The sequence below is a fragment of the Schistocerca gregaria genome, unplaced genomic scaffold (genome assembly GCF_023897955.1).
Source record: "Schistocerca gregaria isolate iqSchGreg1 unplaced genomic scaffold, iqSchGreg1.2 ptg000198l, whole genome shotgun sequence".
Taxonomy (NCBI): Eukaryota; Metazoa; Arthropoda; class Insecta; order Orthoptera; family Acrididae; genus Schistocerca; species Schistocerca gregaria.
The window spans coordinates 1,912,263-1,984,351 of NW_026061736.1; positions in this window are offsets into that span (position 1 = coordinate 1,912,263).

Sequence of the window (72,089 nt, forward strand, 5' to 3'; positions counted from 1 at the left end):
ATTGTACTACTTCTTACTGGCTATTACATCAACTTAGAAGCTTCATCTGTGTCCTACTAAGGTGATTTTAGTGTCTCCACATACCGCAGCACGCGACATAGCTTTGCAGACGATAAGTACAACCGTTTCAGAGAGAAGAGCGGCCAATGTGACGATCCGGCTTTAAGTCGATTCGGTAATATATGGCGATAACGAACGGATTTCTCAGGTTTTTACTACATATGGACACTTTTCACATTCTCCCATGCATCTCGGCTGCTATTCCTCCTTTCATGCAGAATCTTAAGGTCCTAGCTCATGTCCAAGGCACCAAAGCTAGCTAAAAATTTAATAATCGATACCTTAAACTTGAATTGTACTACCTCTTACTGGCTATTACATCAACTTATAAGCTTCATCTGTGTTCTACTATGGTGCTTTTAGTGTCTCCACATACCGCAGCACTCGACATAGCTTTGCAGACGATAAGTACAACCGTTTCAGAGAGAAGAGCGTCCAATGTGACGATCAGGCTTTAAGTCGATTCGATAACAAATGACGAAAACGGTCGGATTTCACAGGTTTTTACTACATATGAACACTTTTCACATTCTCACGTGCAAGGCGGCTGTTAGTCCTCCTTTCATGCAGAATCTTAAGGTCCTAGCTCATGTCCAAGGCACCAAAGCCAGCTAAAAAGTCTATAATCGATACCTAAAACTTGACTTGTACTACTTCTTACTGGCTATTACATCAACTTAGAATCTTCATCTGTGTTCTACTATGGTGCTTTTAGTGTCTCCACATACCGCAGCACGCGACATAGCTTTGCAGACGATAAGTAAAACCGTTTCAGAGAGGAGAGCGGCCAATGTGACGATCTGGCTTTAAGTCGATTCGTTAACAAATGACGATGGCGAACGGATCTCTCAGGTTTTTACTACATATGAACACTTTTCACATTCTCCCGTGCAACTCGGCTGCTAGTCCTCCTTTCATGCAGAATCTTAAGGTCCTAGCTCATGTCCAAGGCACCAAAGCCAGCTAAAAAGTCAATAATCGATATCTAAAATTCCAATTGTACTACTTCTTACTAGCTATTACATCAACTTAGAAGCTTCATCTGTGTTCTATTATGGTGCTTTTCGTGTCTCCGCATACCGCAGCACGCGACATAGCTTTGCAGACGATAAGTACAACCGTTTCAGAGAGAAGAGCGGCCAATGTCACGATCCGGTTTTAAGTCGATTCGATTACATATTACGAAAATGGACGGATTTCTCAGGTTTTTACTACATATGAAATCTTTTCACATTGTCCCGTGCAACTCGGCTGCTAGTCCTCGTTTCATGCAGAATCTTATGGTCCTAGCTCATGTCCAAGGCACCAAAGCCAGCTAAAAAGTCAATAATCGATTCCTAAATCTTGAATTGTACTACCTCTTACTAGCTATTACATCAACTTAGAAGCTTCATCTGTGTTCTACTATGGTGCTTTTAGTGTCTCCACATGCCGCAGCACGCGACATAGCTTTGCAGATAAGTACAACCGTTTCAGAGAGAAGAGCAGCCAATGTGACGATCTGGCTTTAAGACGAATCGATAACCAATGACGAAAACGTATGGATTTCTCAGGTTTTTACTACATATGAACACTTTTCACATTCTCCCGTACAACTCGGCTGCTAGTCCTTCTTTCATGCAGAATCTTAAGGTCCTAGCTCATGTCCAAGGCACCAAAGCCAGCTAAAAAGTCAATAGTCGATATCTAAAATTTCAATTGTACTACTTCTTACTAGCTATTACATCAACTTAGATGCTTCATCTGTGTTCTACTATGCTGCTTTTAGTGTCTCAGCGTACTGCAGCACGCGACATAGCTTTGCAGACGATAAGTGCAACCGTTTCAGAGAGAAGAGCGCCCAATGTGACGATCAGGCTTTAAGTCGATTCGATAACAAACGACGAAAACGGACGGATATCTCAGGTTTTTACTACATATGAACACTTTTCACATTCTCCCGTGCAACTCGGCTGCTAGTCCTGCTTTCATGCAGAATCTTAAGGTCCTAGCTCATGTCAAAGGCAACTAAGCCAGCTAAAAAGTCAATAATCGATACCTAAAACTGGAATTGTACTACTTCTTACTGGCTATTACATCAACTTAGAAGCTTCATCTGTGTCCTACTAAGGTGATTTTAGTGTCTCCACATACCGCAGCACGCGACATAGCTTTGCAGACGATAAGTACAACCGTTTCAGAGAGAAGAGCGGCCAATGTGACGATCTGGCATTAAGTCACTTCGATAACAAATGACGAAAACGGTCGGATTTCTCAGGTTTTTACTACATATGAACACTTTTCACATTCTCCCATGCATCTCGGCTGCTAGTCCTCCTTTCATGCAGAATCTTAAGGTCCTAGCTCATGTCCAAGGCACCACAGCCTGCCAAAAATTTAATAATCGACACCTTAAACTTGAATTGTACTACCTCTTACTGGCTATTACATCAACTTATAAGCTTCATCTGTGTTCTACTATGGTGCTTTAAGTGTCTCCACATACCGCAGCACTCGACATAGCTTTGCAGACGATAAGTACAACCGTTTCAGAGAGAAGAGCGGCCAATGTGACGATCTGGCTTTAAGTCGATTCGATAACAAATGACGAAAACGGTCGGATTTCTCAGGTTTTTACTACATATGAACACTTTTCACATTCTCACGAGCAAGGCGGCCGTTAGTCGTGATTTCATGCAGAATCTTAAGGTCCTAGCTCATGTCCAAGGCACCAAAGCCAGCTAAAAAGTCAATAATCGATACCTAAAACTTGAATTGTACTACTTCTTACTGGCTATTACATCAACGTAGAAGCTTCATCTGTGTCCTACTAAGGTGATTTTAGTGTCTCCACATACCGCAGCACGCGACATAGCTTTGCAGACGATAAGTGCAACCGTTTCAGTGAGAAGAGCGCCCAATGTGACGATCAGGCTTTAAGTCGATTCGATAACAAACGACGAAAACGGACGGATTTCTCAGGTTTTTACTACATATGAACACTTTTCACATTCTCCCATGCAACTCGGCTGCTAGTCCTGCTTTCATGCAGAATCTTAAGGTCCTAGCTCATGTCCAAGGCACCAAAGCCAGCTAAAAAGTCAATAATCGATACTTAAAACTTGAATTGTACTACTTCTTACTGGCTATTACATCAACTTAGAAGCTTCATCTGTGTTCTACTATGGTGCTTTTAGTGTCTCCGCATACCGCAGCACGCGACATAGCTTTCAGACGATAAGTACAGCCGTTTCAGAGAGAAGGGCGGACAATGTTACGATCTGGCCTTTAGTCGACTCGATAACAAAAGACGAAAACGGACGGATTTCTCAGGTTAATACTACATATGAGCACATTTCACATTCTCCCGTGCAACTTTTCTGCTAGTCTCCCTCTCATGCAGATTCTTAGGGTCCTAGCTCATGTCCAAGGCACCAAAGCCAGCTAAAAAGTCAATAATCGATACCTAAAACTTGAATTGTACTACTTCTTACTGGCTATTACATCAACTTAGAAGCTTCATCTGTGTCCTACTAAGGTGATTTTAGTGTCTCCACATACCGCAGCACGCGACATAGCTTTGCAGACGATAAGTACAACCGTTTCAGAGAGAAGAGCGGCCAATGTGACGATCCGGCTTTAAGTCGATTCGGTAATATATGGCGATAACGAACGGATTTCTCAGGTTTTTACTACATATGGACACTTTTCACATTCTCCCATGCATCTCGGCTGCTAGTCCTCCTTTCATGCAGAATCTTAAGGTCCTAGCTCATGTCCAAGGCACCAAAGCCAGCTAAAAATTTAATAATCGATACCTTAAACTTGAATTGTACTACCTCTTACTGGCTATTACATCAACTTATAAGCTTCATCTGTGTTCTACTATGGTGCTTTTAGTGTCTCCACATACCGCAGCACTCGACATAGCTTTGCAGACGATAAGTACAACCGTTTCAGAGAGAAGAGCGTCCAATGTGACGATCAGGCTTTAAGTCGATTCGATAACAAATGACGAAAACGGTCGGATTTCACAGGTTTTTACTACATATGAACACTTTTCACATTCTCACGTGCAAGGCGGCTGTTAGTCCTCCTTTCATGCAGAATCTTAAGGTCCTAGCTCATGTCCAAGGCACCAAAGCCAGCTAAAAAGTCTATAATCGATACCTAAAACTTGACTTGTACTACTTCTTACTGGCTATTACATCAACTTAGAATCTTCATCTGTGTTCTACTATGGTGCTTTTAGTGTCTCCACATACCGCAGCACGCGACATAGCTTTGCAGACGATAAGTAAAACCGTTTCAGAGAGGAGAGCGGCCAATGTGACGATCTGGCTTTAAGTCGATTCGTTAACAAATGACGATGGCGAACGGATCTCTCAGGTTTTTACTACATATGAACACTTTTCACATTCTCCCGTGCAACTCGGCTGCTAGTCCTCCTTTCATGCAGAATCTTAAGGTCCTAGCTCATGTCCAAGGCACCAAAGCCAGCTAAAAAGTCAATAATCGATATCTAAAATTCCAATTGTACTACTTCTTACTAGCTATTACATCAACTTAGAAGCTTCATCTGTGTTCTATTATGGTGCTTTTCGTGTCTCCGCATACCGCAGCACGCGACATAGCTTTGCAGACGATAAGTACAACCGTTTCAGAGAGAAGAGCGGCCAATGTCACGATCCGGTTTTAAGTCGATTCGATTACATATTACGAAAATGGACGGATTTCTCAGGTTTTTACTACATATGAAATCTTTTCACATTGTCCCGTGCAACTCGGCTGCTAGTCCTCGTTTCATGCAGAATCTTATGGTCCTAGCTCATGTCCAAGGCACCAAAGCCAGCTAAAAAGTCAATAATCGATTCCTAAATCTTGAATTGTACTACCTCTTACTAGCTATTACATCAACTTAGAAGCTTCATCTGTGTTCTACTATGGTGCTTTTAGTGTCTCCACATGCCGCAGCACGCGACATAGCTTTGCAGATAAGTACAACCGTTTCAGAGAGAAGAGCAGCCAATGTGACGATCTGGCTTTAAGACGAATCGATAACCAATGACGAAAACGTATGGATTTCTCAGGTTTTTACTACATATGAACACTTTTCACATTCTCCCGTACAACTCGGCTGCTAGTCCTTCTTTCATGCAGAATCTTAAGGTCCTAGCTCATGTCCAAGGCACCAAAGCCAGCTAAAAAGTCAATAGTCGATATCTAAAATTTCAATTGTACTACTTCTTACTAGCTATTACATCAACTTAGATGCTTCATCTGTGTTCTACTATGCTGCTTTTAGTGTCTCAGCGTACTGCAGCACGCGACATAGCTTTGCAGACGATAAGTGCAACCGTTTCAGAGAGAAGAGCGCCCAATGTGACGATCAGGCTTTAAGTCGATTCGATAACAAACGACGAAAACGGACGGATATCTCAGGTTTTTACTACATATGAACACTTTTCACATTCTCCCGTGCAACTCGGCTGCTAGTCCTGCTTTCATGCAGAATCTTAAGGTCCTAGCTCATGTCAAAGGCAACTAAGCCAGCTAAAAAGTCAATAATCGATACCTAAAACTGGAATTGTACTACTTCTTACTGGCTATTACATCAACTTAGAAGCTTCATCTGTGTCCTACTAAGGTGATTTTAGTGTCTCCACATACCGCAGCACGCGACATAGCTTTGCAGACGATAAGTACAACCGTTTCAGAGAGAAGAGCGGCCAATGTGACGATCTGGCATTAAGTCACTTCGATAACAAATGACGAAAACGGTCGGATTTCTCAGGTTTTTACTACATATGAACACTTTTCACATTCTCCCATGCATCTCGGCTGCTAGTCCTCCTTTCATGCAGAATCTTAAGGTCCTAGCTCATGTCCAAGGCACCACAGCCTGCCAAAAATTTAATAATCGACACCTTAAACTTGAATTGTACTACCTCTTACTGGCTATTACATCAACTTATAAGCTTCATCTGTGTTCTACTATGGTGCTTTAAGTGTCTCCACATACCGCAGCACTCGACATAGCTTTGCAGACGATAAGTACAACCGTTTCAGAGAGAAGAGCGGCCAATGTGACGATCTGGCTTTAAGTCGATTCGTTAACAAATGACGATGGCGAACGGATCTCTCAGGTTTTTACTACATATGAACACTTTTCACAATCTCCCGTGCAACTCGGCTGCTAGTCCTCCTTTCATGCAGAATCTTAAGGTCCTAGCTCATGTCCAAGGCACCAAAGCCAGCTACAAAGTCAATAATCGATACCTAAAACTTGAATTGTACTACTTCTTACTGGCTATTACATCAACTTAGAAGCTTCATCTGTGTTCTACTATGGTGCTTTAAGTGTCTGCGCATACCGCAGCACGCGACATAGCATTGCAGACGATAAGTACAACAGCGTCAGAGGGAAGAGCGGCCAATGTGGCGATCTGGCTTTAAGTCGATTCCATAACAAATGACGAAAACGGACAGATTTCTCAGGTTTTTACTACATATGAACACTTTTCACATTCTCCCGTGCAACTCGGCTGCTAACCCTCCTTTCATGCAGAATCTTAAGGTCCTAGCTCATGTCCAAGTCACCAAAGCCAGCTAAAAGTCAATAATCGATACCCAAAACTGGTATTGTACTAATTCTTACTGGCTATTACATCATCTTAAAAGCTTCATCTGTGTTCTACTATGGTGCTTTTAGTGTCTCCGCATACCGCAGCACGCGACATAGCTTTCAGACGATAAGTACAACCGTTTCGCAGAGAAGAGCGGCCAATGTGACGATCTGGCTTTAAGTCGATTCGATAACAAATGACAAAACGGACGGACTTCTCAGGTTTTTACTACATATGAACACTTTTCACATTCTCCCGTGCGACTCGGCTGCTAGTCCTCCTTTCATGCAGAATCTTAAGGTCCTAGTTCATGTCCAAGGCACCAAAGCCAGCTAAAAAGTCAATAATCGATATCTAAAATTCCAAATCTACTACTTCTTACTAGCTATTACATCAACTTAGAAGCTTCATCTGTGTTCTACTATGGTGATTTTAGTGTCTCCGCATACCGCAGCACGCGACATAGCTTTGCAGACGATAAGTACAACCGTTTCAGAGAGAAGAGCGGCCAATGTCACGATCCGGTTTTAAGTCGATTCGATTACATATTACGAAAATGGACGGATTTCTCAGGTTTTTACTACATATGAAAACTTTTCACATCCTCCCGTGCAACTCGGCTGCTAGTCCTCCTTTCATGCAGAATCTTAAGGTCCTAGCTCATGTCCAAGGCACCAAAGCCAGCTACAAAGTCAACAATCGATACCTAAAACTTGAATTGTACTACCTCTTACTAGCTATTACATCAACTTAGAAGCTTCATCTGTGTTCTACTATGGTGCTTTTAGAGTCTCCACATGCCGCAGCACGCGACATAGCTTTGCAGACGATAAGTACAACCGTTTCAGAGAGAAGAGCAGCCAATGTGACGATCTGGCTTTAAGACGAATCGATAACCAATGACGAAAACGTATGGATTTCTCAGGTTTTTACTACATATGAACACTTTTCACATTCTCCCGTACAACTCGGCTGCTAGTCCTTCTTTCATGCAGAATCTTAAGGTCCTAGCTCATGTCCAAGGCACCAAAGCCAGCTGAAAGTCAATAATCGATAAGTAAAACTTGAATTGTACTACTTCTTACTGGCTATTGCATCAACTTAGAAGCTTCATCTGTGTTCTACTATGGTGCATTTAGTGTCTCTACATACCGCAGCACGCGACATAGCTTTGCAGATGATAAGTACAACCGTTTCAGAGAGGAGAGCGGCCAATGTGACGATCTGGCTTTAATTCGATTCGTTAACAAATGACGATGGCGAACGGATCTCTCAGGTTTTTACTACATATGAACACTTTTCACAATCTCCCGTGCAACTCGGCCGCTAGTCCTCCTTTCATGCAGAATCTTAAGGTCCTAGCTCATGTCCAAGGCACCAAAGCCAGCTGAAAGTCAATAATCGATAAATAAAACTTGAATTGTACTACTTCTTACTGGCTATTACATCAACTTAGAAGCTTCATCCGTGTTTTACTATGGTAGTTTTAGTGTCTCCACATACCGTAGCACACGACATAGCTTTGCAGACGATAAGTACAACCGTTTCAGAGAGAAGGGCGGACAATGTGACGATCTGGCTTTAAGTCGAATCGATAACAAAAGATGAAAACGGACGGATTTCTCAGGTTAAAACTACATATTAACACATTTCACATTCTCCCGTGCAACTTTTCTGCTAGTCCTCCTCTCATGCAGATTCGTAAGGTCATAGCTCATGTCCAAGGCACCAAAGCCAGCTAAAAAGTCAATAATCGATACCTAAAACTTGAATTGTACTACTTCTTACTCTCTATTACATCATATTAGAAGCTTCATCTGTGTTCTACTATGGTGCTTTTAGTGTCTCCGCATACCGCAGCACGCGACATAGCTTTGCAGACGATAAGTACATCCGTTTCAGAGAGAAGAGCGGCCAATGTGACGATCTGGCTCTAAGTCGATTCGATAACAAATGACGAAAATGGACGGATTTCTCAGGTTTTTACTACATATGAAAACTTTTCACATCCTAACGTGCAGCTCGGCTGCTAGTCCTCTTTTCATGCAGTATCTTAAGGTCCTAGCTCATGTCCAAGGCACCAAAGCCAGCTAAATGTCAATAATCGATATCTAAAATTTCAATTGTACTACTTCTTACTAGCTATTACATCAACTTAGAAGCTTCGTCTGTGTTCTACTATGCTGCTTTTAGTGTCTCCGCATACTGCAGCACGCGACATAGCTTTGCAGACGATAAGTGCAACCGTTTCAGTGAGAAGAGCGCCCAATGTGACGATCAGGCTTTAAGTCGATTCGATAACAAACGACGAAAACGGACGGATTTCTCAGGTTTTTACTACATATGAACACTTTTCACATTCTCCCGTGCAACTCGGCTGCTAGTCCTGCTTTCATGCAGAATCTTAAGGTCCTAGCTCATGTCCAAGGCACCAAAGCCAGCTAAAAAGTCAATAATCGATACTTAAAACTTGAGTTGTACTACTTCTTACTGGCTATTACATCAACTTAGAAGCTTCATCTGTGTTCTACTATGGTGCTTTTAGTGTCTCCGCATACCGCAGCACGCGACATAGCTTTCAGACGATAAGTACAGCCGTTTCAGAGAGAAGGGCGGACAATGTTACGATCTGGCCTTTAGTCGACTCGATAACAAAAGACGAAAACGGACGGATTTCTCAGGTTAATACTACATATGAGCACATTTCACATTCTCCCGTGCAACTTTTCTGCTAGTCTCCCTCTCATGCAGATTCTTAGGGTCCTAGCTCATGTCCAAGGCACCAAAGCCAGCTAAAAAGTCAATAATCGATACCTAAAACTTGAATTGTACTACTTCTTACTGGCTATTACATCAACTTAGAAGCTTCATCTGTGTCCTACTAAGGTGATTTTAGTGTCTCCACATACCGCAGCACGCGACATAGCTTTGCAGACGATAAGTACAACCGTTTCAGAGAGAAGAGCGGCCAATGTGACGATCCGGCTTTAAGTCGATTCGGTAATATATGGCGATAACGAACGGATTTCTCAGGTTTTTACTACATATGAACACTTTTCACATTCTCCCATGCATCTCGGCTGCTAGTCCTCCTTTCATGCAGAATCTTAAGGTCCTAGCTCATGTCCAAGGCACCAAAGCCAGCTAAAAAGTCTATAATCGATACCTAAAACTTGACTTGTACTACTTCTTACTGGCTATTACATCAACTTAGAATCTTCATCTGTGTTCTACTATGGTGCTTTTAGTGTCTCCACATACCGCAGCACGCGACATAGCTTTGCAGACGATAAGTAAAACCGTTTCAGAGAGGAGAGCGGCCAATGTGACGATCTGGCTTTAAGTCGATTCGTTAACAAATGACGATGGCGAACGGATCTCTCAGGTTTTTACTACATATGAACACTTTTCACATTCTCCCGTGCAACTCGGCTGCTAGTCCTCCTTTCATGCAGAATCTTAAGGTCCTAGCTCATGTCCAAGGCACCAAAGCCAGCTAAAAGTCAATAATCGATACCGAAAACTGGTATTGTACTAATTCTTACTGGCTATTACATCATCTTAGAAGCTTCATCTGTGTTCTACTATGGTGCTTTTAGTGTCTCCGCATACCGCATCACGCGACATAGCTTTCAGACGATAAGTACAACCGTTTCGGAGAGAAGAGCGGCCAATGTGACGATCTGCCTTTAAGTCGATTCGATAACAAAAGACAAAACGGACGGACATCTCAGGTTTTTACTACATATGAACACTTTTCACATTCTCCCGTGCAACTCGGCTGCTAGTCCTCCTTTCATGCAGAATCTTAAGGTCCTAGCTCATGTCCAAGGCACCAAAGCCAGCTAAAAAGTCAATAATCGATATCTAAAATTCCAATTGTACTACTTCTTACTAGCTATTACATCAACTTAGAAGCTTCATCTGTGTTCTATTATGGTGCTTTTCGTGTCTCCGCATACCGCAGCACGCGACATAGCTTTGCAGACGATAAGTGCAACCGTTTCAGAGAGAAGAGCGCCCAATGTGACGATCAGGCTTTAAGTCGATTCGATAACAAACGACGAAAACGGACGGATATCTCAGGTTTTTACTACATATGAACACTTTTCACATTCTCCCGTGCAACTCGGCTGCTAGTCCTGCTTTCATGCAGAATCTTAAGGTCCTAGCTCATGTCCAAGGCACCTAAGCCAGCTAAAAAGTCAATAATCGATACCTAAAACTGGAATTGTACTACTTCTTACTGGCTATTACATCAACTTAGAAGCTTCATCTGTGTTCTACTATGGTGCTTTTAGTGTCTCCGCATACCGCAGCACGCGACATAGCTTTCAGACGATAAGTACAGCCGTTTCAGAGAGAAGGGCGGACAATGTTACGATCTGGCCTTTAGTCGACTCGATAACAAAAGACGAAAACGGACGGATTTCTCAGGTTAATACTACATATGAGCACATTTCACATTCTCCCGTGCAACTTTTCTGCTAGTCTCCCTCTCATGCAGATTCTTAGGGTCCTAGCGCATGTCCAAGGCACCAAAGCCAGCTAAAAAGTCAATAATCGATACCTAAAACTTGAATTGTACTACTTCTTACTGGCTATTACATCAACTTAGAAGCTTCATCTGTGTCCTACTAAGGTGATTTTAGTGTCTCCACATACCGCAGCACGCGACATAGCTTTGCAGACGATAAGTACAACCGTTTCAGAGAGAAGAGCGGCCAATGTGACGATCTGGCTTTAAGTCGCTTCGATAACAAATGACGAAAACGGTCGGATTTCTCAGGTTTTTACTACATATGAACACTTTTCACATTCTCACGTGCAAGGCGGCTGTTAGTCGTGATTTCATGCAGAATCTTAAGGTCCTAGCTCATGTCCAAGGCACCAAAGCCAGCTAAAAAGTCTATAATCGATACCCAAAACTTGACTTGTACTACTTCTTACTGGCTATTAAATCAACTTAGAATCTTCATCTGTGTCCTACTATGGTGCTTTTAGTGTCTCCACATACCGCAGCACGCGACATAGCTTTGCAGACGATAAGTACAACCGTTTCAGAGAGGAGAGCGGCCAATGTGACGATCTGGCTTTAAGTCGATTCGTTAACAAATGACGATGGCGAACGGATCTCTCAGGTTTTTACTACATATGAACACTTTTCACAATCTCCCGTGCAACTCGGCTGCTAGTCCTCCTTTCATGCAGAATCTTAAGGTCCTAGCTCATGTCCAAGGCACCAAAGCCAGCTAAAAAGTCAATAATCGATACCTAAAACTTGAATTGTACTACTTCTTACTGGCTATTACATCAACTTAGAAGCTTCATCTGTGTTCTACTATGGTGCTTTAAGTGTCTGCGCATACCGCAGCACGCGACATAGCATTGCAGACGGTAAGTACAACAGCGTCAGAGGGAAGAGCGGCCAATGTGACGATCTGGCTTTAAGTCGATTCCATAACAAATGACGAAAACGGACGGATTTCTCAGGTTTTTACTACATATGAACACTTTTCACATTCTCCCGTGCAACTCGGCTGCTAGTCCTCCTTTCATGCAGAATCTTAAGGTCCTAGCTCATGTCCAAGGCACCAAAGCCAGCTAAGAAGTCAATAATCGATATCTAAAATTCCTATTGTACTACTTCTTACTAGCTATTACATCAACTTAGAAGCTTCATCTGTGTTCTACTATGGTGATTTTAGTGTCTCCGCATACCGCAGCACGCGACATAGCTTTGCAGACGATAAGTACAACCGTTTCAGAGAGAAGAGCGGCCAATGTCACGATCCGGTTTTAAGTCGATTCGGTTACTTATTACGAAAATGGACGGATTTCTCAGGTTTTTACTACATATGAAAACTTTTCACATCCTCCCGTGCAACTCGGCTGCTAGTCCTCCTTTCATGCCGAATCTTAAGGTTCTGGCTCATGTCCAAGGCACCAAAGCCAGCTAAAAAGTCAATAATCGATACCTAAAACTTGAATTGTACTACCTCTTACTAGCTATTACATCAACTTAGAAGCTTCATCTGTGTTCTACTATGGTGCTTTTAGTGTCTCCACATGCCGCAGCACGCGACATAGCTTTGCAGACGATAAGTACAACCGTTTCAGAGAGAAGAGCAGCCAATGTGACGACCTGGCTTTAAGACGAATCGATAACCAATGACGAAAACGTATGGATTTCTCAGGTTTTTACTACATATGAACACTTTTCACATTCTCCCGTACAACTCGGCTGCTAGTCCTTCTTTCATGCAGAATCTTAAGGTTCTAGCTCATGTCCAAGGCACCAAAGCCAGCTACAAAGTCAATAATCGATACCTAAAACTTGAATTGTACTACTTCTTACTGGCTATTACATCAACTTAGAAGCTTCATCTGTGTTCTACTATGGTGCATTTAGTGTCTCTACATACCGCAGCACGCGACATAGCTTTGCAGACGATAAGTACAACCGTTTCAGAGAGAAGGGCGGACAATGTGACGATCTGGCTTTAAGTCGATTGGATAACGAAAGACGAAAACGGACGGACTTCTCAGGTTAAAACTACATATTAACACATTTCACATTCTCCCGTGCAATTTTTCTGCTAGTCCTCCTCTCATGCAGATTCGTAAGGTCATAGCTCATGTCCAAGGCACCAAAGCCAGCTAAAAAGTCAATAATCGATATCTAATATTTCAATTGTACTACTTCTTACTAGCTATTACATCAACTTAGAAGCTTCATCTGTGTTCTACTATGCTGCTTTTAGTGTCTCCGCATACTGCAGCACGCGACATAGCTTTGCAGACGATAAGTGCAACCGTTTCAAAGAGAAGAGCGCCCAATGTGACGATCAGGCTTTAAGTCGATTCGATAACAAACGACGAAATCGGACGGATTTCTCAGTTTTTTACTACATATGAACACTTTTCACATTCTCCCGTGCAACTCGGCTGCTAGTCCTCCTTTCATGCAGATCTTAAGGTCCTAGCTCATGTCCAAGGCACCAAAGCCAGCTACAAAGTCAATAATCGATACCTAAAACTTGAATTGTACTACTTCTTACTGGCTATTACATCAACTTAGAACCTTCATCTGTGTTCTACTATGGTGCTTTAAGTGTCTCCGCATACCGCAGCACGCGACATAGCATTGCAGACGATAAGTACAACAGCGTCAGAGGGAAGAGTGGCCATTGTGACGATCTGGCTTTAAGTCGATTCCATAACAAATGACGAAAACGGACGGATTTCTCAGGTTTTTACTACATACGAACACTTTTCACATTCTCCCGTGCAACTCGGCTGCTAAACATCCTTTCATGCAGAATCTTAAGGTCCTAGCTCATGTCCAAGTCACCAAAGCCAGCTAAAAGTCAATAATCGATACCGAAAACTGGTATTGTACTAATTCTTACTGGCTATTACATCATCTTAGAAGCTTCATCTGTGTTCTACTATGGTGCTTTTAGTGTCTCCGCATATCGCAGCACGCGACATAGCTTTCAGACGATAAGTACAACCGTTTCGGAGAGAAGAGCGGCCAATGTGACGATCTGGCTTTAAGACGAATCGATAACCAATGACGAAAACGGACGGATTTCTCAGGTTAAAACTACATATTAACACATTTCACATTCTCCCGTGCAACTTTTCTGCTAGTCCTCCTCTCATGCAGATTCGTAAGGTCATAGCTCATGTCCAAGGCACCAAAGCCAGCTAAAAAGTCAATAATCGATACCTAAAACTTGAGTTGTACTACTTCTTACTCTCTAGTACATCATATTAGAAGCTTCATCTGTGTTCTATTATGGTGCTTTTAGTGTCTCCGCAAACCGCAGCACGCGACATAGCTTTCAGACGATAAGTAAAACCGTTTCAGAGAGAAGAGCGGCCAATGTGACGATGTGGCTTTAAGTCGACTCGATAACAAATGACGAAAACGGACGGATTTCTCAGGTTTTTACTACATATGAACACTTTTCACATTCTCCCGTGCAACTAGGCTGCTATTCCTCCTTTCATGCAGAATCTTAAGGTCCTAGCTCATGTCCAAGGCACCAAAGCCAGCTAAAAAGTCAATAATCGATATCTAAAATTCCAATTGTACTACTTCTTACTAGCTATTACATCAACTTAGAAGCTTCATCTGTGTTCTACTATGGTGCTTTTAGTGTCTCCGCATACCGCAGCACGCGACATAGCTTTCCAGACGATAAGTACAACCGTTTCAGAGAGAAGAGTGGCCAATGTCACGATCCGGTTTTGAGTCGATTCGATTACATATTACGAAAATGGACGGATTTCTCAGGTTTTTACTACATATGAAAACTTTTCACATCCTCCCGTGCAACTCGGCTGCTAGTCCTCCTTTCATGCCGAATCTTAAGGTCCTAGCACATGTCCAAGGCTCCAAAGGTAGCTAAAAATTTAATAATCGATACCTTAAATTTGAATTGTACTACCTCTTACTGGCTATTACATCAACTTAGAAGCTTCATCCGTGTTTTACTATGGTATTTTAGTGTCTCCGCATACCGCAGCACACGACATAGCTTTGCAGACGATAAGTACAACCGTTTCAGAGAGAAGGGCGGACAATGTGACGATCTGGCTTTAAGTCGATTCGATAACAAAAGACGAAAACGGACGGATTTCTCAGGTTAAAACTACATATTAACACATTTCACATTCTCCCGTGCAACTTTTCTGCTAGTCCTCCTCTCATGCAGATTCGTAAGGTCATAGCTCATGTCCAAGGCACCAAAGCCAGCTAAAAAGTCAATAATCGATACCTAAAACTTGAGTTGTACTACTTCTTACTCTCTAGTACATCATATTAGAAGCTTCATCTGTGTTCTATTATGGTGCTTTTAGTGTCTCCGCAAACCGCAGCACGCGACATAGCTTTCAGACGATAAGTAAAACCGTTTCAGAGAGAAGAGCGGCCAATGTGACGATGTGGCTTTAAGTCGACTCGATAACAAATGACGAAAACGGACGGATTTCTCAGGTTTTTACTACATATGAACACTTTTCACATTCTCCCGTGCAACTCGGCTGCTAGTCCTCCTTTCATGCAGAATCTTAAGGTCCTAGCTCACGTCCAATGCACCAAAGCCAGCTAAAAAGTCAATAATCGATACCTAAAACTTGAATTGTACTACTTCTTACTGGCTATTACATCATCTTAGAAGCTTCATCTGTGTTCTACTATGGTGCTTTTAGTGTCTCCGCATACCGCAGCACGCGACATAGCTTTGCAGACGATAAGTACAACCGTTTCAGAGAGAAGAGCGGCCAATGTGACGAACTGGCATTAAGTCGATTCGATAACAAATGACGAAAACGGACGGAGTTCTCAGGTTTTTACTACATATGAAAATTTTTCACATTCTCCCGTGCAATTCGGCTGCTAGTCCTCCTTACATGCAGGATCTTAAGGTCCTAGCTCATGTCCAAGGCGTCAAATCCAGCTAAAAAGTCAATAATCGATACCTAAAACTTGAGTTGTACTAATTCTTACTGGCTATTACATCATCTTAGAAGCTTCATCTGTGTTCTCCAATGGTGCTTTTAGTGTCTCCACATACCGCAGCACGCGACATAGCTTTCAGACGATAAGTACAACCGTTTCAGAGAGAAGAGCGCCCAATGTGACGATCTGGCTTTAAGTAGATTCCATAACAAATGACGAAAACGGACGGATTTCTCAGGTTTTTACTACATATGAACACTTTTCACAATCTCGCGTGCAATTCGGCTGCCAGTCCTCCTTTCATGCTGAATCTTATGGTCCTAGCTCATGTCCAAGGCACCAAAGCCAGCTAAAAAGTCAATAATCGATACCTAAAACTTGAATTGTACTACCTCTTACTGGCTATTACATCAACGTAGAAGCTTCATCTGTGTTCTACTATGGTGCCTTAAGTGTCTCCGCATACCGCAGCACGCGACATAGCATTGCAGACGATAATTACAACAGCGTCAGAGGGAAGAGCGGCCAATGTGACGATCTGGCTTTAAGTCGATTCCATAACAAATGACGAAAACGGACGGATTTCTCAGGTTTTTACTACATATGAACACTTTTCACATTCTCCCGTGCAACTCAGCTGCTAACCCTCCTTTCATGCAGAATCATTAAGGTCCTAGCTCATGTGCAAGGCACCAAAGCCAGCTGAAAGTCAATAATCGATACCTAAAACTGGTATTGTACTAATTCTTACTGGCTATTACATCATCTTAGAAGCTTCATCTGTGTTCTACTATGGTGCTTTTAGTGTCTCCGCATACCGCAGCACGCGACATAGCTTTCAGACGATAAGTACAACCGTTTCGGAGAGAATGGCGGCCAATGTGACGATCTGGCTTTAAGTCGATTCGATAACAAATGACAAAACGGACGGACTTCTCAGGTTTTTATTACATATGAACACTTTTCACATTCACCCGTGCAACTCGGCTGCTAGTCCTCCTTTCATGCAGAATCTTAAGGTCCTAGCTCATGTCCAAGACACCAAAGCCAGCTAAAAAGTCAATAATCGATATCTAAAATTCCAATTGTACAACTTCTTACTAGCTATTACATCAACTTAGAAGCTTCATCTGTGTTCTACTATGGTGCTTTTAGTGTCTCCGCATACCGCAGCACGCGACATAGTTTTGCAGACGATAAGTACAACCGTTTCAGAGAGAAGAGCGGCCAATGTCACGATCCGGTTTTAAGTCGATTCGATAACAAATGACGAAAATGGACCGATTTCTCAGGTTTTTACTACATATGAAAACTTTTCACATTCTCCCGTGCAACTCGGCTGCTAGTCCTCCTTTCATGCAGAATCTTAAGGTCCTAGCTCATGTCCAAGGCACCAAAGCCAGCTAAAAAGTCAATAATCGATACTTAAACCTTGAATTGTACTACCTCTTACTAGCTATTACGTCAACTTAGAAGCTTCATCTGTGTTCTACTATGGTGCTTTTAGTGTCTCCACATACCGCAGCACGCGACATAGCTTTGCAGACGATAAGTACAACCGTTTCAGAGGAAAGAGCAGCCAATGTGACGATCTTGCTTTAAGACGAATCGATAACCAATGACGAAAACGTATGGATTTCTCAGGTTTTTACTACATATGAACACTTTTCACATTCTCCCGTACAACTCGGCTGCTAGTCCTTCTTTCATGCAGAATCTTAAGGTCCTAGCTCATGTCCAAGGCACCAAAGCCAGCTACAAAGTCAAAAATCGATACCTAAAACTTGAATTGTACTACTTCTTACAGGCTATTACATCAACTTAGAAGCTTCATCTGTGTTCTACTATGGTGCATTTAGTGTCTCTGCATACCGCAGCACGCGACATAGCTTTGCAGACGATAAGTACAACCGTTTCAGAGAGGAGAGCGGCCAATGTGACGATCTGGCTTTAAGTCGATTCCATAACAAATGACGAAAACGGACGGATTTCTCAGGTTTTTACTACATATGAACACTTTTCACATTCTCCCGTGCAACTCAGCTGCTAGCCCTCCTTTCATGCAGAATCTTAAGGTCCTAGCTCATGTCCAAGGCACCAAAGCCAGCTAAAAGTCAATAATCTATACCTAAAACTGGTATTGTACTAATTCTTACTGGCTATTACATCATCTTAGAAGCTTCATCTGTGTTCTACTATGGTGCTTTTAGTGTCTCCGCATACCTCCGCACGCGACATAGCTTTCAGACGATAAATACAACCGTTTCGGAGAGAAGAGCGGGCAATGTGAAGATCTGGCTTTAAGTCGATTCGATAACAAATGACGAAAACCGACGGATTTCTCAGGTTTTTACCACATATGAACACTTTTCACATTCTCCCGTGCAACTCGGCTGCTAGTCCTCCTTTCATGCAGAATCTTAATGTCCTAGGTCATGTCCAAGGCACCAAAGCCAGCTAAAAAGTCAATAATCGATACCTAAGACTTGAGTTGTACTAATTCTTACTGGCTATTACATCATCTTAGAAGCTTCATCTGTGTTCTCCAATGGTGCTTTTAGTGTCTCCATATACCGCAGCACGCGACATAGCTTGCAGACGATAAGTACAACCGTTTCAGAGTGAAGAGCGGCCAATGTGACGATCTGGCTTTAAGTAGATTCCATAACAAATGACGAATACGGACGGATTTCTCAGGTTTTTACTACATATGAACACTTTTCACAATCTCGCGTGCAATTCGGCTGCTAGTCCTCCTTTCATGCTGAATCTTATGGTCCTAGCTCATGTCCAAGGCACCAAAGCCAGCTAAAAAGTCAATAATCGATACCTAAAACTTGAATTGTACTACCTCTTACTGGCTATTACATCAACGTAGAAGCTTCATCTGTGTTCTACTATGGTGCCTTAAGTGTCTCCGCATACCGCAGCACGCGACATAGCATTGCAGACGATAATTACAACAGCGTCAGAGGGAAGAGCGGCCTATGTTACGATCTGGCTTTAAGTCGATTCCATAACAAATGACGAAAAAGGACGGATTTCTCATGTTTTTACTACATATGAACACTTTTCACATTCTCCCGTGCAACTCAGCTGCTAACCCTCCTTTCATGCAGAATCATTAAGGTCCTAGCTCATGTGCAAGGCACCAAAGCCAGCTAAAAGTCAATAATCGATACCTAGTATTGTACTAATTCTTACTGGCTATTACATCATCTTAGAAGCTTCATTTGTGTTCTACTATGGTGCTTTTAGTGTCTCCGCATACCGCAGCACGCGACATAGTTTTCAGACGATAAGTACAACCGTTTCGGAGAGAATGGCGGCCAATGTGACGATCTGGATTTAAGTCGATTCGATAACAAATGACAAAACGGACGGACTTCTCAGGTTTTTACTACATATGAACACTTTTCACATTCTCCCGTGCAACTCGGCTGCTAGTCCTCCTTTCATGCAGAATCTTAACGTCCTAGCTCATGTCCAAGGCACCAAAGGTAGCTAAAAAGTCAATAATCGATATCTAAAATTCCAATTGTACTACTTCTTACTAGCTATTACATCAACTTAGAAGCTTCATCTGTGTTCTACTATGGTGCTTTTAGTGTCTCCGCATACCGCAGCACGCGACATAGCTTTGCAGACGATAAGTACAACCGTTTCAGAGAGAAGAGCGGCCAATGTCACGATCCGGTTTTAAGTCGATTCGATAACAAATGACGAAAATGGACCGATTTCTCAGGTTTTTACTACATATGAAAACTTTTCACATTCTCCCGTGCAACTCGGCTGCTAGTCCTCCTTTCATGCAGAATCTTAAGGTCCTAGCTCATGTCCAACGCAACAAAGCCAGCTAAAAGTCAATAATCGATACCTAAAACTGGTATTGTACTAATTCTTACTGGCTATTACATCATCTTAGAAGCTTCATCTGTGTTCTACTATGGTGCTTTTAGTATCTCCGCATACCGCAGCACGCGACATAGCTTTCAGACGATAAGTACAACCGTTTCGGAGAGGAGCGGCCAATGTGACGATCTGGCTTTAAGTCGATTCGATAACAAATGACAAAACGGACGGACTTCTCAGGTTTTTACTACATATGAACACTTTTCGCATTCTCCCGTGCAACTCGGCTGCTAGTCCTCCTTTCATGCAGAATCTTAAGGTCCTAGCTCATGTCCAAGGCACCAAAGCCAGCTAAAAAGTCAATAATCAATATCTAAAATTCCAATTGTACTACTTCTTACTAGCTATTACATCAACTCAGAAGCTTCATCTGTGTTCTACTATGGTGCTTTTAGTGTCTCCGCATACAACAGCACGCGACATAGTTTTGCAGACGATAAGTACAACCGTTTCAGAGAGAAGAGCGGCCAATGTCACGATCCGGTTTTAAGTCGATTCGATAACAAATGACGAAAATGGACCGATTTCTCAGGTTTTTACTACATATGAAAACTTTTCACATTCTCCCGTGCAACTCGGCTGCTAGTCCTCCTTTCATGCAGAATCTTAAGGTCCTAGCTCATGTCCAAGGCACCAAAGCCAGGTAAAAAGTCAATAATCGATACTTAAAACTTGAATTGTACTACCTCTTACTAGCTATTACGTCAACTTAGAAGCTTCATCTGTGTTCTACTATGGTGCTTTTAGTGTCTCCACATACCGCAGCACGCGACATAGCTTTGCAGACGATAAGTACAACCGTTTCAGAGAAAAGAGCAGCCAATGTGACGACCTGGCTTTAAGACGAATCGATAACCAATGACGAAAACGTATGGATTTCTCATGTTTTTACTACATATGAACACTTTTCACATTCTCCCGTACAACTCGGCTGCTAGTCCTTCTTTCATGCTGAATCTTAAGGTCCTAGCTCATGTTCAAGGCACCAAAGCCAGCTACAAAGTCAATAATCGATACCTAAAACTTGAATTGTACTACTTCTTACTGGCTATTACATCAACTTAGAAGCTTCATCTGTGTTCTACTATGGTGCATTTAGTGTCTCTGCATACCGCAGCACGCGACATAGCTTTGCAGACGATAAGTACAACCGTTTCAGAGAGGAGAGCGGCCAATGTGACGATCTGGCTTTAAGTCGATTCCATAACAAATGACGAAAACGGACGGATTTCTCAGGTTTTTACTACATATGAACACTTTTCACATTCTCCCGTGCAACTCAGCTGCTAGCCCTCCTTTCATGCAGAATCTTAAGGTCCTAGCTCATGTCCAAGGCACCAAAGCCAGCTAAAAGTCAATAATCGATACCTAAAACTGGTATTGTACTAATTCTTACTGGCTATTACATTATCTTAGAAGCTTCATCTGTGTTCTACTATGGTGCTTTTAGTGTCTCCGCATACCGCAGCACGCAACATAGCTTTCAGACGATAAATACAACCGTTTCGGAGAGACGAGCAGGTATTGTGACGATCTGGCTTTAAGTCGATTCGATAACAAATTACGAAAACCGACAGATTTCTCAGGTTTTTATCACATATGAACACTTTTCACATTCTCCCATGCAACTCGGCTGCTAGTCCTCCTTTCATGCAGATTCTTAAGGTCCTAGCTCATGTCCAAGGTACCAAAGCCAGCTAAAAAGTCAATAATCGATATCAAAAATTCCAATTGTACTACTTCTTACTAGCTATTACATAAACTTAGAAGCTTCATCTGTGTTCTACTATTGTGCTTTTAGTGTCTCCGCATACCGCAGCACGCGACATATCTTTGCAGACGATAAGTACAACCGTTTCGGAGAGAAGAGCGGCCAATGTGACGATCTGGCTTTAAGTCGATTCGATAACAAATGACAAAACGGACGGACTTCTCACGTTTTTACTACATATGAACACTTTTCACATTCTCCCGTGCAACTCGGCTGCTAGTCCTCCTTTCATGCAGAATCTTAAGGTCCTAGCTCATGTCCAAGGCACCAAAGCCAGCTAAAAAGTCAATAATCGATATCTAAAATTCCAATTGTACTACTTCTTACTAGCTATTACATCAACTTAGAAGCTTCATCTGTGTTCTACTATGGTGCTTTTAGTGTCTCCGCATACCGCAGCACGCGACATAGCTTTGCAGAAGATAAGTACAACCGTTTCAGAGAGAAGAGCGGCCAATGTCACGATCCGGTTTTAAGTCGATTCGATAACAAATGACGAAAATGGACCGATTTCTCAGGTTTTTACTACATATGAAAACTTTTCACATTCTCCCGTGCAACTCGGCTGCTAGTCCTCCTTTCATGCAGAATCTTAAGGTCCTAGCTCATGTCCAATTCACCAAAGCCAGCTAAAAAGTCAATAATCGATACTTAAAACTTGAATTGTACTACCTCTTACTAGCTATTACGTCAACTTAGAAGCTTTATCTGTGTTCTACTATGGTGCTTTTAGTGTCTCCACATACCGCAGCACGCGACATAGCTTTGCAGACGATAAGTACAACCGTTTCAGAGAAAAGAGCAGCCAATGTGACGATCTGGCTTTAAGACGAATCGATAACCAATGACGAAAACGTATGGATTTCTCAGGTTTTTACTACATATGAACACTTTTCACATTCTCCCGTACAACTCGGCTGCTAGTCCTTCTTTTATGCAGATTCTTAAGGTCCTAGCTCATGTCCAAGGCACCAAAGCCAGCTACAAAGTCAATAATCGATACCTAAAACTTGAATTGTACTACTTCTTACTGGCTATTACATCAACTTAGAAGCTTCATCTGTGTTCTACTATGGTGCATTTAGTGTCTCTGCATACCGCAGCACGCGACATAGCTTTGCAGACGATAAGTACAACCGTTTCAGAGAGGAGAGCGGCCAATGTGACGATCTGGCTTTAAGTCGATTCCATAACAAATGACGAAAACGGACGGATATTTCAGGTTTTTACTACATATGAACACTTTTCACATTGTCCCGTGCAACTCAGCTGCTAGCCCTCCTTTCATGCAGAATCTTAAGGTCCTAGCTCATGTCCAAGGCACCAAAGCCAGCTAAAAGTCAATAATCGATAAGTAAAACTTGAATTGTACTACTTCTTACTGGCTATTACATCAAATTAGAAGCTTCATCTGTGGTCTACTATGGTGCCTTTAGTGTCTCCGCATACCGCAACAACGCGACACAGCTTTGCAGACGATAAGTACAACCGTTTCAGAGAGTAGAGCGGAAAATGTGACGATCTGGCTTTAAGTCGATCCGATAACAAATGACGATGGCGAACGGATCTCTCAGGTTTTTACTACATATGAGCACTTTTCACATTCTCTCGTGCAACTTGGCTGCTAGTCCTTCTTTCATGCAGAATCTTAAGGTCCTAGCTCATGTCCAAGGCACCAAAGCCAGCTACAAAGTCAATAATCGATACCTAAAACTTGAATTGTACTACTTCTTACTGGCTATTAAATCAACATAGAAGCTTCATCTGTGTTCTACTATGGTGATTTTAGTGTCTCCGCATACCGCAGAACGCGACATAGCTTTGCAGACGATAAGTACAACCGTTTCAGTGAGCAGAGCGGCCAATGTGACGATCTGGCTTAAAGTCCATTCGATAACAAATGACGATAACGAACGGATTTCTCAGGTTTTTACTACGTATGAACACTTTTCACATTGTCCCGTGCAACTCGGCTGCTAGTCCTCCTTTCATGCAGAATCTTATGGTCCTAGCTCATGTCCAAGGCACCAAAGCCAGCTAAAAAGTCAATAATCGATACCTAAAACTTGAGTTCTACTACTTCTTGCTGGCTATTACATCAACTTAGAAGCTTCATCTGTGTTCTGCTATGGTGCTTTTAGAGTCTCCACATACCGCAGCACTGCGACATAGCTTTGCGGACGAAAAGTTCAACCGTTTCAGAGAGAAGAGCGGCCAATGTGACGATCTGGCTTTAAGTCGATTCGATAACAAATGACGAAAACGGACGGATTTCACAGGTTTTTACTACATATGAACACTTTTCACATTCTCCCATGCAATTCGGCTGCTAGTCCTCCTTTTATGTAGAATCTTAAGGTCCTAGCTCATGTCCAAGGCACCAAAGCCAGCTAAAAAGTCAATAATCGATACCTAAAACTTGAAGTGTACTACATCTTACTGGCTATTACATCAACTTAGAAGCTTCATCTGTGTTCTACTATGGTGCTTTTAGTGTCTCCGCATACCGCAGCATGCGACATAGCTTTGCAGACGATAAGTACAACCGTTTCAGAGAAAAGAGCAGCCAATGTGACGATCTTGCTTTAAGACGAATCGATAACCAATGACGAAAACGTATGGATTTCTCAGGTTTTTACTACATATGAACACTTTTCACATTCTCCCGTACAACTCGGCTGCTAGTCCTTCTTTCATGCAGAATCTTAAGGTCCTAGCTCATGTCCAAGGCACCAAAGCCAGCTACAAAGTCAAAAATCGATACCTAAAACTTAAATTGTACTACTTCTTACAGGCTATTACATCAACTTAGAAGCTTCATCTGTGTTCTACTATGGTGCATTTAGTGTCTCTGCATACCGCAGCACGCGACATAGCTTTGCAGACGATAAGTACAACCGTTTCAGAGAGGAGAGCTGCCAATGTGACGATCTGGCTTTAAGTCGATTCCATAACAAATGACGAAAACGGACGGATTTCTCAGTTTTTTACTACGTATGAACACTTTTCACATTGTCCCGTGCAACTCGGCTGCTAGTCCTCCTTTCATGCAGAATCTTATGGTCCTAGCTCATGTCCAAGGCACCAAAGCAAGCTAAAAAGTCAATAATCGATACCTAAAACTTGAGTTGTACTACTTCTTACTGGCTATTACATCAACTTAGAAGCTTCATCTGTGTTCTGCTATGGTGCTTTTAGAGTCTCCACATACCGCAGCACTGCGACATAGCTTTGCGGACGATAAGAACAACCGTTTCAGAGAGAAGAGCGGCCAATATGACGATCTGGCTTTAAGTCGATTCGATAACAAATGACGAAAACGGACGGATTTCACAGGTTTTTAATACATATGAACACTTTTCACAATCTCCCATGCAATTCGGCTGCTAGTCCTCCTTTCATGCAGAATCTTAACGTCCTAGCTCATGTCCAAGGCACCAAAGCCAGCTAAAGAGTCAATAATCGATACCTAAAACTGGTATTGTACTAATCCTTACTGGCTATTACATCAACTTAGAAGCATCTTCTGTGTTCTACTATGGTGATTTTAGTGTCTCCGCATACCGCAGCATGCGACATATCTTTGCAGACGATAAGTACAACCGTTTCAGAGAGAGAAGTGGCCAATGTGTCGATCTGGCTTTAAGTCGATTCGATAACAAATGACGAAAACGGACGGATTTCTCAGGTTTTTACTCCATATGAACACTTTGCACATTTTCCCGTGCAATTCGGCTGCTGGTCCTCCTTTCATGCAGAATCTTAAGGTCCTAGCTCATGTCCAAGGCACCAAAGCCAGCTAAAAAGTCAATAATCGATATCTAAAATTTCAATTGTACTACTTCTCTCTGGCTATTACATCAACTTAGTAGCTTCATCTGTGTTCTGCTATGGTGCTTTTAGAGTCTCCACATACCGCAGCACGCGACATAGCTTTGCAGACGATAAGTACAACCGTTTCAGAGAGAAGAGCGGCCAATGTGACGATCTGGCTTTAAGTCGATTCGATAACAAATGACGAAAACGGACGGATTTCACAGGTTTTTACTACATATGAACACTTTTCACATTCTCCCGTGCAACTCGGCTGCTAGTCCTCCTTTCATGCAGAATCTTAAGGTCCTAGCTCATGTCCAAGGCACCAAAGCCAGCTAAAAAGTCAATAATCGATACCTAAAACTTGAATTGTACTGCTTCTTACTGGCTATTACATCATCTTAGAAGCTTCATCTGTGTTGTACTATGGTGCTTTTAGTGTGTCCACAAACCGCAGCACGCGACATAGCTTTGCAGACGATAAGTACAACCGTTTCAGAGAGCAGAGCGGCCAATGTGACGATCTGGCTTTAAGTCGATTCCATAACAAATGACGAAAACGGACGGATTTCTCAGGTTTTTACTACATATGAACACTTTTCACATTGTCCCGTGCAACTCGGCTGCTAGTCCTCCTTTCATGCAGTATCTTATGGTCCTAGCTCATGTCCAAGGCACCAAAGCCAGCTAAAAAGTCAATAATCGATACCTAAAACTTGAATTGTACTACTTCTTACTGGCTATTACATCATCTTAGAAGCTTCATCTGTGTTGTACTATGGTGCTTTTTGTGTGTCCACAAACCGCAGCACGCGACATAGCTTTGCAGACGATAAGTACAACCGTTTCAGAGAGCAGAGCGGCCAATGTGACGATCTGGCTTTAAGTCGATTCCATAACAAATGACGAAAACGGACGGATTTCTCAGTTTTTTACTACGTATGAACACTTTTCACATTGTCCCGTGCAACTCGGCTGCTAGTCCTCCTTTCATGCAGTATCTTATGGTCCTAGCTCATGTCCAAGGCACCAAAGCCAGCTAAAAAGTCAATAATCGATACCTAAAACTTGAGTTGTACTACTTCTTACTGGCTATTACATCAACTTAGAAGCTTCATCTGTGTTCTGCTATGGTGCTTTTAGAGTCTCCACATACCGCAGCACTGCGACATAGCTTTGCGGACGATAAGTACAACCGTTTCAGAGAGAAGAGCGGCCAATGTGACGATCTGGCTTTAAGTCGATTCGACAACAAATGACGAAAACGGACGGATTTCACAGTTTTTTACTACATGTGAACACTTTTCACTTTCTCCCATGCAACTCGGCTGCTAGTCCTCCTTTCATGCAGAATCTTATGGTCCTAGCTCATGTCCAAGGCACCAAAGGCAGCTAAAAAGTCAATAATCGATACCTAAAACTTGAGTTGTACTACTTCTTACTAGCTATTACATCTACTTAGAAGTTTCGTCTGTGTCCTACAATGGTGCTTTTAGTGTCTCTACATACCGCAGCACGCGACATAGCTTTGCAGACGATAAGTACAACCGTTTCAGAGAGAAGAGCGGCTAATGTGACGATCTGGCTTTTAGTCGATTCGATAACAAATGACGAAAACGGACGGATTTCTCAGGTTTTTACTACATATGAACACTTTTCACATTCTCCCTTGCTACTCGGCTGCTAGTCTCCTTTCATGCAGAATCTTAAGGTCTTAGCTCACGTCCAATGCACCAAAGCCAGCTAAAAAGTCAATAATCGATACCTAAAACTTGGATTGTACTACTTCTTACTGGCTATTACATCAACTTAGAAGCTTCATCTGTGTTCTACTATGGTGCTATTAGTGTCTCCGCATAACGCAGCTCGCGACATAGCTTTGCAGGCGATAAGTTCAACCGTTTCAGAGCGAAGAGCGGCCAATGTGACGATCTGGCTTTAAGTCGATTCGATAACAAATGAGGAAAACGGATGGATGTCTCAGGTTTTTACTACATATGAACACTTTTCACATCCTCCCGTGCAACTCGGCTGCTAGTCCTCCTTTCATGCAGAATCTTAAGGTCCTAGCTCATGTCCAAGGCACCAAAGCCAGCTAAAAAGTCAATAATCGATACTTAAAACTTGAATTGTACTACTTCTGACTGGCTATTACATCATCTTAGAAGCTTCATCTGTGTTCTACTATGGTGCTTTTAGTGTCTCCGCATACCGCAGCACGCGACATAGCTTTGCAGACGATAAGTACAACCGTTTCAGAGAGAAGAGCGGCCAATGTGACGATCTGGCTTTAAGTCGATTCGATACCAAAGGTCGAAAACGGACGGATTTCTCAGGTTTTTACTACATATGAACACTTTTCACAATCTCGCGTGCAATTCGGCTGCTAGTCCTCCTTTCATGCAGAATCTTAAGGTCCTAGCTCATGTCCAAGGCACCAAAGCCAGCTAAAAAGTCAATAATCGATACCTAAATCTGGTATTGTACTAATTCTTACTGGCTATTACATCATCTTAGAAGTTTCATCTGTGTTCTACTATGGTGCTTTTAGTGTCTCCGCATACTGCAGCACGCGACATAGCTTTCAGACGATAAGTACAACCGTTTCAGAGAGAAGAGTGGCCAATATAACAATCTGGCTTTAAGTCGATTCGATAACAAATGACAAAAACGGACGGATTTCTCAGGTTTTTACTACATATGAACACTTTTCACATTCTCCCTTGCAACTCGGCTGCTAGTCCTCCTTTCATGCAGAATCTTATGGTCCTAGCTCATGTCCGAGGCACCAAAGCCAGCTAAAAAGTCAATAATCGATACCTAGAACTTGAGTTGTACTACTTCTTACTGGCTATTACATCATCTTAGAAGCTTCATCTGTGTTCTACTATGGTGATTTTAGTGTCCCCGCATACCGCAGCACGCGACATAGCTCTCAGACGATAAGTACAACCGATTCAGAGAGAAGAGCGGCCAATGTGACGAACTGGCTTTAAGTCGATTCGATAACAAATGACGAATACAGACGGATTTCTCAGGTTTTTACTACATATGAACCCTTTTCACACTCTCTCGTGCAACTCGGCATGCTAGTCCTCGTTTCATGCAGAACCTTATGGTCCTAGCTCATGTCCAAGGCACCAAAGCCAGCTAAAAAGTCAATAATCGATATCTAGAACTTGAGATGTACTACTTCTTACTGGCTATTACATCAACTTAGAAGCTTCATCTGTGTTCTACTATGGTGCTTTTAGAGTCTCCACACACTGCAACACGCGACATAGCTTTGCAGACGATATGTACAACCGTTTCGGACAGAAGAGCGGCCAATGTGACGACCTGGCTTTAAGTCGATTCGATAACAAATGACGGAAACGGACGGATTTCTCAGTTTTTTAGTACATATGAACACTTTTCACATTCTCCCGTGCAACTCGGCTGCTAGTCCTCCTTTCATGCAGAATCTTAAGGTCCTAGCTCATGTCCAAGGCACCAAAGCCAGCTAAAAAGTCAATAATCGACACTTAAAACTTGAATTGTACTACTTCTTACTGGTTATTACATCAACTTAGAAGCTTCATCTGTGTTCTACAATGGTGCTTTTAGTGTCTCCGCGTACCGCAGCACGCGACATAGCATTCAGACGATAAGTACAACCGTTTCACAGAGAAGAGCAGATAATGTGACGATCTGGCTTTAAGTCGATTCGATAACAAATGACGAAAACGGACGGATTTCTCAGGTTTTTACTACAAATGAACACTTTTCACATTGTCCCGTGCAACTCGGCTGCTAGTCCTCGTTTCATGCAGAATCTTATGGTCCTAGCTCATGTCCAAGGCACCAAAGCCAGCTAAAAAGTCAATAATCGACACCTAGTACTTATGATGTACTACTTCTTACTGGCTATTACATCAACTTAGAAGTTTCATCTGTGTTCTACTATGGTGCTCTTAGTGCCTCCACATACCGCAGCACGCGACATAGCTTTGCAGACGATAAGTACAACCGTTTCAGAGAGAAGAGCGGCCAATGTGACGATCTGGCTTTAAGTCGATTTGATAACAAATGACGAAAACGGACGGATTTCTCAGGTTTTTACTACATATGAACACTTTTCACCTTCTCCCGTGCAACTTGGCTGCTAGTCCTCCTTTCATGCAGAATCTTAAGTTCTTAGCTCACGTCCAATGCACCAAAGCCAGCTAAAAAGTCAAAAATCGATACCTAAAACTTGGATTGTACTACGTCTTACTGGCTATCACATCAACTTAGAAGCTTCATCTGTGTTCTACTATGGTGCTATTAGTGTCTCCGCATAACGTAGCACGCTACATGGCTTTGCTGGCGATAAGTACAACCGTTTCAGAGCGAAGAGCGGCCAATGTGACGATCTGGCTTTAAGTCGATTCGATAACAAATGACGAAAACGGACGGATGTCCAGGTTTTTACTACATATGAACACTTTTCACATCCTCCCGTGCAACTTCTTCTGCTAGTCCTCCTTTCATGCAGAATCTTAAGGTCCTAGCTCATGTCCAAGGCACCAAAGCCAGCTAAGAAGTCAATAATCGATACTTAAAACTTGAATTGTACTACTTCTTACTGGCTATTACATCATCTTAGAAGCTTCATCTGTGTTCTACTATGGTGCTTTTAGTGTCTCCGCATACCGCAGCACGCGACATAGCTTTGCAGACGATAAGTACAACCGTTTCAGAGAGAAGAGCGGCCAATGTGACGATCTGGCTTTAAGTAGATTCCATAACAAATGACGAATACGGACGAATTTCTCAGGTTTTTACTACATATGAACACTTTTCACACTCTCTCGTGCAACTCGGCATGCTAGTCCTCGTTTCATGCAGAATCTTATGGTCCTAGCTCATGTCCAAGGCACCAAAGCCAGCTAAAAAGTCAATAATCGATACCTAAATCTGGTATTGTACTAATTCTTACTGGCTATTACATCATCTTAAATGCTTCATCTGTGTTCTACTATTGGTCTTTTAGTGTCTCCGCATACTGCAGCAAGCGACATAGCTTTCAGACAATAAGTACAACCGTTTCAGAGAGAAGAGCAGCTAATGTAACGATCTGGCTTTAAGTCGATTCGATAACAAATCGCGAAAACGGACGGATTTCTCAGGTTTTTACTACATATGAACACTTTTCACATTGTCTCGTGCAACTCGGCTGCTAGTCCTCGTTTCATGCAGAATCTTATGGTCCTTGCTCATGTCCAAGGCACCAAAGCCAGCTAAAAAGTCAATAATCGATACCTAGAACTTGAGATGTACTACTTCTTACTGGCTATTACATCGACTTAGAAGCTTCATCTGTGTTCTACTATGGTGCTTTTAGTGTCTCCGCATACCGCAGCACGCGACATAGCTTTGCAGACGATAAGTACAACCGTTTCAGAGCGAAGAGAGGCCAATATGTCGATCTTTCTTTAAGGCGATTCGATAACAAATGACGAAAACGGACGGATGTCTCAGGTTTTTACTACATATGAACACTTTTCACATTCTCCTGTGCAACTCGGCAGCTAGTCCTCCTTTCATGCAGAGTCTTAAGGTCCTAGCTCACGTCCAATGCACCAAGGCCAGCTAAAAAGTCAATAATCGATACCTAAATCTGGTATTGTACTAATTCTTACTAGCTATTACATCAACTTAGAAGCTTCATCAATGTTCTACTATGGTGATTTTAGTGTCCCCGCATATCGCAGCACGCGACATAGCTTTGCAGACGATATGTACAACCGTTTCAGAGAGAAGAGCGGACAATGTGACGACCTGGCTTTAAATCGATTCCGTAACAAATGAATAAAACGGACGGATTTCTCAGGTTTTTACTACATATGAACACTTTTCACATTCTCCCGTGCAATTCGGCTGCTAGTCCTCCTTTCATGCAGAATCTTAAGGTCCTAGCTCATGTCCAAGGCACCAAAGCCAGCTAAAAATTCAATAACCAATACGTAAAACTGGTATTGTACTAATTCTTACTGGCTATTACATCATCGTAGAAGCTTCATCTGTGTTCTACTATGGTGCTTTTAGTGTCTCCGCATACCGCAGCACGCGACATAGCTTTCAGACGATAAGTACAACCGTTTCAGAGAGAAGAGCGGCCAATGCGACGATCTGGCTTTAAGTCGATTCGATAACAAATGACGAAAACGGACGGATTTCTCAGGTTTTTAATACACATGAACACTTTTCACATTCTCCCATGCAACTCGGCTGCTAGTCCTCCTTTCATGCAGAATCTTAAGGTCCTAGCTCACGTCCAATGCACCAAGGCCAGCTAAAAAGTCAATAATCGATACCTAAAACTTGAATTGTACTACTTCTTACTGGCTATTACATCAACTTAGAAGCTTCATCTGTGTTCTACTATGGTGCTTTTAGTGTCTCCACAAACCGCAGCACGCGACATAGCTTTGCAGACGATAAGTACAACCGTTTCAGAGAGAAGAGCGGCCAATGTGACGATCTGGCTTTAAGTCGATTCCATACCAAATGACGAATACAGACGGATTTCTCAGGTTTTTACTACATATGAACACTTTTCACAATCTCGCGTGCAATTCGGCTGCTAGTCCTCCTTTCATGCAGAATCTTAAGGTCATAGCTTATGTCGAAGGCACCAAAGCCTGCTAAAAAGTCAGTAATCGATACCTAAAACTGGTATTGTACTAATTCTTACTGGCTATTTCATCATCTTAGAAGCTTCATCTGTGTCCTACTATGGTGCTTTTAGTGTCTCCGCATATCGCAGCACGCGACATAGCTTTCAGACGATAAGTACAACCGTTTCAGAGAGGAGAGCGGCCAATGTGACGATCTGGCTTTAAGTCGATTCGATAACAAATGACGAAAACGGACGGATCTCTCAGGATTTTACTACATATGAACACTTTTCACATTCTCCCGTGCAACTCGGCTGCTAGTCCTCCTTTTATGCAGAATCTTATGGTCCTAGCTCATGTCCAAGGCACCAAAGCCAGCTAAAAAGTCAATAATCGATACCTAGAACTTGAGATGTACTACTTCTTATTGGCTATTACATCAGGTTAGAAGCTTCATCTGTGTTCTACTATGGTGCTTTTAGTGTCTCCGCATACTGCAGCACGCGACATAGCTTTCAGACGATAAGTACAACCCTTTCAGAGAGAAGAGTGGCCAATGTGACGATCTGGCTTTAAGTCGATTCGATAACAAATGACGAAAACGGACGGATTTCTCAGGTTTTTACTACATATGAACACTTTTCACATTCTCGCGTGCAACTCGGCTGCTAGTCCGCGTTTCATGCAGAATCTTATGGTCCTAGCCCATGTCCAAGGCACCAAAGCCAGCTAAAAAGTCAATAATCGATACCTAGAACTTCAGATGTACTACTTCTTACTGGCTATTACATCAACTTAGAAGCTTCAGCTGTGTTCTACTATGGTGCTTTTAGTGTCTCCGCATTCCGCAGCACGCGACATAGCTTTCAGACGATAAGTACAACCGTTTCAGAGAGAAGAGCGGCCAATGTGACGATCTGGCTTTAAGTCGATTCGATAACAAATGACGAAAACGGACGGATTTCTCAGGTTTTTACTACATATGAACACTTTTCACATTCTCGCGTGCAACTCGGCTGCTAGTCCGCGTTTCATGCAGAATCTTATGGTCCTAGCTCATGTCCAAGGCACCAAAGCCAGCTAAAAAGTCAATAATCGATACCTAGAACTTCAGATGTACTACTTCTTACTGGCTATTACATCAACTTAGAAGCTTCATCTGTGTTCTACTATGGTGCTTTTAGAGTCTCCACATACCGCAACACGCGACATAGCTTTGCAGACGATATGTACAACCGTTTCAGACAGAAGATCGGCCAATGTGACGACCTGGCTTTAAGTCGATTCGATAACAAATGACGAAAACGGACGAATTTCTCAGGTTTTTACTACATATGAACACTTTTCACATTCTCCCATGCAACTCGGCTGCTAGTCCTCCTTTCATGCAGAATCTTATGGTCCTAGCTCATGTCCAAGGCACCAAAGCAAGCTAAAAAGTCAATAATCGATACCTAGAACTTGAGTTGTACTACTTCTTACTGGCTATTACATCATCTTAGAAGCTTCATCTTTGTTCTACTATGGTGCTTTTAGTGTCTAAGCATTCCGCAGCACGCGACATAGCTTTCAGACGATAAGTACAACCGTTTCAGAGAGAAGAGCGGCCAATGTGACGATCTGGCTTTAAGTCGATTCGATAACAAATGACGAAAACGGACGGATTTCTCACGTTTTTACTACATATGAACACATTTCACATTCTCGCGTGCAACTCGGCTGCTAGTCCGCGTTTCATGCAGAATCTTATGGTCCTAGCTCATGTCAAAGGCACCAAAGCCAGCTAAAAAGTCAATAATCGATACCTAGACCTTCAGATGTACTACTTCTTACTGGCTATTACATCAACTTAGAAGCTTCAGCTGTGTTCTACTATGGTGCTTTTAGAGTCTCCACAAACCGCAACACGCGACATAGCTTTGCAGACGATAAGTACAACCGTTTCAGAGCGAAGAAAGGCCAATATGACGATCTGGCTTTAAGGCGATTCGATAACAAATGACGAAACCGGACGAATTTCTCAGGTTTTTACTACATATGTACACTTTTCACATCCTCCCATGCAACTCGGCTGCTAGTCCTCCTTTCATGCAGAGTCTTAAGGTCCTAGCTCATGTCCAAGGCACCAAAGCCAGCTAAAAAGTCAATAATCGATACTTAAAACTTGAATTCTACTACTTCTTACTGGCTATTACATCATCTTAGAAGCTTCATCTGTGTTCTACTATGGTGCTCTTAGTGTCTCCACAAACAGCAGCACGCAACATAGCTTTGCAGACGATAAGTACAACCGTTTCAGAGAGAAGAGCGGCCAATGTGATGATCTGGCTTTAAGTCGATTCCATAACAAATGACGTATACGGACGGATTTCTCAGGTTTTTACTACATACGAACACTTTTCACAATCTCGCGTGCAATTCGGCTGCTAGTCCTCCTTTCATGCAGAATCTTAAGGTCCTAGCTCATGTCCAAGGCAACAAATCCAGCTAAAAAGTCAATAATCGATACCTAAATCTGGTATTGTACTAATTCTTACTAGCTATTACATCAACTTAGAAGCTTCATCATTGTTCTACTATGGTGATTTTAGTGTCCCCGCATATCGCAGCACGCGAAATAGCTCTGCAGACGATATGTACAACCGTTTCAGAGAGATGAGCGGACAATGTGACGTCCTGGCTTTAAATCGATTCCATAACAAATGAAGAAAACGGACGGATTTCTCGGGTTTTTACTACATATGAACACTTTTCACATTCTCCCTTGCTACTCGGCTGCTAGGCCTCCTGTCATGCAGAATCTTAAGGTCCTAGCTCACGTCCAATGCACCAAGGCCAGCTAAAAAGTCAATAATCGATACCTAAAACTTGAATTGTACTACTTCTTACTGGCTATTACATCAACTTAGAAGCTTCATCTGTGGTCTACTATGGTGCTATTAGTGTCTCCGCTTACTGCAGCACGCGACATAGCTTTGCAGACGATAAGTACAACCGTTTCAGAGAGAAGAGCGGCCAATGTGACAATCTGGCTTTAAGTCGATTCCATACCAAATTACGAATACACACGGATTTCTCAGGTTTTTACTACATATGAACACTTTTCACAATCTCGCGTGCAATTCGGCTGCTAGTCCTCCTTTCATGCAGAATCTTAAGGTCCTAGCTCATGTCCAAGGCACCAAATCCAGCTGAAAATTCAATAATCGATACCTAAATCTGGTATTGTACTAATTCTTACTTTCTATTACATCATCTTAGAAGCTTCATCTGTGTTCCACTATGGTGCTTTTAGTGTCTCCGCATACCGCAGCACGCGACATAGCTTTCAGACTATAAGTACAACCGTTTCAGAGAGAAGAGCGACCAATGCGACGATCTGGCTTTAAGTCGATTCGATAACAAATGACGAAAACGGACGAATTTCTCAGGTTTTTACTACATATGAACATGTTTCACATTCTCCCATGCAACTCGGCTGCTAGTCCTCCTTTCATGCAGAATCTTATGGTCCTAGCTCATGTCCAATTCACCAAAACAAGCTAAAAAGTCAATAATCGATACCTAAAACACGAGTTGTACTACTTCTTACTGACTATTACATCAACTTAGAAGCTTCATCTGTGTTCGACAATGGTGCTTTTAGTGTCTCCACATACCGCAGCACGCGACATAGCTTTGCAGACGATAAGTACAACCGTTTCAGAGAGAAGAGCGGCCAATGTGACGATCTGGCTTTAAGTCGATTCGATAACAAATGACGAAAACGGACGGATTTCAAGGGTTTTTACTACATATGAACACTTTTCACATTCTCCCTTGCTACTCGGCTGCTAGTCCTCCTTTCATGCAGAGTCTTAAGGTCCTAGCTCACGTCCAATGCACCAAGGCCAGCTAAAAATTCAATATTCGATACCTGAAACTTGAATTGTACTACTTCTTACTGGCTATTACATCAACTTAGAAGCTTCATCTGTGTTCTACTATGGTGCTTTTAGTGTCTCCACAAACCGCAGCACGCGACATAGCTTTGCAGACGATAAGTACAACCGTTTCAGAGAGATGAGCGGCCAATGTGACGATCTGGCTTTAAGTCGATTCCATACCAAAGGACGAATACAGACGGATTTCTCAGGTTTTTACTACATATGAACACTTTTCACAATCTTGCGTGCAATTCGGCTGCTAGTCCTCCTTTCATGCAGAATCTTAAGGTCCTAGCTCATGTCCAAGGCACCAAATCCAGCTAAAAAGTCAATAATCGATACCTAAAACTGGTATTGTACTAATCCTTACTGGCTATTACATCATCTTGGAAGCTTCATCTATGTTCTACTATGGTGCTTTTAGTGTCTCCGCATACTGGAGCACGCGACATAGCTTTCAGACGATAAGTACAACCGTTTCAGCGAGAAGAGCGGCCAATGTGACGATCTGGCTTTAAGTCGATTCGATAACAAATGACGAAAACGGACGGATTTCTCAGGTTTTTACTACATATGAACACTTTTCACATTCTTCCGTGCAACTCGGCTGCTAGTCCTCCTTTCATGCAGAATCTTATGGTGCTAGCTCATGTCCAAGGCACCAAAGCCAGCTAAAAAGTCAATAATCGATAGCTAGAACTTGAGTTGTACTACTTCTTACTGGCTATTATATCAACGTACAAGCATCATCTGTGTTCTCCTATGGTGCTTTTAGAGTCTCCACATACCGCAACACGTGACATAGCTTTGCAGACGATATGTACAACCGTTTCAGAGAGAAGAGCGGCCAATGTGACGACCTGGCTTTAAGTCGATTCGATAACAAATGACGAAAACGGACGGATTTCTCAGGTTTTTACTACATATTAACACTTTTCACATCCTCCCGTGCAACTCATCTGCTAGTCCTCCTTTCATGCAGAATCTTAAGGTCCTAGCTCATGTCCAAGGCACCAAAGCCTGCTAAAAAGTCAATAATCGATACCTAAAACTGGTATTGTACTAATTCTTACTGGCTATTTCATCATCTTAGAAGCTTCATCTGTGTCCTACTATGGTGCTTTTAGTGTCTCCGCATACCGCAGCACGCGACATAGCTTTCAGACGATAAGTACAACCGTTTCAGAGAGAAGAGCGGACAATGTGACGACCTGGCTTTAAATCGATTCAGTAACAAATGAAGAAAACGGACGGATTTCTCAGGTTTTTACTACATATGAACACTTTTCACATTCTCCCGTGCAATTCGGCTGCTAGTCCTCCTTTCATGCAGAATCTTAAGGTCCTAGCTCATGTCCAAGGCACCAAATCCAGCTGAAAATTCAATAATCGATACCTAAATCTGGTATTGTACTAATTCTTACTGGCTATTACATCATCTTAGAATCTTCATCTGTGTTCTACTATGGTGCTTTTAGTGTCTCCGCATACCGCAGCACGCGACATAGCTTTCAGACGATAAGTACAACCGTTTCAGAGAGAAGAGCGGCCAATGTGACGATCTGGCTTTAAGTCGATTCGATAACAAATGAAGAAAACGGACGGATTTCTCTGGTTTTTACTAAATATGAACACTTTTCACATTCTCATGTGCAACTCGGCTGCTAGTCCTCCTTTCATGCAGAATCTTATGGTGCTAGCTCATGTCCAAGGCACCAAAGCCAGCTAAAAAGTCAATAATCGATACCTAGAACTTGAGTTGTACTACTTCTTACGGGCTATTACATCAACTTACAAGCATCATCTGTGTTCTACTATGGTGCTTTTAGAGTCTCCACATACCGCAGCACGCGACATAGCTTCCAGACGATAAGTACAACCGTTTCTTACTGGCTATTACATCAACTTAGAAGCTTCATCTGTGTTCGACAATGGTGCTTTTAGTGTCTCCACATACCGCAGCACGCGACATAGCTTCCAGACGATAAGTACAACCGTTTCAGAGAGAAGAGCGACCAATGTGACGACCTGGCTTTAAGTCGATTCCGTAACAAATGACGAAAACGGAGGGATTTCTCAGGTTTTTACTACATATGAACACTTTTCTCATTCTCCCGATCAACTCGGCTGCTAGTCCTCCTTTCATGCAGAATCTTATGGTCCTAGCTCCTGTCCATGGCACCAAAGCCAGCTAAAAAGTCAATAATCGATACCTAGAACTTGAGTTGTACTACTTCTTACTGATTATTACATCAACTTACAAGCATCATCTGTGTTCTACTATGGTGCTTTTAGAGTCTCCACATACCGCAAACACGCGACATAGCTTTGCAGACGATATGTACAACCGTTTCAGAGAGAAGAGCGGCCAATGTGACGACCTGGCTTTAAGTCGATTCGATAACAAATGACGAAAACGGACGGATTTCGCAGGTTTTTACTACATATGAACACTTTTCACATCCTCCCGTGTAACTCGGCTGCTAGTCCTCCTTTCATGCAGAATCTTAAGGTCCTACCTCATGTCCAAGGCACCAAAGCCTGCTAAATAGTCAATAATCGATACTTAAAACTGGTATTGTACTATTTCTTACTGGCTATTTCATCATCTTAGAAGCTTCATCTGTGTCCTACTATGGAGCTTTTAGTGTCTCCGCATACCGCAGCACGCGACATAGCTTCCAGACGATAAGTACAACCGTTTCAGAGAGAAGAGTGGCCAATGTGACGATCTGGCTTTAAGTCGATTCGATAACAAATGACGAATACAGACGGATTTCTCAGGTTTTTACTACATATGAACACTTTTCACATTCTCCCGTGCAACTCGGCAGCTAGTCCTCCTTTCATGCAGAATCTTATGGTCCTAGCTCATGTCCAAGGCACCAAATCCAGCTGAAAATTCAATAATCGATACCTAAATCTGGTATTGTACTAATTCTTACTGGCTATTACACCATCTTAGAAGCTTCATCTGTGTTCTACTATGGTGCTTTTAGTGTCTCCGATACCGCAGCACGCGACATAGCTTTCAGACTATAAGTACAACCGTTTCAGAGAGAAGAGCGGCCAATGCGACTCGGCTGCTAGTCCTCCTTTCATGCAGAATCTTATGGTCCTAGCTCATGTCCAAGTCACCAAAGCCAGCTAAAAAGTCAATAATCGATACCTAAAACATGAGTTTACTACTTCTTACTGACTATTACATCAACTTAGAAGCTTCATCTGTGTTCGACAATGGTGCTTTTAGTGTCTCCACATACCGCAGCACGCGACATAGCTTTGCAGACGATAAGTACAACCGTTTCAGAGAGAAGAGCGGCCAATGTGACGATCTGGCTTTAAGTCGATTCGATAACAAATGACGAAAACGGACGGATTTCTCAGGTTTTTACTACATATGAACACTTTTCACATTCTCCCTTGCTACTCGGCTGCTAGTACTCCTTTCATGCAGAATCTTAAGGTCCTAGCTCATGTCCAAGGCACCAAAGCCTGCTAAAAAGTCAATAATCGATACCTAAAACTGGTATTGTACTAATTCTTACTGGCTATTTCATCATCTTAGAAGCTTCATCTGTGTCCTACTATAGTGCTTTTAGTGTCTCCGCTTACCGCAGCACGCGACATAGCTTCTTAAGGTCCTAGCTCACGTCCAATGCACCAAGGCCAGCTAAAAATTCAATAATCGATACCTGAAACTTGAATTGTACTACTTCTTACTGGCTATTACATCAACTTAGAAGCTTCATCTGTGTTCTACTATGGTGCGTTTAGTGTCTCTTGCGTGCAATTCGGCTGCTAGTCCTCCTTTCATGCAGAATCTTAAGGTCCTAGCTCATGTCCAAGGCACCAAATCCAGCTAAAAAGTAAATAGTCGATACCTAAAACTGGTATTGTACTAATTCTTACTGGCTATTACATCATCTTGGAAGCCTCATCTATGTTCTACTATGGTGCTTTTAGTGTCTCCGCATACTGGAGCACGCGACATAGCTTTCAGACGATAAGTACAACCGTTTCAGCGAGAAGAGCGGCCAATGTGACGATCTGGCTTTAAGTCGATTCGATAACAAATGACGAAAACGGACGGATTTCTCAGGTTTTTACTACATATGAACACTTTTCACATTCTTCCGGGCAACTCGGCTGCTAGTCCTCCTTTCATGCAGAATCTTATGGTGCTAGCTCATGTCCAAGGCACCAAAGCCAGCTAAAAAGTCAATAATCGATACTTAAAACTTGAATTGTACTACCTCTTACTGGCTATTACATCATCTTGGAATCTTCATCTGTGTTCTACTATAGTGCTTTTAGTGTCTCCGCATACCGAAGCACGCGACATAGCTTTGCAGACGATAAGTACAACCGTTTCAGAGAGAAGAGCGACCAATGTGACGACCTGGCTTTAAGTCGATTCCGTAACAAATGACGAAAACGGAGGGATTTCTCAGGTTTTTACTACATATGAACACTTTTCTCATTCTCCCGATCAACTCGGCTGCTAGTCCTCCTTTCATGCAGAATCTTATGGTCCTAGCTCATGTCCAAGGCACCAAATCCAGCTGAAAATTCAATAATCGATACCTAAATCTGGTATTGTACTAATTCTTACTGGCTATTACACCATCTTAGAAGCTTCATCTGTGTTCTACTATGGTGCTTTTAGTGTCTCCGCATACCGCAGCACGCGACATAGCTTTGCAGACGATATGTACAACCGTTTCAGAGAGAAGAGCAGCCAATGTGACGACCTGGCTTTAAGTCGATTCGATAACAAATGACGAAAACGGACGGATTTCTCAGGTTTTTACTACATATGAACACTTTTCACATTCTCCCGTGCAACTCGGCTGCTAGTCCTCCTTTCATGCAGAATCTTAAGGTCCTAGCTCATGTCCAAGGCCCCAAAGCCTGCTAAAAAGTCAATAATCGATACCTAAAACTGGTATTGTACTAATTCTTACTGGCTATTTCATCATCTTAGAAGCTTCACTGTGTCCTACTATGGTGCTTTTAGTGTCTCCGCATACCGCAGCACGCGACATAGCTTTCAGACGATATGTACAACCGTTTCAGAGAGAAGAGCGGACAATGTGACGACCTGGCTTTAAATCGATTCAGTAACAAATGAAGAAAACGGACGGATTTCTCAGGTTTTTACTACATATGAACACTTTTCACATTCTCCCGTGCAACTCGGCTGCTAGTCCTCCTTTCATGCAGAATCTTAAGGTCCTAGCCCATGTCCAAGGCACCAAATCCAGCTGAAATTCAATAATCGATACCTAAATCTGGTATTGTACTAATTCTTACTGGCTATTACATCATCTTAGAAGCTTCATCTGTGTTCTACTATGGTGCTTTTAGTGTCTCCACAAACCGCAGCACGCGACATAGCTTTGCAGACGATAAGTACAACCGTTTCAGAGAGAAGAGCGGCCAATGTGACGATCTGGCTTTAAGTCGATTCCATACCAAATGACGAATACAGACGGATTTCTCAGGTTTTTACTACATATGAACACTTTTCACAATCTCGCGTGCAATTCGGCTGCTAGTCCTCCTTTCATGCAGAATCTTAAGGTCCTAGCTCATGTCCAAGGCACCAAAGCCTGCTAAAAAGTCAATAATCGATACCTAAAACTGGTATTGTACTAATTCTTACTGGCTATTTCATCATCTTAGAAGCTTCACCTGTGTCCTACTATGGTGCTTTTAGTGTCTCCGCATACCGCAGCACGCGACATAGCTTTCAGACGATAAGTACTACCGTTTCAGAGAGGAGAGCGGCCAATGTGACGATCTGGCTTTGAGTCGATTCGATAACAAATGACGAAAACGGACGGATTTCTCAGGTTTTTACTACATATGAACACTTTTCACATTTTCCCGTGCAACTCGGCTGCTAGTTCTCCTTTCATGCAGAATCTTATGGTCCTAGCTATGTCCAAGGCACCAAAGCCAGCTAAAAAGTCAATAATCGATACCTAAAACTTGAGTTGTACTACTTCTTACTGGCTATTACATCAACTTAGAATCTTCATCTGTGTTCTACTATGGTGCTTTTAGTGTCTCCACATACCGCAGCACGCGACATAGCTTTGCAGACGATAAGTACAACCGTTTCAGAAAGTTGAGTTGCCAATGTGACGATCCGGCTTTAAGTCGATTCGATAACAAATGACGAAAATGGGCGGATTTCTCAGGTTTTTACTACATATGAACACTTTTCACATCCCCCCGGGCAACTCGGCTGCTAGTCCTCCTTTCATGCAGAATCTTAAGGTCCTAGCTCATGTCCAAGGCACCAAAGCCAGCTAAAAAGTCAATAATCGATACTTAAAACTTGAATTGTACTACTTCTTACTGGCTATTACATCATCTTAGAAGCTTCATCTGTGTCCTACTATGGTGCTTTTAGTGTCTCCGCATACCGCAGCACGCGACATAGCTTTCAGACGATAAGTACAACCGTTTCAGAGAGAAGAGTGGCCAATGTGACGATCTGGCTTTAAGTCGATTCGATAACAAATGACGAAAACGGACGGATTTCTCAGGTTTTTACTACATATGAACACTTTTCACATTCTCCCGTGCAACTCGGCTGCTAGTCCTCCTTTCATGCAGAATCTTATGGTCCTAGCTATGTCCAAGGCACCAAAGCCAGCTAAAAAGTCAATAATCGATACCTAAATCTGGTATTGTACTAATTCTTACTAGCTATTACATCAACTTAGAAGCTTCATCAATGTTCTACTATGGTGCTTTTAGTGTCCCCGCATATCGCAGCACGCGACATAGCTTCGCAGACGATATGTACAACCGTTTCAGAGAGAAGAGCGGACAATGTGACGACCTGGCTTTAAATCGATTCCGTAACAAATGAAGAAAACGGACGGATTTCTCAGGTTTTTACTACATATGAACACTTTTCACATTCTCCCGTGCAATTCGGCTGCTAGTCCTCCTTTCATGCAGAATCTTAAGGTCCTAGCTCATGTCCAAGGCACCAAAGCCAGCTAAAAAGTCAATAACCGATACGTAAAACTGGTATTGTACTAATTCGTACTGGCTATTACATCATCGTAGAAGCTTCATATGTGTTCTACTATGGTGCTTTTAGTGTCTCCGCATACCGCAGCACGCGACATAGCTTTCAGACGATAAGTACAACCGTTTCAGAGAGTTGAGTTGCCAATGTGACGATCCGGCTTTAAGTCGATTCGATAACAAATGACGAAAATGGGCGGATTTCTCAGGTTTTTACTACATATGAACACTTTTCACATCCCCCCGGGCAACTCGGCTGCTAGTCCTCCTTTCATGCAGAATCTTAAGGTCCTAGCTCATGTCCAAGGCACCAAAGCCAGCTAAAAAGTCAATAATCGATACTTAAAACTTGAATTGTACTACTTCTTACTGGCTATTACATCATCTTAGAAGCTTCATCTGTGTCCTACTATGGTGCTTTTAGTGTCTCCGCATACCGCAGCACGCGACATAGCTTTCAGACGATAAGTACAACCGTTTCAGAGAGAAGAGTGGCCAATGTGACGATCTGGCTTTAAGTCGATTCGATAACAAATGACGAAAACGGACGGATTTCTCAGGTTTTTACTACATATGAACACTTTTCACATTCTCCCGTGCAACTCGGCTGCTAGTCCTCCTTTCATGCAGAATCTTATGGTCCTAGCTATGTCCAAGGCACCAAAGCCAGCTAAAAAGTCAATAATCGATACCTAAATCTGGTAATGTACTAATTCTTACTAGCTATTACATCAACTTAGAAGCTTCATCAATGTTCTACTATGGTGCTTTTAGTGTCCCCGCATATCGTAGCACGCGACATAGCTTTGCAGACGATATGTACAACCGTTTCAGAGAGAAGAGCGGACAATGTGACGACCTGGCTTTAAATCGATTCCGTAACAAATGAAGAAAACGGACGGATTTCTCAGGTTTTTACTACATATGAACACTTTTCACATTCTCCCGTGCAATTCGGCTGCTAGTCCTCCTTTCATGCAGAATCTTAAGGTCCTAGCTCATGTCCAAGGCACCAAAGCCAGCTAAAAAGTCAATAACCGATACGTAAAACTGGTATTGTACTAATTCGTACTGGCTATTACATCATCGTAGAAGCTTCATATGTGTTCTACTATGGTGCTTTTAGTGTCTCCGCATACCGCAGCACGCGACATAGCTTTCAGACGATAAGTACAACCGTTTCAGAGAGAAGAGCGGCCAATGCGACGATCTGGCTTTAAGTCGATTCGATAACAAATGACTAAAACGGACGGATTTCTCAGGTTTTTAATACATATGAACACGTTTCACATTCTCCCATGCAACTCGGCTGCTAGTCCTCCTTTCATGCAGAATCTTAAGGTCCTAGCTCACGTCCAATGCACCAAGGCCAGCTAAAAAGTCAGTAATCGATACCTAAAACTTGAGTTGTACTACTTCTTACTGGCTATTACATCAACTTACAAGCATCATCTGTGTTCTACTATGGTGATTTTAGAGTCTCCACATACCGCAAACACGCGACATAGCTTTGCAGACGATATGTACAACCGTTTCAGAGAGAAGAGCGGCCAATGTGACGACCTGGCTTTAAGTCGATTCGATAACAAATGACGAAAACGGACGGATTTCGCAGGTTTTTACTACATATGAACACTTTTCACATCCTCCCGTGTAACTCGGCTGCTAGTCCTCCTTTAATCCAGAATCTTAAGGTCCTACCTCATGTCCAAGGCACCAAAGCCTGCAAAAAAGTCAATAATCGATAATTAAAACTGGTATTGTACTAATTCTTACTGGCTATTTCATCATCTTAGAAGCTTCATCTGTGTCCTACTATGGCGCTTTTAGTGTCTCCGCATACCGCAGCACGCGACATAGCTTTCAGACGATAAGTACAACCGTTTCAGAGAGAAGAGTGGCCAATGTGACGATCTGGCTTTAAGTCGATTCGATAACAAATGACGAAAACGGACGGATTTCTCAGGTTTTTACTACATATGAACACTTTTCACATTCTCCCGTGCAACTCGGCTGCTAGTCCTCCTTTCATGCAGAATCTTATGGTCCTAGCTATGTCCAAGGCACCAAAGCCAGCTAAAAAGTCAATAATTGATACTTAAAACTTGAATTGTACTACTTCTTACTGGCTATTACATCATCTTAGAATCTTCATCTGTGTTCTACTATAGTGCTTTTAGTGTCTCCGCATACCGCAGCACGCGACATAGCTTTGCAGACGATAAGTACAACCGTTTCAGCGAGAAGAGCGACCAATGTGACGACCTGGCTTGAAGTCGATTCCGTAACAAATGACGAAAACGGACGGATTACTCAGGTTTTTACTACATATGAACACTTTTCTCATTCTCCCGATCAACTCGGCTGCTAGTCCTCCTTTCATGCAGAATCTTATGGTCCTAGCTCATGTCCATGGCACCAAAGCCAGCTAAAAAGTCAATAATCGATACCTAGAACTTGAGTTGTACTACTTCTTACTGGCTATTACATCAACTTACAAGCATCATCTGTGTTCTACTATGGTGCTTTTAGAGTCTCCGCATACCGCAGCACGCGACATAGCTTTCAGACGATAAGTACAACCGTTTCAGAGAGAAGAGCGGCCAATGCGACGATCTGGCTTTAAGTCGATTCGATAACAAATGACTAAAACGGACGGATTTCTCAGGTTTTTAATACATATGAACACGTTTCACATTCTCCCATGCAACTCGGCTGCTAGTCCTCCTTTCATGCAGAATCTTAAGGTCCTAGCTCACGTCCAATGCACCAAGGCCAGCTAAAAAGTCAATAATCGATACCTAAAACTTGAATTGTACTACTTCTTACTGGCTATTACATCAACTTAGAAGCTTCATCTGTGTTCTACTATGGTGCTTTTAGTGTCTCCACAAACCGCAGCACGCGACATAGCTTTGCAGACGATAAGTACAACCGTTTCAGAGAGAAGAGCGGTAAATGTGACGATCTGGCTTTAAGTCGATTCCATACCAAATGACGAATACAGACGGATTTCTCAGGTTTTTACTACATATGAACACTTTTCACAATCTCGCGTGCAATTCGGCTGCTAGTCCTCCTTTCATGCAGAATCTTAAGGTCCTAGCTCATGTCCAAGGCACCAAAGCCTGCTAAAAAGTCAATAATCGATACCTAAAACTGGTATTGTACTAATTCTTACTGGCTATTTCATCATCTTAGAAGCTTCATCTGTGTCCTACTATGGTGCTTTTAGTGTCTCCGCATACCGCAGCACGCGACATAGCTTTCAGACGATAATTACAACCGTTTCAGAGAGGAGAGCGGCCAATGTGACGATCTGGCTTTAAGTCGATTCGATAACAAATGACGAAAGCGGACCGATTTCTCAGGTTTTTAATACATATGAACACTTTTCACATTCTCCCATGCAACTCGGCTGCTAGTCCTCCTTTCATGCAGAATCTTATGGTCCTAGCTATGTCCAAGGCACCAAAGCCAGCTAAAAAGTCAGTAATCGATACCTAAAACTTGAGTTGTACTACTTCTTACTGGCTATTACATCAACTTACAAGCATCATCTGTGTTCTACTATGGTGCTTTTAGAGTCTCCACATACCGCAAACACGCGACATAGCTTTGCAGACGATATGTACAACCGTTTCAGAGAGAAGAGCGGCCAATGTGACGACCTGGCTTAGGGTCGATTCGATAACAAATGACGAAAACGGACGGATTTCGCAGGTTTTTACTACATATGAACACTTTTCACATCCTCCCGTGTAACTCGGCTGCTAGTCCTCCTTTAATCCAGAATCTTAAGGTCCTACCTCATGTCCAAGGCACCAAAGCCTGCAAAAAAGTCAATAATCGATAATTAAAACTGGTATTGTACTAATTCTTACTGGCTATTTCATCATCTTAGAAGCTTCATCTGTGTCCTACTATGGCGCTTTTAGTGTCTCCGCATACCGCAGCACGCGACATAGCTTTCAGACGATAAGTACAACCGTTTCAGAGAGAAGAGTGGCCAATGTGACGATCTGGCTTTAAGTCGATTCGATAACAAATGACGAAAACGGACGGATTTCTCAGGTTTTTACTACATATGAACACTTTTCACATTCTCCCGTGCAACTCGGCTGCTAGTCCTCCTTTCATGCAGAATCTTATGGTCCTAGCTATGTCCAAGGCACCAAAGCCAGCTAAAAAGTCAATAATCGATACTTAAAACTTGAATTGTACTACTTCTTATTGGCTATTACATCATCTTAGAATCTTCATCTGTGTTCTACTATAGTGCTTTTAGTGTCTCCGCATACCGCAGCACGCGACATAGCTTTGCAGACGATAAGTACAACCGTTTCAGCGAGAAGAGCGACCAATGTGACGACCTGGCTTGAAGTCGATTCCGTAACAAATGACAAAAACGGACGGATTTCTCAGGTTTTTACTACATATGAACACTTTTCACATTCTCCCGTGCAACTCGGCTGCTAGTCCTCCTTTCATGCAGAATCTTATGGTCCTAGCTATGTCCAAGGCACCAAAGCCAGCTAAAAAGTCAATAATCGATACCTAAAACTTGAGTTGTACTACTTCTTACTGGCTATTACATCAACTTAGAAGCTTCATCTGTGTTCTACTATGGTGCTTTTAGTGTCTCCACATACCGCAGCACGCGACATAGGTTTGCAGACGATAAGTACAACCGTTTCAGAGAGTTGACTTGCCAATGTGACGATCCGGCTTTAAGTCGATTCGATAACAAATGACGAAAATGGGCGGATTTCTCAGGTTTTTACTACATATGAACACCTTTCACATCCTCCCGGGCAACTCGGCTGCTAGTCCTCCTTTCATGCAGAATCTTAAGGTCCTAGCTCATTTCCAAGGCACCAAAGCCAGCTAAAAAGTCAATAACCGATACGTAAAACTGGTATTGTACTAATTCGTACTGGCTATTACATCATCGTAGAAGCTTCATATGTGTTCTACTATGGTGCTTTTAGTGTCTCCGCATACCGCAGCACGCGACATAGCTTTCAGACGATAAGTACAACCGTTTCAGAGAGAAGAGCGGCCAATGCGACGATCTGGCTTTAAGTCGATTCCATACCAAATGACGAATACAGACGGATTTCTCAGGTTTTTACTACATATGAACACTTTTCACAATCTCGCGTGCAATTCGGCTGCTAGTCCTCCTTTCATGCAGAATCTTAAGGTCCTAGCTCATGTCCAAGGCACCAAAGCCAGCTAAAAAGTCAATAATCGATACCTAAAACTGGTATTGTACTAATTCTTACTGGCTATTTCATCAATTTAGAAGCTTCATCTGTGTCCTACTATGGTGCTTTTAGTGTCTCCGCATACCGCAGCACGCGACATAGCTTTCAGACGATAATTACAACCGTTTCAGAGAGGAGAGCGGCCAATGTGACGATCTGGCTTTAAGTCGATTCGATAACAAATGACGAAAGCGGACCGATTTCTCAGGTTTTAATACATATGAACACTTATCACATTCTCCCGTGCAACTCGGCTGCTAGTCCTCCTTTCATGCAGAATCTTATGGTCCTAGCTATGTCCAAGGCACCAAAGCCAGCTAAAAAGTCAGTAATCGATACCTAAAACTTGAGTTGTACTACTTCTTACTGGCTATTACATCAACTTACAAGCATCATCTGTGTTCTACTATGGTGCTTTTAGTGTCTCCACATACCGCAAACACGCGACATAGCTTTGCAGACGATATGTACAACCGTTTCAGAGAGAAGAGCGGCCAATGTGACGACCTGGCTTTAAGTCGATTCGATAACAAATGACGAAAACGGACGGATTTCGCAGGTTTTTACTACATATGAACACTTTTCACATCCTCCCGTGTAACTCGGCTGCTAGTCCTCCTTTAATCCAGAATCTTAAGGTCCTACCTCATGTCCAAGGCACCAAAGCCTGCAAAAAAGTCAATAATCGATAATTAAAACTGGTATTGTACTAATTCTTACTGGCTATTTCATCATCTTAGAAGCTTCATCTGTGTCCTACTATGGCGCTTTTAGTGTCTCCGCATACCGCAGCACGCGACATAGCTTTCAGACGATAAGTACAACCGTTTCAGAGAGAAGAGTGGCCAATGTGACGATCTGGCTTTAAGTCGATTCGATAACAAATGACGAAAACGGACGGATTTCTCAGGTTTTTACTACATATGAACACTTTTCACATTCTCCCGTGCAACTCGGCTGCTAGTCCTCCTTTCATGCAGAATCTTATGGTCCTAGCTATGTCCAAGGCACCAAAGCCAGCTAAAAAGTCAATAATCGATACTTAAAACTTGAATTGTACTACTTCTTACTGGCTATTACATCATCTTAGAATCTTCATCTGTGTTCTACTATAGTGCTTTTAGTGTCTCCGCATACCGCAGCACGCGACATAGCTTTGCAGACGATAAGTACAACCGTTTCAGCGAGAAGAGCGACCAATGTGACGACCTGGCTTGAAGTCGATTCCGTAACAAATGACAAAAACGGACGGATTTCTCAGGTTTTTACTACATATGAACACTTTTCACATTCTCCCGTGCAACTCGGCTGCTAGTCCTCCTTTCATGCAGAATCTTATGGTCCTAGCTATGTCCAAGGCACCAAAGCCAGCTAAAAAGTCAATAATCGATACCTAAAACTTGAGTTGTACTACTTCTTACTGGCTATTACATCAACTTAGAAGCTTCATCTGTGTTCTACTATGGTGCTTTTAGTGTCTCCACATACCGCAGCACGCGACATAGCTTTGCAGACGATAAGTACAACCGTTTCAGAGAGTTGACTTGCCAATGTGACGATCCGGCTTTAAGTCGATTCGATAACAAATGACGAAAATGGGCGGATTTCTCAGGTTTTTACTACATATGAACACCTTTCACATCCTCCCGGGCAACTCGGCTGCTAGTCCTCCTTTCATGCAGAATCTTAAGGTCCTAGCTCATTTCCAAGGCACCAAAGCCAGCTAAAAAGTCAATAACCGATACGTAAAACTGGTATTGTACTAATTCGTACTGGCTATTACATCATCGTAGAAGCTTCATATGTGTTCTACTATGGTGCTTTTAGTGTCTCCGCATACCGCAGCACGCGACATAGCTTTCAGACGATAAGTACAACCGTTTCAGAGAGAAGAGCGGCCAATGCGACGATCTGGCTTTAAGTCGATTCGATAACAAATGACTAAAACGGACGGATTTCTCAGGTTTTTATTACATATGAACACGTTTCACATTCTCCCATGCAACTCGGCTGCTAGTCCTCCTTTCATGCAGAATCTTAAGGTCCTAGCTCACGTCCAATGCACCAAGGCCAGCTAAAAAGTCAATAATCGATACCTAAAACCTGAATTGTACTACTTCTTACTGGCTATTACATCAACTTAGAAGCTTCATCTGTGTTCTACTATGGTGCTTTTAGTGTCTCCACAAACCGCAGCACGCGACATAGCTTTGCAGACGATAAGTACAACCGTTTCAGAGAGAAGAGCGGCCAATGTGACGATCTGGCTTTAAGTCGATTCCATACCAAATGACGAATACAGACGGATTTCTCAGGTTTTTACTACATATGAACACTTTTCACAATCTCGCGTGCAATTCGGCTGCTAGTCCTCCTTTCATGCAGAATCTAAAGGTCCTAGCTCATGTCCAAGGCACCAAAGCCTGCTAAAAAGTCAATAATCGATACCTAAAACTGGTATTGTACTAATTCTTACTGGCTATTTCATCATCTTAGAAGCTTCATCTGTGTCCTACTATGGTGCTTTTAGTGTCTCCACATACCGCAGAACGCGACATAGCTTTCAGACGATAATTATAACCGTTTCAGAGAGGAGAGCGGCCAATGTGACGATCTGGCTTTAAGTCGATTCGATAACAAATGACGAAAACGGACCGATTTCTCAGGTTTTTACTACATATGAACACTTTTCACATTCTCCCGTGCAACTCGGCTGCTAGTCCTCCTTTCATGCAGAGTCTTATGGTCCTAGCTATGTCCAAGGCACCAAAGCCAGCTAAAAAGTCAATAATCGATACCTAAAACTTGAGTTGTACTACTTCTTACTGGCTATTACATCAACTTACAAGCATCATCTGTGTTCTACTACGGTGCTTTTAGAGTCTCCACATACCGCAAACACGCGACATAGCTTTGCAGACGATATGTACAACCGTTTCAGAGAGAAGAGCGGCCAATGTGACGACCTGGCTTTAAGTCGATTCGATAACAAATGACGAAAACGGACGGATTTCGCAGGTTTTTACTACATATGAGCACTTTTCACATCCTCCCGTGTAACTCGGCTGCTAGTCCTCCTTTAATGCAGAATCTTAAGGTCCTACCTCATGTCCAAGACACCAAAGCCTGCTAAAAAGTCAATAATCGATAATTAAAACTGGTATAGTACTAATTCTTACTGGCTATTTCATCATCTTAGAAGCTTCATCTGTGTCCTACCATGGCGCTTTTAGTGTCTCCGCATACCGCAGCACGCGACATAGCTTTCAGGCGATAAGTACAACCGTTTCAGAGAGGAGAGCGGCCAATGTGACGATCTGGCTTTAAGTCGATTCGATAACAAATGACGAAAACGGACGGATTTCTCAGGTTTTTACTACATATGAACACTTTTCACATTCTCCCTTACTACTCGGCAGCTAGTCCTCCTTTCATGCAGAATCTTAAGGTCCTAGCTCACGTCCAATGCACCAAAGCCAGCTAAAAAGTCAATAATCGATACCTAAAACTTGAATTGTACTACTTCTTACTGGCTATTACATCAACTTAAAAGCTTCATCTCTGTTCTACTATGGTGCTATTAGTGTCTCCGCATACCGCAGCACGCGACATAGCTTTGCAGACGATAAGAACAACCGTTTCAGAGCGAAGAGCGGCCAATGTGACGATCTGGTTGGTTTTAAGTCGATTCGATAACAAATGACGAAAACGGACGGATTTCTCAGGTTTTTACTACATATGAACACTTTTCACATTCTCCCGTGCAACTCGGCTGCTAGTCCTCCTTTCATGCAGAATCTTATGGTCCTAGCTATGTCCAAGGCACCAAAGCCTGCTAAAAAGTCAATAATCGATACCTAAAACTTGAGTTGTACTACTTCTTACTGGCTATTACATCAACTTAGAAGCTTCATCTGTGTTCTACTATGGTGCTTTTAGTGTCTCCACACACCGCAGCACGCGACATAGCTTTGCAGACGATAAGTACAACCGTTTCAGAGAGTTGAGTTGCCAATGTGACGATCCGGCTTTAAGTCGATTCGATAACAAATGACGAAAATGGGCGGATTTCTCAGGTTTTTACTACATATGAACACCTTTCACATCCTCCCGGGCAACTCGGCTGCTAGTCCTCCTTTCATGCAGAATCTTAAGGTCCTAGCTCATGTCCAAGGCACCAAAGCCAGCTAAAAAGTCAATAATCGACACTTAAAACTTGAATTGTACTACTTCTTACTGGCTATTACATCATCTTAGAATCTTCATCTGTGTTCTACTATAGTGCTTTTAGTGTCTCCGCATACCGCAGCACGCGACATAGCTTTGCAGACGATAAGTACAACCGTTTCAGAGAGAAGAGCGACCAATGTGACGACCTGGCTTGAAGTCGATTCCGTAACAAATGACGAAAACGGACGGATTACTCAGGTTTTTCTACATATGAACACTTTTCTCATTCTCCCGATCAACTCGGCTGCTAGTCCTCCTTTCATGCAGAATCTTATGGTCCTAGCTCATGTCCATGGCACCAAAGCCAGCTAAAAAGTCAATAATCGATACCTAGAACTTGAGTTGTACTACTTCTTACTGGCTATTACATCAACTTACAAGCATCATCTGTGTTCTACTTTGGAGCTTTTAGAGTCTCCACATACCGCAAACACGCGACATAGCTTTGCAGACGATATGTACAACCGTTTCAGAGAGAAGAGCGGCCAATGTGACGACCTGGCTTTAAGTCGTTCGATAACAAATGACGAAAACGGACGGATTTCGCAGGTTTTTACTAGATATGAACACTTTTCACATCCTCCCGTGTAACTCGGCTGCTAGTCCTCCTTTCATGCAGAATCTTAAGGTCCTACCTCATGTCCAAGGCACCAAAGCCTGCTAAAAAGTCAATAATCGATACTTAAAACTGGTATTGTACTAATTCTTACTGGCTATTTCATCATCTTAGAAACTTCATCTGTGTCCTACTATGGTGCTTTTAGTGTCTCCGCATACCGCAGCACGCGACATAGCTTTCAGACGATAAGTACAACCGTTTCAGAGAGAAGAGTGGCCAATGTGACGATCTGGCTTTAATTCGATTCGATAACAAATGACGAAAGCGGACGGATTTCTCAGGTTTTTACTACATATGAACACTTTTCACATTCTCCCGTGCAACTCGGCTGCTAGTCCTCCTTTCATGCAGAATCTTATGGTCCTAGCTATGTCCAAGGCACCAAAGCCAGCTAAAAAGTCAATAATCGATACCTAAAACTTGAGTTGTACTACTTCTTACTGGCTATTACATCAACTTAGAAGCTTCATCTGTGTTCTACTATGGTGCTTTTAGTGTCTCCACATACCGCAGCACGCGACATAGCTTTGCAGACGATAAGTACAACCGTTTCAGAGAGAAGAGCGGTCAACGTGACAATCCGGCTTTAAGTCGATTCGGTAACAAATGACGAAAATGGACGGATTTCTTAGGTTTTTACTACATATGAACACTTTTCACATCCTCCCTTGCAACTCGGCTGCTAGTCCTCCTTTCATGCAGAATCTTAAGGTCCTAGCTCATGTCCAAGGCACCAAAGCCAACTAAAAAGTCAATAATCGATACATAAAACTAGAATTGTACTACATCTTACTGGCTATTTCATCATCTTAGAAGCTTCATCTGTGTCCTACTATGGTGCTTTTAGTGTCTCCGCATACCGCAGCACGCGACATAACTTTCAGACGATAAGTACAACCGTTTCAGAGAGAAGAGCGCCCTATGTGACGATCTGGCTTTAAGTCGATTCGATAACAAATGACGAAAACGGACGGATTTCTCAGGTTTTTACTACATATGAACACTTTTCACATTCTCCCGTGCAACTCGGATGCTAGTCCTCCTTTCATGCAGAATCTTATGGTCCTAGCTATGTCCAAGGCACCAAAGCCAATTAAAAAGTCAATAATCGATACCTAAAACTTGAGTTGTACTACTTCTTACTGGCTATTACGTCAACTTAGAAGCTTCATCTGTGTTCTACTATGGTGCTTTTAGTGTCTCCACATACCGCAGCACGCGACATAGCTTTGCAGACGATAAGAACAACCGTTTCAGAGAGAAGAGCGGCCAATGTGACGATCCGGCTTTAAGTCGATTCGATAACAAATGACGAAAATGGGCGGATATCTCAGGTTTTTACTACATATGAACACTTTTCACATTCTCCCGTGCAACTCGGCTGCTAGTCCTCCTTTCATGCAGAATCTTATTGTCCTAGCTATGTCCAAGGCACCAAAGCCTATTAAAAAGTCAATAATCGATACCTAGAACTTGAGTTGTACTACTTCTTACTGGCTATTACATCAACTTACAAGCATCATCTGTGTTCTACTATGGTGCTTTTAGAGTCTCCACATACCGCAACACGCGACATAGCTTTGCAGACGATAAGTACAACCGTTTCAGAGAGAAGAGCGGCCAATGTGACGATCTGACTTTAAGTCGATTCGATAACAATTGACGAAAACGGACGGATTTCTCAGGTTTTTACTACATATGAACACTTTTCACATTCTCCCTTACTACTCGGCAGCTAGTCCTCCTTTCATGCAGAATCTTAAGGTCCTAGCTCACGTCCAATGCACCAAAGCCAGCTAAAAAGTCAATAATCGATACCTAAAACTTGAATTGTACTACTTCTTACTGGCTATTACATCAACTTAAAAGCTTCATCTCTGTTCTACTATGGTGCTATTAGTGTCTCCGCATACCGCAGCACGCGACATAGCTTTGCAGACGATAAGTACAACCGTTTCAGAGCGAAGAGCGGCCAATGTGACGATCTGGTTGGTTTTAAGTCGATTCGATAACAAATGACGAAAACGGACGGATTTCTCAGGTTTTTACTACATATGAACACTTTTCACATCCTCCCGTGCAACTCGGCTGCTAGTCCTCCTTTCATGCAGAATCTTAAGGTCCTAGCTCATGTCCAAGGCACCAAAGCCAGCTAAAAAGTCAATAATCGACACTTAAAACTTGAATTGTACTTCTTCTTACTGGCTATTACATCATCTTAGAAGCTTCATCTGAGTTCTACAATGGTGCTTTTAGTGTCTCCACAAACCGCAGCACGCGACATAGCTTTGCAGACGATAAGTACAATCGTTTCAGGGAGAAGGGCGGCCAATGTGACGATCTGGCCTTAAGTCGATTCCATAACAAATGACGAATACCGACGGATTTCTCAGGTTTTTAGTACATATGAACACTTTTCACAATCTCGCGTGCAATTCGGCTGCTAGTCCTCCTTTCATGCACAATCTTAAGGTCCTAGCTCATGTCCAAGGCACCAAATTCAGCTAAAAAGTCAATAATCGATACCTAAATCTGGTATTGTACTACTTCTTACTGGCTATTACATCTTCTTAGAAGCTTCATCTGTGTTCTAGTATGGTGCTTTTAGTGTCTCCACAAACCGCAGCACGCGACATAGCTTTGCAGACGATAAGTACAACCGTTTCAGAGAGAAGAGCGGCCAATGTGGTATCTGGCTTTAAGTCGATTCCATAACAAATGACGAATACGAACGGATTTCTCAGGTTTTTACTACATATGAACACTTTTCACAGTCTCGCGTGCAATTCGGCTGCTAGTCCTCCTTTCATGCAGAATCTTATGGTCCTAGCTCATGTCCAAGGCACCAAAGCCAGCTAAAAAGCCAATAATCGAAACCTAGAACTTGAGATGTACTACTTCTTACTGGCTATTACATCATCTTAGAAGCTTCATCTGTGTTCTACTATGGTGCTTTTAGTGTCTCCGCATACCGCAGCACGCGACATAGCATTCAGACGATACGTACAACCGCTTCAGAGAGAAGAGCGGCGAATGTGATGATCTTGCTTTAAGTTGATTCGATAAAAAATGTCGAAAACGGACGGATTTCTCAGGTTTTTACTACATATGAACACTTTTCACATTATCCCATGCAATTCGGCTGCTAGTCCAATTTTCATGCAGAATCTTAAGGTCCTAGCTCAAGTCTAAGGCACCTAAGCCAGCTAAAAATTCAATAATCGATACCTAAAACTTGAATTGTACTACTTCTTACTATTTATTACATCAACTTAGAAGCTTCATCTGTGTTCTACTATGGTGCTTTTAGTGTCTCCACATACCGCAGCACACAACATAGCTTTGCAGACGATTAGTACAACCGTTTGAGAGAGAAGAGCGGGCAGTGTGACGATCTCTCTTTAAGTCGATTCCATAACAAATGACGAATACGAACGGATTACTCAGGTTTTTACTACATATGAACACTTTTCACAATCTTCCGTGCAATTCGGCTGCTAGTCCTCCTTTCATGCAGAATCTTAAGGTCCTAGCTCATGTAAAAGGCAAAAAAGCCAGCTAAAAATTCAATAATCGATACCTAAAACTTGTGTTGTACTACTTCTTACTGGCTATTACATCAACTTAGAAGCTTCATCTGTGTTCTACTATGGTGCTTTTAGAGGCTTCACATACCGCAGCACGCGACATAGCTTTGCAGACAATAAGTACAACCGCTTCAGAGAGAAGAGCGGCCAATGTGACGATCTGGCTTTAAGTCGATTCGATAACAAATGACGAAAACGGACGGATTTCACAGGTTTTTACTACATATGAACACTTTTCACATTCTCCCGTGCAACTCGGCTGCTAGTCCTCCTTTGATGCAGAATCTTAAGGTCCTAGCTCATGTCCAAGGCATCAAAGCCAGCTAAAAAGTCAATAATCGACATCTAAAATTTCAATTGTACTACTTCTTACTAGCTATTACATCAACTTAGAAGCTTCATCTGTGTTCTACTATGGTGCTTTTAGTGTCTCCACATACCGCAGCACGCGACATAGCTTTGCAGACGAATTGTACAACCGTTTCAGAGAGAAGAACGGCCAATGTGACGACCTGGCTTTAAGTCGATTCGATAACAAATGATGAAAACGGACGGATTTCTCAGGTTTTTACTACATATGAACACTTTTCACATTCTAACATGCAACTCGGCTGCTAGTCCTCCTTTCGTGCAGAATCTTAAGGTCCTAGCTCATGTCCAAGGCACCAAAGCCAGCTAAAAAGTCAATAATCGATACCTAAAACTGGTATTGTATTAATTCTTACTGGCTATTACATCATTTTAGAAGCTTCATCTGTGTTCTACTATGGTGCTTTTAGTGTCTCCGCATACCGCAGCACGCGACATAGCTTTCAGACGATAAGTATAACCGTTTCTGAGAGAAGAGCGGCCAATGTGACGACCTGGCTTTAAGTCGATTCGATAACAAATGACGAAAACGGACGGATTTCTCAGGTTTTTACTACATATGAACAATTTTCACATTCTCCCGTGCAACTCGGCTGCTAGTCCTCCTTTCATGCAGAATCTTAAGGTCCTAGCTCATGTCCAAGGCACCAAATCCAGCTAAAAGTCAATAATCGATACATAAAACTTGAATTGTACTACTTCTTACTGGTTATTACATCAACTTAGAAGCTTCATCTGTGTTCTACTATGGTATTTTTAGTGTCTCCACATACCGCAGCTCGCGACATAGCTTTGCAGACGATAAGTACAACCGTTTCAGAGAGAATAGCGGCCAATGTGACGATCTGGCTTTAAGTCGATTCCATAACAAATGACGAAAACGGACGGATTTCTCAGGTTTTTACTACATATGAACACTTTTCACATTATCCCATGCAATTCCGCTGCTAGTCCTCCTTTCATGCAGAATCTTAAGGTCCTAGCTCATGTCCAAGGCACCAAAGCCAGCTAAAAGTCAATAATCGATACCTAAAACTTGAATTGTACTACTCCTTACTGGCTATTACATCAACTTAGAAGCTTCATCTGTGTCCTACTATGGTGATTTTAGTGTCTCCGCATATCGCAGCACGCGACATAGCTTTGCAGACGATAAGTACAACCGTTTCAGAGAGAAGAGCAGCCAATGTGACGATCTGGCTTGAAGACGATTTGAAGACAAATGACGATAACGAACGGATTTCTCAGGTTTTTACTACATATGAACACTTTTCACATTCTCCCGTGCAACTCGGCTGCTAGTCCTCCTTTCATGCAGAATCTTAAGGTCCTAGCTCATGTCCAAGGCACCAAAGCCAGCTAAAAAGTCAATAATCGATACGTAAAACTTGAATTGTACTACTTCTTACTGGCTATTACATCAATTTAGAAGCTTCATCTGTGTTCTACTATGGTGCTTTTAGTGTCTCCGCATACCGCAGCACGCGACATAGCTTTGCAGACGATATGTACAACCGTTTCAGAGAGAAGAGCGGCCGATGTGACGTTCTGGCTTTACGTCGATTCCATAACAAATTACGATAACGGACGGATTTCTCAGGTTTTTACTACATATGAACCCTTTTCACAGTCTCCCGTGCAATTCGGCTGCTAGTCCTCCTTTCATGCAGAATCTTAAGGTCCTAGCTCATGTAAAAGGCACCAAAGCAAGCTAAAAAGTCAATAATCGATACCTAAAACTTGAGTTGTACTACTTCTTACTGGCTATTACATCAACTTAGAAGCTTCTTCTGTGTTCTACTACGGTGCTTTTAGAGTCTTCACATACCGCAGCACGCGACATAGGTTTGCAGACGATAAGTACAATCGTTTCAGTGAGAAGAGCGGCCAATGTGACGATCTGGCTTTAAGTCGATTCGATAACAAATGACGAAAACGGACGGATTTCACAGGTTTTTACTACATATGACCACTTTTCACATTCTCCCGTGCAACTCGGCTGCTAGTCCTCCTTTGATGCAGAATCTTAAGGTCGTAGCTCATGTACAAGGCACCAAAGCCAGCTAAAAGTCAATAATCGATGCCTAAAACTTGAATTGTACTACTTCTTACTGGCTATTACATCTACTTAGAAGCTTCATCTGTGTTCTACTATGGTGCTTTTAGTGTCTCCACAAACCGCAGCACGCGACATAGCTTTGCAGACGATAAGTACAATCGTTTCAGAGAGAAGAGCGGCCAATGTGACGATCTGGCTTTAAGTCGATTCCATAACAAATGACGAATACGGACGGATTTCTCAGGTTTTTACTACATATGAACACCTTTCACAATCTCGCGTGCAATTCGGCTGCTAGTCCTCCTTTCATGCAGAATCTTATGGTCCTAGCTCATGTCCAAGGCACCAAAGCCAGCTAAGAAGGCAATAATCGAAACCTAGAACTTGAGATGTACTACTTCTTACTGGCTATTACATCATCTTAGAAGCTTCATCTGTGTTCTACTATGGTGCTTTTAGTGTCTCCGCATACCGCAGCACGCAACATAGCATTCAGACGATACGTACAACCGTTTCAGAGAGAAGAGCGGCGAATGTGATGATCTTGCTTTAAGTTTATTCGATAAAAAATGTCGAAAACGGACGGATTTCTCAGGTTTTTACTACATATGAAGACTTTTCACATTATCCCATGCAATTCCGCTGCTAGTCCTCCTTTCATGCAGAATCTTAAGGTCCTAGCTCATGTCCAAGGCACCAAATCCAGCTAAAAGTCAATAATCGATACCTAAAACTTGAATTGTACTACTCCTTACTGGCTATTACATCAACTTAGAAGCTTCATCTGTGTCCTACTATGGTGATTTTAGTGTCTCCGCATATCGCAGCACGCGACATTGCTTTGCAGACGATAAGTACAATAGTTTCAGAGAGAAGAGCAGCCAATGTGACGATCTGGCTTGAAGTCGATTCGAAGACAAATGACGATAACGAACGGATTTCTCAGGTTTTTACTACATACGAACACTTTTCACATTCTCCCTTGCAACTCGGCTGCTAGTTCTCCTTTTATGCGGAATCTTAAGGTCCTAGCTCATGTCCAAGGCACCAAAACCAGCTAAAAAGTCAATAATCGATACCTAAAATTTGAATTGTACTACTTCTTACTGGCTACTACATCAACTTAGAAGCTTCATCTGTGTTCTACTATGGTGCTTTTAGTGTCTCCGCATACCGCAGCACGCGACATAGCTTTGCAGGCGATAAGTACAACCGTTTCAGAGAGAAAAGCGGCTAATGTGACGACCTGGCTTTAAGTCGATTCCGTAACAAATGACGACAACGGACGGATTTCTCAGGTTTTTACTACATATGAACACTTTTCACATTATCCCATGCAATTCGGCTGCTAGTCCTATTTTCATGCAGAATCTTAAGGTCCTAGCTCATGTCTAAGGCACCTAAGCCAGCTAAAAATTCAATAATCGATACCTAAAACTTGAATCGTACTACTTCTTACTATTTATTACATCAACTTAGAAGCTTCATCTGTGTTCTACTATGGTGCTTTTAGTGTCTCCACATACCGCAGCACACAACATAGCTTTGCAGGCGATTAGTACAACCGTTTGAGAGAGAAGAGCGGCCAATGTGACGATCTGTCTTTAAGTCGATTCCATAACAAATGACGAATACGGACGGATTTCTCAGGTTTTTACTACGTATGAACACTTTTCACAATCTTCCGTGCAATTCGGCTGCTAGTCCTCCTTTCATGCAGAATCTTAAGGTCCTACCTCATGTAAAAGGCAAAAAAGCCAGCAAAAAATTCAATAATCGATACCTAAAACTTGTGTTGTACTACTTCTTACTGGCTATTACATCAACTTAGAAGCTTCATCTGTGTTCTACTATGGTGCTTTTAGAGGCTTCACATACCGCAGCACGCGACATAGCTTTGCAGACGATAAGTACAACCGCTTCAGAGAGAAGAGCGGCCAATGTGACGATCTGGCTTTAAGTCGATTCGATAACAAATGACGAAAACGGACGGATTTCACAGGTTTTTACTACATATGAACACTTTTCACATTCTCCCGTGCAACTCGGCTGCTAGTCCTCCTTTGATGCAGAATCTTAAGGTCCTAGCTCATGTCCAAGGCATCAAAGCCAGCTAAAAAGTCAATAATCGATATCTAAAATTTCAATTGTACTACTTCTTACTAGCTATTACATCAACTTAGAAGCTTCATCTGTGTTCTACTATGGTGCTTTTAGTGTCTCCACATACCGCAGCACGCGACATAGCTTTGCAGACGAATTGTACAACCGTTTCAGAGAGAAGAACGGCCAATGTGACGACCTGGCTTTAGGTCGATTCGATAACAAATGACGAAAACCGACGGATTTCTCAGGTTTTTACTACATATGAACACTTTTCACATTCTAACATGCAACTCGGCTGCTAGTCCTCCTTTCGTGCAGAATCTTAAGGTCCTAGCTCATGTCCAAGGCACCAAAGCCAGCTAAAAAGTCAATAATCGATACCTAAAACTGGTATTGTATTAATTCTTACTGGCTATTACATCATTTTAGAAGCTTCATCTGTGTTCTACTATGGTGCTTTTAGTATCTCCGCATACCGCAGCACGCGACATAGCTTTCAGACGATAAGTATAATCGTTTCTGAGAGAAGAGCGGCCAATGTGACGACCTGGCTTTAAGTCGATTCGATAACAAATGACGAAAACGGACGGAGTTCTCAGGTTTTTACTACATATGAACACTTTTCACATTATCCCATGCAATTCCGCTGCTAGTCCTCCTTTCATGCAGAATCTTAAGGTCCTAGCTCATGTCCAAGGCACCCAATCCAGCTAAAAGTCAATAATCGATACCTAAAACTTGAATTGTACTACTCCTTACTGGCTATTACATCAACTTAGAAGCTTCATCTGTGTCCTACTATGGTGATTTTAGTGTCTCCGCATATCGCAGCACGCGACATAGCTTTGCAGACGATAAGTACAATAGTTTCAGAGAGAAGAGCAGCCAATGTGACGATCTGGCTTGAAGTCGATTCGAAGACAAATGACGATAACGAAAGGATTTCTCAGGTTTTTACTACATATGAACACTTTTCACATTCTCCCGTGTAACTCGGCTGCTAGTCCTCCTTTCATGCAGAATCTTAAGGTCCTAGCTCATGTCCAAGGCCCCAAAGCCAGCTAAAAAGTCAATAATCGATACGTAAAACTTGAATTGTACTACTTCTTACTGGCTATTACATCAATTTAGAAGCTTCATCTGTGTTCTACTATGGTGCTTTTAGTGTCTCCGCATACCGCAGCACGCGACATAGCTTTGCAGACGATATGTACAACCGTTTCAGAGAGAAGAGCGGCCGATGTGACGTTCTGGCTTTACGTCGATTCCATAACAAATGACGAAAACGGACGGATTTCTCAGGTTTTTACTACATATGAACACTTTTCACAATCTCCCGTGCAATTCGGCTGCTAGTCCTCCTTTTATGCAGAAGCTTAAGGTCCTAGCTCATGTAAAAGGCACTAAAGCAAGCTAAAAAGTCAATAATCGATACCTAAAACTTGAGTTGTACTACTTCTTACTGGCTATTAGATCAACTTAGAAGCTTCTTCTGTGTTCTACTACGGTGCTTTTAGAGTCTTCACATACCGCAGCACGCGACATATGTTTGCAGACGATAAGTACAACCGTTTCAGAGAGAAGAGCGGCCAATGTGACGATCTGGCTTTAAGTCGATTCGATAACAAATGACGAAAACGGACGGATTTCACAGGTTTTTACTACATATGACCACTTTTCACATTCTCCCGTGCAACTCGGCTGCTAGTCGTCCTTTGATGCAGAATCTTAAGGTCGTAGCTCATGTCCAAGGCACCAAAGCCAGCTAAAAGTCAATAATCCATGCCTAAAACTTGAATTGTACTACTTCTTACTGGCTATTACATCTACTTAGAAGCTTCATCTGTGTTCTACTATGGTGATTTTAGTGTCCCCGCATACCGCAGCACGCGACATAGCTTTGCAGACGATAAGTACAACCGTTTCAGAGAGAAGAACGGCCAATGTGACGACCTGGCTTTAAGTCGATTCGATAACAAATGACGAAAACGGACGGATTTCTCAGGTTTTTACTACATATGAACACATTTCATATTCTAACATGCAACTCGGCTGCTAGTCCTCCTTTCATGCAGAATCTTAAGGTCCTAGCCCATTTCCAAGGCACCAAAGCCAGCTAAAAAGTCAATAATCGATACCTAAAACTGGTATTGTATTAATTCTTACTGGGTATTACATCATCTTAGAAGCTTCATCTGTGTTCTACTATGGTGCTTTTAGTGTCCCCACATGCCGCAGGACGCAACGTAGCTTTCAGACGATAAGTACAACCGTTTCTGAGATAAGAGCGGCCAATGTGACGACCTGGCTTTAAGTCGATTCGATAACAAATGACGAAAACGGACGGGTTTCTCAGGTTTTTACTACATATGAACACTTTTCACATTCTCCCGTGCAACTCGGCTGCTAGTCCCCATTTCATGCAGAATCTTAAGGTCCTAGCACACATCCAAGGCACCAAAGCCAGCTAAAAAGTCAATAATCGATACCTAAAACTTGAAATGTACTACTTCTTACTGTCTATTACATCAATTTAGAAGCTTCATCTGTGTTCCACTATGGTGCTTTTTGTGTCTCCGCATACCGCAGCACGCGACATAGCTTTGCAGACGATAAGTACAACCGTTTCAGAGAGAAGAGCGGCCAATGTGACGATCTGGCTTTAAGTCGATTCGATAACAAATTGACGAAAACGGACGAATTTCTAAGGTTTTTACTACATATGAACACTTTTCACATTCTCCCGTGCAACTCGGCTGCTAGTCCTCCTTTCATGCAGAATCTTAAGGTTCTAGCTCACGTGCAAGGCACCAAAGCCAGCTAAAAATTCAATAATCGATACCTAAAACTTGAATTGTACAACTTCTTACTGGCTATTACACAACTTAGAAGCTTCATCTGTGTTCCACTATGGTGACTTTAGTGTCTCCGCATAACGCAGCACGCGGCATAGCTTTGCAGACGATAAGTACAACCGTTTCAGAGAGAAGAGCGGCCAATGTGACGATCTGGCTTTAAGTCGATTCGATAAGAAATGACGAAAACGGACGGATTTCTCAGGTTTTTACTACATATGAACACTTCTCACTTTCTCCCGTACAACTCGCCTGCTAGTCATCCTTTCATGCAGAATCTTAAGGTCCCAGCTCATGTCCAAGGCACCAAAGCCAGCTAAAAAGTAAATAATCAGAACCTAAAACTTGAATTGTACTACTTCTTACTGGCTATTACATCAACTTAGAAGCTTCATCTGTGTTCTACTATGGAGCTTTTAGTGTCTCCGCATAACGCAGCACGCGACATAGCTTCGCAGACGATAAGTACAACCGTTTCAGAGAGAAGAGCGGCAATGTGACGATCTGGCTTTAAGTCGATTCCATAACAAATGACGAAAACGGACGGATTTCTCAGGTTTTTACTACATATGAACACTTTTCACATTCTCCCATGGAACTCGGCTACTAGTCCTCCTTTCATGCAGAATCTTAAGGTTCTAGCTCACGTCCAAGGCACCAAAGCCAGCTAAATAGTCAATAATCGGTACCTAAAACTTGAATTGTACAACTTCTTACTGGCTATTACACAAATTAGAAACTTCATCTGTGTTCCACTATGGTGCTTTTAGTATCTCCGCATACCGCAGCACGCGACATAGCTTTCAGACGATAAGTATAATCGTTTCTGAGAGAAGAGCGGCCAATGTGACGACCTGGCTTTAAGTCGATTCGATAACAAATGACGAAAACGGACGGAGTTCTCAGGTTTTTACTACATATGAACACTTTTCACATTATCCCATGCAATTCCGCTGCTAGTCCTCCTTTCATGCAGAATCTTAAGGTCCTAGCTCATGTCCAAGGCACCCAATCCAGCTAAAAGTCAATAATCGATACCTAAAACTTGAATTGTACTACTCCTTACTGGCTATTACATCAACTTAGAAGCTTCATCTGTGTCCTACTATGGTGATTTTAGTGTCTCCGCATATCGCAGCACGCGACATAGCTTTGCAGACGATAAGTACAATAGTTTCAGAGAGAAGAGCAGCCAATGTGACGATCTGGCTTGAAGTCGATTCGAAGACAAATGACGATAACGAACGGATTTCTCAGGTTTTTACTACATATGACCACTTTTCACATTCTCCCGTGTAACTCGGCTGCTAGTCCTCCTTTCATGCAGAATCTTAAGGTCCTAGCTCATGTCCAAGGCCCCAAAGCCAGCTAAAAAGTCAATAATCGATACGTAAAACTTGAATTGTACTACTTCTTACTGGCTATTACATCAATTTAGAAGCTTCATCTGTGTTCTACTATGGTGCTTTTAGTGTCTCCGCATACCGCAGCACGCGACATAGCTTTGCAGACGATATGTACAACCGTTTCAGAGAGAAGAGCGGCCGATGTGACGTTCTGGCTTTACGTCGATTCCATAACAAATGACGAAAACGGACGGATTTCTCAGGTTTTTACTATATATGAACACTTTTCACAATCTCCCGTGCAATTCGGCTGCTAGTCCTCCTTTTATGCAGAAGCTTAAGGTCCTAGCTCATGTAAAAGGCACAAAAGCAAGCTAAAAAGTCAATAATCGATACCTAAAACTTGAGTTGTACTACTTCTTACTGGCTATTAGATCAACTTAGAAGCTTCTTCTGTGTTCTACTACGGTGCTTTTAGAGTCTTCACATACCGCAGCACGCGACATAGGTTTGCAGACGATAAGTACAACCGTTTCAGAGAGAAGAGCGGCCAATGTGACGATCTGGCTTTAAGTCGATTCGATAACAAATGACGAAAACGGACGGATTTCACAGGTTTTTACTACATATGACCACTTTTCACATTCTCCCGTGCAACTCGGCTGCTAGTCGTCCTTTGATGCAGAATCTTAAGGTCGTAGCTCATGTCCAAGGCACCAAAGCCAGCTAAAAGTCAATAATCGATGTCTAAAACTTGAATTGTACTACTTCTTACTGGCTATTACATCTACTTAGAAGCTTCATCTGTGTTCTACTATGGTGATTTTAGTGTCTCCGCATACCGCAGCACGCGACATAGCTTTGCAGACGATAAGTACAACCGTTTCAGAGAGAAGAACGGCCAATGTGGCGACCTGGCTTTAAGTCGATTCGATAACAAATGACGAAAACGGACGGATTTCTCAGGTTTTTACTACATATGAACACTTTTCATATTCTAACATGCAACTCGGCTGCTAGTCCTCCTTTCATGCAGAATCTTAAGGTCCTAGCTCATTTCCAAGGCACCAAAGCCAGCTAAAAAGTCAATAATCGATACCTAAAACTGGTATTGTATTAATTCTTACTGGCTATTACATCATCTTAGAAGCTTCATCTGTGTTCTACTATGGTGCTTTTAGTGTCCCCACATGCCGCAGGACGCGACATAGCTTTCAGACGATAAGTACAACCGTTTCTGAGATAAGAGCGGCCACTGTGACGACCTGGCTTTAAGTCGATTCGATAACAAATGACGAAAACGGACGGGTTTCTCAGGTTTTTACTACATATGAACACTTTTCACATTCTCCCGTGCAACTCGGCTGCTAGTCCCCATTTCATGCAGAATCTTAAGGTCCTAGCACACATCCAAGGCACCAAAGCCAGCTAAAAAGTCAATAATCGATACCTAAAACTTGAAATGTACTACTTCTTACTGGCTATTACATCAATTTAGAAGCTTCATCTGTGTTCCACTATGGTGCTTTTTGTGTCTCCGCATACCGCAGCACGCGACATAGCTTTGCAGACGATAAGTACAACCGTTTCAGAGAGAAGAGCGGCCAATGTGACGATCTGGCTTTAAGTCGATTCGATAACAAATTGACGAAAACGGACGAATTTCTAAGGTTTTTACTACATATGAACACTTTTCACATTCTCCCGTGCAACTCGGCTGCTAGTCCTCCTTTCATGCAGAATCTTAAGGTTCTAGCTCACGTGCAAGGCACCAAAGCCAGCTAAAAATTCAATAATCGATACCTAAAACTTGAATTGTACAACTTGTTACTGGCTATTACACAACTTAGAAGCTTCATCTGTGTTCCACTATGGTGACTTTAGTGTCTCCGCATAACGCAGCACGCGGCATAGCTTTGCAGACGATAAGTACAACCGTTTCAGAGAGAAGAGCGGCCAATGTGACGATCTGGCTTTAAGTCGATTCGATAACAAATGACGAAAACGGACGTATTTCTCAGATTTTTACTACATATGAACACCTTTCACATTCTTTCGTGCAACTCGGCTGCTAGTCATCCTCTCATGCAGAATCTTAAGGTCCTAGCTCATGTCCAAGGCACCGAAGCCAGCTAAAATGTCAATAATCAGAACCTAAAACTTGAATTGTACTACTTCTTACTGGCTATTACATCAACTTAGAAGCTTCATCTGTGTTCTACTATGGAGCTTTTAGTGTCTCCGCATAACGCAGCACGCGACATAGCTTCGCAGACGATAAGTACAACCGTTTCAGAGAGAAGAGCGGCAATGTGACGATCTGGCTTTAAGTCGATTCCATAACAAATGACGAAAACGGACGGATTTCTCAGGTTTTTACTACATATGAACACTTTTCACATTCTCCCGTGGAACTCGGCTGCTAGTCCTCCTTTCATGCAGAATCTTAAGGTTCTAGCTCACGTCCAAGGCACCAAAGCCAGCTAAATAGTCAATAATCGGTACCTAAAACTTGAATTGTACAACTTCTTACTGGCTATTACACAAATTAGAAACTTCATCTGTGTTCCACTATGGTGCTTTTAGTATCTCCGCATACCGCAGCACGCGACATAACTTTCAGACGATAAGTATAATCGTTTCTGAGAGAAGAGCGGCCAATGTGACGACCTGGCTTTAAGTCGATTCGATAACAAATGACGAAAACGGACGGAGTTCTCAGGTTTTTACTACATATGAACACTTTTCACATTATCCCATGCAATTCCGCTGCTAGTCCTCCTTTCATGCAGAATCTTAAGGTCCTAGCTCATGTCCAAGGCACCCAATCCAGCTAAAAGTCAATAATCGATACCTAAAACTTGAATTGTACTACTCCTTACTGGCTATTACATCAACTTAGAAGCTTCATCTGTGTCCTACTATGGTGATTTTAGTGTCTCCGCATATCGCAGCACGCGACATAGCTTTGCAGACGATAAGTACAATAGTTTCAGAGAGAAGAGCAGCCAATGTGACGATCTGGCTTGAAGTCGATTCGAAGACAAATGACGATAACGAACGGATTTCTCAGGTTTTTACTACATATGACCACTTTTCACATTCTCCCGTGTAACTCGGCTGCTAGTCCTCCTTTCATGCAGAATCTTAAGGTCCTAGCTCATGTCCAAGGCCCCAAAGCCAGCTAAAAAGTCAATAATCGATACGTAAAACTTGAATTGTACTACTTCTTACTGGCTATTACATCAATTTAGAAGCTTCATCTGTGTTCTACTATGGTGCTTTTAGTGTCTCCGCATACCGCAGCACGCGACATAGCTTTGCAGACGATATGTACAACCGTTTCAGAGAGAAGAGCGGCCGATGTGACGTTCTGGCTTTACGTCGATTCCATAACAAATGACGAAAACGGACGGATTTCTCAGGTTTTTACTATATATGAACACTTTTCACAATCTCCCGTGCAATTCGGCTGCTAGTCCTCCTTTTATGCAGAAGCTTAAGGTCCTAGCTCATGTAAAAGGCACAAAAGCAAGCTAAAAAGTCAATAATCGATACCTAAAACTTGAGTTGTACTACTTCTTACTGGCTATTAGATCAACTTAGAAGCTTCTTCTGTGTTCTACTACGGTGCTTTTAGAGTCTTCACATACCGCAGCACGCGACATAGGTTTGCAGACGATAAGTACAACCGTTTCAGAGAGAAGAGCGGCCAATGTGACGATCTGGCTTTAAGTCGATTCGATAACAAATGACGAAAACGGACGGATTTCACAGGTTTTTACTACATATGACCACTTTTCACATTCTCCCGTGCAACTCGGCTGCTAGTCGTCCTTTGATGCAGAATCTTAAGGTCGTAGCTCATGTCCAAGGCACCAAAGCCAGCTAAAAGTCAATAATCGATGTCTAAAACTTGAATTGTACTACTTCTTACTGGCTATTACATCTACTTAGAAGCTTCATCTGTGTTCTACTATGGTGATTTTAGTGTCTCCGCATACCGCAGCACGCGACATAGCTTTGCAGACGATAAGTACAACCGTTTCAGAGAGAAGAACGGCCAATGTGGCGACCTGGCTTTAAGTCGATTCGATAACAAATGACGAAAACGGACGGATTTCTCAGGTTTTTACTACATATGAACACTTTTCATATTCTAACATGCAACTCGGCTGCTAGTCCTCCTTTCATGCAGAATCTTAAGGTCCTAGCTCATTTCCAAGGCACCAAAGCCAGCTAAAAAGTCAATAATCGATACCTAAAACTGGTATTGTATTAATTCTTACTGGCTATTACATCATCTTAGAAGCTTCATCTGTGTTCTACTATGGTGCTTTTAGTGTCCCCACATGCCGCAGGACGCGACATAGCTTTCAGACGATAAGTACAACCGTTTCTGAGATAAGAGCGGCCACTGTGACGACCTGGCTTTAAGTCGATTCGATAACAAATGACGAAAACGGACGGGTTTCTCAGGTTTTTACTACATATGAACACTTTTCACATTCTCCCGTGCAACTCGGCTGCTAGTCCCCATTTCATGCAGAATCTTAAGGTCCTAGCACACATCCAAGGCACCAAAGCCAGCTAAAAAGTCAATAATCGATACCTAAAACTTGAAATGTACTACTTCTTACTGGCTATTACATCAATTTAGAAGCTTCATCTGTGTTCCACTATGGTGCTTTTTGTGTCTCCGCATACCGCAGCACGCGACATAGCTTTGCAGACGATAAGTACAACCGTTTCAGAGAGAAGAGCGGCCAATGTGACGATCTGGCTTTAAGTCGATTCGATAACAAATTGACGAAAACGGACGAATTTCTAAGGTTTTTACTACATATGAACACTTTTCACATTCTCCCGTGCAACTCGGCTGCTAGTCCTCCTTTCATGCAGAATCTTAAGGTTCTAGCTCACGTGCAAGGCACCAAAGCCAGCTAAAAATTCAATAATCGATACCTAAAACTTGAATTGTACAACTTGTTACTGGCTATTACACAACTTAGAAGCTTCATCTGTGTTCCACTATGGTGACTTTAGTGTCTCCGCATAACGCAGCACGCGGCATAGCTTTGCAGACGATAAGTACAACCGTTTCAGAGAGAAGAGCGGCCAATGTGACGATCTGGCTTTAAGTCGATTCGATAACAAATGACGAAAACGGACGTATTTCTCAGATTTTTACTACATATGAACACCTTTCACATTCTTTCGTGCAACTAGGCTGCTAGTCATCCTCTCATGCAGAATCTTAAGGTCCTAGCTCATGTCCAAGGCACCGAAGCCAGCTAAAATGTCAATAATCGATAACTAAAACTTGAAATGTACTACTTCTTACTGGCTATTACATCAACTTAGAAGCTTCATCTGTGTTCTACTATGGTGCTTTTAGTGTCTCCGTATACCGCAGCACGCGATATAGCTTTGCAGACGATAAGTACAACCGTTTCAGAGAGAAGAGTGGCCAATGTGACGATCTGGCCTTAAGTCGATTCGATAACAAATGACGAAAACGGACGGATTTCTCAGGTTTTTACTACATATGAACACTTCTCACTTTCTCCCGTACAACTCGCCTGCTAGTCATCCTTTCATGCAGAATCTTAAGGTCCCAGCTCATGTCCAAGGCACCAAAGCCAGCTAAAAAGTAAATAATCAGAACCTAAAACTTGAATTGTACTACTTCTTACTGGCTATTACATCAACTTAGAAGCTTCATCTGTGTTCTACTATGGAGCTTTTAGTGTCTCCGCATAACGCAGCACGCGACATAGCTTTGCAGACGATAAGTACAACCGTTTCAGAGAAGAGCGGCAATGTGACGATCTGGCTTTAAGTCGATTCCATAACAAATGACGAAAACGGACGGATTTCTCAGGTTTTTACTACATATGAACACTTTTCACATTCTCCCGTGGAACTCGGCTGCTAGTCCTCCTTTCATGCAGAATCTTAAGGTTCTAGCTCACGTCCAAGGCACCAAAGCCAGCTAAATAGTCAATAATCGATACCTAAAACTTGAATTGTACAACTTCTTACTGGCTATTACACAACTTAGAAGCTTCATCTGTGTTCCACTATGGTGACTTTAGTGTCTCCGCATAACGCAGCACGCGGCATAGCTTTGCAGACGATAAGTACAACCGTTTCAGAGAGAAGAGCGACCAATGTGACGATCTGGCTTTAAGTCGATTCGATAACAAATGACGAAAACGGACGTATTTCTCAGATTTTTACTACATATGAACACCTTTCACATTCTTTCGTGCAACTCGGCTGCTAGTCATCCTTTCATGCAGAATCTTAAGGTCCTAGCTCATGTCCAAGGCACCAAAGCCAGCTAAAATGTCAATAATCGATACCTTAAACTTGAATTGTACTAGTTC